This window comes from Polyodon spathula, chromosome 1 (assembly GCF_017654505.1).
Source record: "Polyodon spathula isolate WHYD16114869_AA chromosome 1, ASM1765450v1, whole genome shotgun sequence".
NCBI lineage: Eukaryota > Metazoa > Chordata > Actinopteri > Acipenseriformes > Polyodontidae > Polyodon > Polyodon spathula.
In genome coordinates, this window is record NC_054534.1 from 56,630,909 (window position 1) to 56,702,997 (window position 72,089).

A 72,089-nucleotide genomic window follows, 5' to 3' on the forward strand; every position below is an offset into this window, starting at 1 on the left:
ATGTAAATTAATTACATTAATTTCAATTAGTTTACACTGACTTAAATGGTTTTTGTACAATGTCATTCTGCTGGATTTTACTCACTAGTACTAAAAAGAGCAAAGAAGCTATACGATCAGACAAACATTTGGACAAAAATCTTGATTATCTTCAGATTGAGTGTTATGGATAAATGAAATAATTAAATTGACACCTTGCAATATTTTTTAAACATGCCCTGCAGGTATCCAATTTTTTTGAAACTCAAGCAGAAATAATAAGAAAATTCCACCTGAAAATTATTTATCCTCATTTTAAATTCCATTCAGAATGACCAGGGCATTGTAATTGTTATGGATATGGCACGGTGCCTGTGCATGCTTGTGAAAACACGTGTCATGGTGAACCATCCAAGGCAGACTGCATTACTTAAGTCCTCATTTTACGATTAATTCATTAGAATTTAAAAAATAATACCTGAGTTAACAGTATTTCAATACAAAGATATTGAGAATTATAAAAAAAGAAGACAATGTGCTTAATTTATACCATTTTAGAAGTCATCCAAGACTATATCCTTAACTGATCCCATCGACATTACATAAACCATGGATCCTCCCCAACAATGCTTCTTTTAACTCTAGTTTAATTATAATAACTGTAAATTAATCTTTCATTTTTAAATAGTTCAGGTGAATGTGTGTCTTTACTTCTCAAATGAACTACACAATTAGGCTTAGAAGCTGGCTTGGGAAGCCTATTGTTATTGTAAAGATGTTTTTACATTTTTTTATTTAATTTTTTTATTATTGTCGTTTTCCCTCCCAAAACTTTAAACTGCTCCTGTTCGCACACGGCGTAGCTAATCAACATAATAATCTTGTTGCTGATTTACGTTCATTTCTTTCCCTGCACTTTTCAGACGCAAAGATTGTGCTCCTGCGTCAATCTGCAAGGCCAGGTAAACTGCCTGCAGCTCGAAAACATTTATGTGGAGACCCTGCTAAGGGGGGGTTCCACAACCCCTGCGTCCCCCTGCCATTCCATACTGCGCCCCAGCCCAGGCTGGATGCATCCGTGGTAATGACCTCGCTTTTAGTGACACTGCCCAGTGCTACCTAGAAGTCTGAGAAGGCGTGAGCTGGCTCATCGCATGATTCACCATAAGGCCCAACCGTTGAAGACGGCCGGTGACAATTTCTGTGTTGGCGTCTGCCTGTGCTGGAGAATGGGCACAAATGAGCCAGTCGTCCAGATAATTGAGTACTCTGATGCCTTTGAGTCTCCATAGCGCCAGAATAGCTTCAATGCACTTCATAAAAGGCACGGAGAGCTAGAGAGAGGCCAAACCCGGAACTCCTACACTGTTCCCTGAAAGGCGAACCTCAGGTACTTCCCATAAAACCAGAGCACAGGATGTGGAAATAGGTGTCTTTGAGGTCCACCGAAGTGAACTAGTCGCTTGGCCTGATTGTTGCATCGTCAATATTTTGAATTTCTTTTGGCTCAGGTACAGGTTGACCTTCTTGAGGTCAAGGATTGGACAGAGGTCACATCCCGATTGGGCCCTAGGAAGTGCCTGGAGTAGAACCCTTTCTCCCACTGGAGGGGATTTATCATGTGAATAGCCCATTTTTGCAGCACAGCTGCTACCTCCTGAGACACCTCCAATGCATACTGTGGGCCTGTGACTGATGTTACATTAATGCCCTGAAAGGGAGAGGGACCGGGTTTGAACTGCAGCGAGTAGCCCATCTTAACGGTAGTACCCAGTACCCAAGTACCCAGATGTCCTTTAACATCAGTGCACCATGATGGACTGCCTTGTCTCATCTTCTGTAAGCCAGGGGACTTGCAAGTCTACAGTGGCCCTCTTGATCAGTGGTAGAAGCTCTTCCGATAGAGAGAGCTTAACCGCAGGGGATATGCTGTCTAACTCGACGGCCTTAGATGGGAACGCCAGCTCCTGCTTGCTCACGGCCTCAGAGATGGAGAGCATGTCATCCTTTTGCCAATCTGTGGTCGTAGCCCCCGGGACCCCAACGGGACAGGCGGGGCAGGTGGCTCCAAACACAATAATTCTGCTGGAACATTTCCTTTATGCGAAACAGCTGCCCAGAGCTTTTCCATCCGCTCTGAATCCACCAATCATTCGGAATGGTGACTCTTCTTTTTGTTCCTCGGGGGAAAAGAAGGAGAGGCAGAGGAAGATGAGGAAGACTGTGAAGACGGCTGCCTGCGTGGGCTACTTTCCCGGGTGTGTACCAGTCTCCCTTGGCACAGAGCCATGGGCCGAGGACACAGACACCTCTCTAGCAGAAGCTGTTGGAGAAGAACGTGTGGAGGAGTGTGTTCAGGTGTGTGGAATGCAGAGCTCTCTGTAGAGCTGCAGGAGAGATGTTTCTCCAGCATGCACAAAACTAGCAGAAACTGCAGTTTGCCAGTGCCTCCTTGGTGTGCTCTGGCCCCAGGCAGGAAGAGCATCTGCTATGCTTGTCAACAGGCAGACTGGCTTTGCATGTGTCGCAGGAATAAAATCAAAACATGATGCAAGACGTAAGCAGTGCAGTGTACAGTATACAGATGTGCAGGTGCTGCCTCAATCTGCTTATAGATAGCAACCAGGTGGGTAAAGACCCGAACAAGACCAGTTTTGCACCAGACCGGGGGCGTAAGCACCGGACAGCAGTGGGCCGGTTCGATGACTTTTGCACCAGGTCGGTTTGGTGGCACATAATAACGCATAAATTATGTAAAACGCAATAATTAGCAAAAATTATAGTCATAATTCACAGATATAGACTCCCCTGTCCGCTGATTTCTTAAAAGGAAAAGTGGTGTTGAGATCTGTGCGCGCAGTCCTTTAAACAGACTTGGCTGAGCAGCTTCAATATATCTAATTCAGGTTTCGGGCCTTTACGAGGTAACCACCCATTCATTAATGGCTACATTTCGTACTTGAAAGGGAACAACGGATTATGTGTGGTCCTGGATTACTCCTAAACTGTGCCAAAACTGAAACACTGCAAAACGAAAAATCAGCCCACATAAATCTAGAACAATTAAAAGGCATTGGCCAATTCCATTTATGGCATTTAGAATTATTTTTTGTCTTTGTTTCTGCTGTTTATATTTAATAGCTGAAATGGTTTAGCCAGCAAGTAGCAATGCCATCTGCAACCAGATGTTACACCAAGGTCACAGATTACTCATACATTTTCATCAAGATGAGTTTAAAAAATGAATTGCTGCTAGTCTGCAAAACTAATTGGGGCCCAACGGTTTGATAACATCCTGCTGCCAACAGAAATAAACAGGACTGATTTCAAATGCACATTCAATCCATTTGCAGATGGAATCAAGAAATGGGTCTGTTAAGACAGCCAAACCTGCTGCTATTTTAGTTTACAGCTGGGTGCAACATAGATGCAAAGAGGATGAGCTGCTTTGCCAGTGTGCGCAGGCAACACTTGACCACTTCACAACTGAATCCAAATGTGTATATGTATATACACATATACATACACAGTGCCTATAGAAAGTCTACACCCCCTTGAACTTTTTTGTGTTGTGTCAGTGACTCAGAGTTTCATGCATTTAAATGATTTTTTTCCACTTATCTACACGCCATACTCCACACTGTTAAGGAGAAAAAAGTTTTCAAAACTGAAAGATCATAATTGGATATGTCTCCACCCCCCTTGAGTTAATACTATCTCTATAGCTATCTGTTGGGATAGGTCTCTACCAACTTTGCACACTTAGATCTGGCAATATTGGACCATTCTTCTTTACAACACTGTTCAAGCTCTGTCAAATTCCTTGGGGAGCACTGATTGACAGCAATCTTCAAGTCACGCTACGCATTTAAGATTGGATTTAGGTTGGGGGCGCTGACTGGGCCACTCAAGGACATTTACCTTTTTGTTCCTTAGCCACTCCAGTGTAGCTTTGGCTGTGTGCTTTTGGTTGTTGTCATGCTGAAAGGTAAACTTCCGTCCCAGTTTCAGCTTTCTTGCAGAGGGCAGCAGCTTTTCCTCAAGGACTTCTCTGTACTTTGCTCCATTCATTTTCCCTTCTATCCTGACAAGTGCCCCAGTCCCTGCCGATGAGAAACACCCACATAACATGATGCTGCCGCCACCATGCTTCACAGTAGGGATGGTGTTCTTTGGGTCATGCGCTGTGTTGGGTTTGCGCCAAACATAACGATTTGCATTTAGGCCAAAAAGTTCAATTTTAGTTTTGTCAGACTACAAAACTTTTTGCCACATAGCTACAGAATCTCCTGAGTGTTTTTTTGCATACTTCAAACAGGATTCAAGGTGGGCTTTCTTGAGTAATGGCTTCCTTCTTGCCACCCTATCATAGAAGCCAGATTTGTGGAGTGCTTGGGATATTGTTGTACATGCACACAAGCCTATAGCTCTTGCAAAGTTGCCATTGGCCTCTTGGTAGCCTCTCTGATCAGTCTCCTTCTTCTCGGTCATCCAGTTTTGAGGGATGGCCTGATCTAGGCAGGGTCTTGGTGGTGCCATACACCTTCCACTTCTTAATAATCGTCTTGACCTTGCTCCAAGGGATATTCAAGGCCTTTGATATTTTTTTATACCCATCCCCTGATCTCTGCCTTTCAACAATTTTGTCCCGCAGTTCTTTTGAAAGTGCCTTGGTGCTTATGCTTGAGTATTTGCTTTACAATGTACTACCCAGCAGAGGGAAGCTACAGAAACTGCTGAATTTATCCTGAAATCATGTGAATCACTACAATTTAACACAGATGGAGGCCACTTAACTTGTTGTGTGATTTTGAAGGCGGTTGGTTACACCTGAGCTAATTTAGGATTGCTATTACAAGGGGGGTGGACACTTATCCAACCAAGCTATTTCTGTTTTTATTTTTACTTAATTTTCTACAAATTTCTAGAATATTTTTTTCACTTGGAAGTTATGGGGTAGGATGTGTAGATAAATGAAAAAAAAAAAAAAAATTGTAATGCATTTTAATTCCAGTCTATAAGGCAACAAAAGGTGAAAATTTTGAAAGGGAGTGTAGACTTTCTATAGACACTGTGTATATATATATATATATATATATATATATATATATATATATATATATATATATATATATATATATATATGTACACACACACACACACACACACACATACACACACAATATGGTGCAACATACTTCTGTACTGAGGATGATTCTAATAGCTCCATCGGGATTAAAACAAAAACAACGTTTGGTGACAAAAACTTGTATATGGAAGCAATGTATAATCTACTTTGGGGTTAAATATTTTCTTAACACACAACCTCTTTTACAAAGAAAAACATTATTTGACAAAGAGACCTCAGATGTGTATTATTACAAGTCTGTTTATACTTTGAAACAGAAAAAGAAAAAAAAAGTCTCAAACTTCAAAGCTTCAAAGAAAACAGGCACATCTTCCAAAGAACAGAAGACTTGCTGAATAAGATATTTATCTTGTGGCTGATGTTGTGTTTACGATGCCCAGCTGTGTCAGACCAGGAACATTAATTTGACAATAAATGTCATACTGACAATATGAAAATACAAGCCACAATTACATTTTCATTGTTTTAATTCAGGAGAAGGGCATAGGACTAATAAAATACGCCCTGTAATTTAAAACAACCAATCATAAAAGCACATAACCAGGGGCAGCTGCTATTCATTGGAAGTTGAATTTTGCTTATATGATTGGCCATGTGCTCTTACCCTTTCTGCCGATAATACATTTCTGAATCTTCCGGAAAGCAAGTGTGCATCTTGATACTCCAGATGGGACGCTGAAAGTTCACCATTTTCTTTTCATTTTTATGTTGCCCAGGCAACTGATGAAGCTAACTTGAAGTACTAGGAACTTTTCTTGAGAACCTGTTTAAAACGTTTTTTGTCAAAAAGAAAAGTGCCTTGGTCGACTCATCTTGCCGACAGCGCTAACTAACCTTCTAACTTACACCGGCTTTCAACTTTGCATCCTGATAATGCTGCTTATGTTACCACTAAAAACTGTACTGAAGGAGACATCTTGCTGAGGAAGGACAATCCAGAGCTTCTACAATAATTTTATCAGCGATTCTTTACAAACAGTTCAATGCTTCCAGCTTCTTCGAAAGGCCCGTTCAAGGGTTCCTTGTTACATTCCAGCCCACGACCCATTTAGAAAAAAATAGAAAGAGGAGAGAGGAAGATGGGGGTAGAATTCTGGATGAACGATAAGTGTTCTCTGATGACGTGTAGGAAGTTCAGTGTTTCATCTTAAGACCATCACAATACCATTATTCACAAAGGTAGGATATGTTTAATACATACTTAATATATTTCATGGTTTCATATTTTTGAAGTAACTTCCTTCTATATATCATATATATATATATATATATATATATATATATATATATATATATATATATATATATATATATATATATATATAATATATATACAGTGCCTTGCAAAAGTATTCAGACCCCTGACCAATTCTCTCATATTACTGAATTACAAATGTACATTGAAATTTCGTTCTGTTCGATATTTTTTTTTAAAACACTTAAACTCAAAATCAGTTATTGTAAGGTGACATTGGTTTTAAGTTGGAAAATATTTTTAAGAAAAATAAAAAACTGAAATATCTTGCTTGCATAAATATTCAACCCCCACACATTAATATTTGGTAGAGCCACCTTTCGCTGCAATAACAGTCTTTTGGGGTAAGTATGTACCAGCTTTGCACACAAAGTCGGAATGATTTTGGTCCATTCTTCTTGGTAGATTTGCTCCAGGTTGTTCAGGTTGGTTGGACGACGCTTGTGGACCGCAATTTTCAAATAGTGCCACAGATTCTCAATGGGATTGAGATCAGGACTTTGACTGGGCCACTGTAGGACATTCACCTTTTTGTTCTTCAGCCATTCCGATGTTGCTTTGGCCTTGTGCTTGGGATCATTGTCCTGCTGAAAGGTGAATTTCCTCTCAAGTTTCAGTTTTTTAGCAGACTGAAGCAGATTCTCTTGCAGTATTTTCCTGTATTTTGCTCCATCCATTCTTCCTTCAATTGTAACAAGATTCCCAGTCCCTGCTGATGAGAAGCATCCCCACAGCATGATGCTGCTACCACCATACTTCACTGTAGCGATGGTGTATCTTGAGGCATGGGCAGAGTTAGGTTTACGCCACACATAGGGCTTTGAGTTTTGGCCAAATAGCTCTATCTTGGTCTCACCTGACCACAAAACATTTTTCAAAATCGCAGCTGGGTCACTCTCATGCTTTCTGGCATACTCCAGACATGCTTTCAGATGGTACTTTTTGATTAACGACTTCTTTCTTGCCACCCTTCCATACAGGCCAGTGTTATGCAGAGCTCTTGATATGGTTGACTGGTGCACCATTAAGTGCAAACTGGGAGCATCCACAGCACAGGGGCTGAATACTTATGCAAGCAAGATATTTCAGTTTTTCATTTTTCTTAAAAATATTTCCCAACATAAAACCAATGTCACCTTACAATAATTAATTCTGAGTTTCAGTGTTTAAAAATAAAATATCAAACAGAACGAAATTTCAATGTACCATTTGTAATTCAGTAATATGAGAGAATTGGTCAGGGGTCTGAATACTTTTGCAAGGCACTGTATATATATATATATATATATATATATATATATATATATATATATATATATATATTATATATATATATAATATACATAATAATTTAATACTAACTTAGGAGTAAACACATTTTTTTAATGTTCAACTAGTCTGTTCTTTCTTTGTCTGTTAAATAAGCACTATCAAGTAATTAGAGGAACCCAAGGCATAAAATTGAGCCATATGTTCACAACTACTTAATAACCCTTTATCATAATAATAATGCCTCCCAATATTTCTCACATTAAAAAAACAATGACTTGTTAAAATGGACAATTCTGTTGTGCCCGACACTCACCATTCTCTTTCCGTAACCTGGAAATTAATTTCTTGGGAGGAATCACCCCGACCTTCTTCTTCTGCGTGGTGATGCTGTGAAACAGGTCAGCCAGGCACGTGAGCAGGTTCTCTTTCTTCTTCTGCTGGGCCTTGTATGCCAGCACATTCTCCCAGAATGGCCGACAGAAGTACAGCGCCTGCAACACCGAGTTACAGTAGCAACTCAAACTGTCACAAAAAAAATAATAAATACTGAAAAAACTAACAAGTCTTTCCAAACTCCAGTCTCAAAACAACCCTAATAATTGACACTTCAAAAGGGAAGTAAATTTATATTCCTTTTATTAATTTTGCAGCTGTCTTAAAGCTGAGCACTAACAGAAAATGATTTACATTCAATTAAACTACTAATCGCACAAAACAGAAACACCACACATGGCACACCAGATAAAACTTACTGCCACAGACATAATTACAACACCTCAGCAGTGCTACTGATCAATACTTCAGCAAAACTATTGCGATCTATGCCACTGTAGCGTCCTACCTGTATTCCCCCCCTCTAAGGTCACAGTAAAAACGAGAGCGACTGTATAACAGCCTGCTTATAGACTTCTACGGAGGTGTAAGGGAGAACAAGGGTCATTGTTTAGGGTCACTGTGGTGATGATGATGGCTTCTATATGCAAAGCCACAGAATTTAACACGCTTAAAAGGATATTCAAAACATTTTAAATGTGTTCGTTCACAACAGGTTTACATGTTACTGTTTAAATTAACAGTTAACCCACTGATTTTGTACAGCTAGAAAACTATTACTCTACAAACACTACCTAATTAAACCGTGTAAGTATACGTTTTATCTTTGAAACAATGAGGCTGAGCAAAAGTGCCTGTTACTTACACTGACCAATCCGAAGTAGTGTTCATTGATTGGGAACTGCTCTGGACCAATGTCTTTTTCCAGAGCAGAGGCATTGGTGCCCTGCAAGAAAACACAATAAGGTCTTTCAGACTACAAGGTACTTGTAATTACAATGTTAAAACCAATTCAAAGTAAAGTGTACAGGTTGTATAATCTAATTTCACTTCTGTACAGTACCCTACAAACAATAATTTAATATTACTTCCAAAATTGAAATTCATTAGCAGAGAAAGATGTATTCAACCAAACATAATCCAATGTTTACACTGAATTAGGCATTCAAGATCTCTCTGTCTAACAAGAATTCAACAAGAATATACATTCAAGAGCACATCATTATTATTCTTTGAAATCAAACGTACAATTTCAAATAAAAAAATATATATTTTAAAAATCGCCTTTCAACAGACATTCAATAAGTAGAATTTTATATGTATGTAAAACAAAAAGGAAGAAACAGAGCAAAACAAGAATGCAGCTTGGAAAATGCCTGGGGGTATTAAGTCAATGGATGCTTTCTTTCTTTATTTGCAAACTCTTTCAATATCACTTACAGCAAGAACTGTGGAAAAGCAAAGGCACTGGCAGGACTTGTATCGGGAATATTTTCGGCAGATACTAATGGATACACACTGAAAACAATAACTTGCTGCAAAGAAAACAAGATATAGTCAACCAATGTCATTCATTACATGTGACAGGCCAACTGCAATTTTACTGTTCAGCATGTCCTTTCATTTTGATTAGTGGTTGCACTCTCTCATTCATTCTCTCTCTCTCTCTCTCTCTCTCTCTCTCTCTCTCTCTCTCTCTCTCTCTCTCTCTCTCTCTCTATATATATATATATATATATATATATATATATATATATATATATGTAATAGAACAAGGGGTAGGGTCATTAATGGGAGGTACGTGAGGGCAAGTTTGTTGGCAAGATGGCCGAACCAGGGAGACTGCATTTCCCAGACAGCCCCATGAAAGGAAATTATGTCACAATGATGGGACGTTTGTATGATACAAAAAGGGACAGCCCCATTCAGATAGTGAAGGCATAGGAGACAGCATTTGCTGCAAGAAGTAGAGAGAGAGAAAAAAAAGTTTGCGAGACTGAGTTACTGATACCTGTGAGTTTTGACCTGGACTGTTCTGATTACCTGATTTGTGGACTGACTCTGTTTTGTGTGGATAACCTGCTACGTGTACCTGACCCTTGCATGTTTACTGATCTGCTTTTGGAACTGTGGAATAATAAACCAGGTGCTGCCCTGTTTTACATTGAACTTTGTTGTGTGTGGACAGATTTGTACTTGTCTCTCCTGCCTTAATGCGCACAAGTTTAGACAAACCTCTTATTTGTCACTATATATATATATATATATATATATATATATGAAACAGTGTTGGATTTGTTCAACAGTTTTTCAACATATTGCTTGAAAAAATAAAGATAAAATACTTCGGAACCGAGTAACAATTCGATACAATGGGACTACTGTAGTTGACAATGGGTGTGCGCCAGGGATAATATAATTTTGTTGTTGTTTGTAATTCCCACCACTGACGACAGGTGTGTCCCTTATCAATTTTCACTCTGTATTCACTCTTTTGAGAACAAAGAACTTATTTAAAAATCTGTTGCTGAAAGTTTTAAAGTGGCGCAGAGGATGGTTTCAGAAAGGACAATTGACCCTTCAAGCATGAAGCAGAAAATTCAATGAGCCTTACAGGTCATTTCAGGACAGCTTCTGAACCTTCTGGCTTTAAACTAAAAGCAGCCTATGTAACGGAGTATTAAATTTGGCCATCTGGTCTCCCCACCATTAGTTTTTCATAGTAACTTCCATAACTTGCCTACCTTGGTAATTCTCTTTCCCTTTCTGAATCCTGAACCTTTCTTTGGCACACAAACGCAACAGCATGCAGATGAAATATAATGCTCTTTTGTACATCTATTAGGAGGTTAAGTGGTTTTGAGCTCTGTTGTACTGCAGTCCAAAATTATGTGACCAATCTCACACTGCAAGTCAGAGTTGTGTTACTGTGGCCATATTGCTGACAGAAAAAAAAGACTAGCTGACTGAAAATGGCAAATTATGTAATCAAGAGTCTGGTCATATTTCTTACCATTGTCATTTCACAATTTATGAATATGATCAGACAAGAATGCTAGTACTGTAATGGCCATACTGTGATCGACCATTAAGAACAATAATGGTCTGCAACGATAGCAATTGATAGCATGGGTAAGTGGCAAAATAATGGGTCTATAGAACAGCTGTTCTCACAGGGACTCACAGATGCTAAATGTGTCAGGCTGAACTAAGAGCGGTGTTTAGGAAGAGCCAATTTATACATGTTCAAATGAAATATATTTATCCTGAAAAAAAAACTAAAAAAAACTCTCATTGTTGGTTTACATACATTCAATGCAAATAATAAAAACATACTATTGAAATAAATGCACAAATAAATGCTAACCTGTTTGCATACTAAAGCAGTCAATTGGTAAACTGACATTTTACATGATCACGCAGTGGGTGAACCATCTGTCTTTTATTAAGCACGCTACCAGGAGGTACAATTCTTGAAAACAGTTTACAATAAAAAAAGCAATAAAATAACTAAACTAGCAATGCACAAGCACAGCTACTTCTAAGAACCACAACTACTCCTGTAAATGACTAGACATGACTGTACCGGTCTATGCAAAGGCCAGTTACATATCTATGTTTGGTATGTTCATGCTAGTACTGTACTACATACTAGTAACCTCTAGGAGTAGCCCCCACTTACCCAGTGACCTCATAAAGCCCCTTGAACACATTTCCACTATCCCTGTAACTCTCCTGCCAGGATACCTAGCTAACATGCAACATTATTTAACTGTATTATAAAATGGAAGATCTTGATTAATTCAAAGAGCTCCCATTTAACTATAAATTGATTTCAAGCTGTGGTCACTGGACTGTAAATTGTTCTTAGAACCTCAATTTCTGTAATACTCAGTGCATGTGCACCAAACAGAAGATCAAGTGCAATGAACCATTTCATAAAACTATTTTACAAGAGGTGACCGGGTCAGCTGCAGCTATATTCAGTTACATTGCAGAACAAGGCTACAGCTAAGCAAACCATCTTGCTACCACTGTGGTTTTAAATCTTCATTAACCTCTTTTATAATTCAAGCAAGCCCCCTTTGTAGACACCCAATTAAGTCTACTTGTGGTATCGCATGTCAGCAGCACTGATTATTTTTTATTTGTTTTACTCAATAGCATTGTGAGGAGGAAAAGTTATAACACTTACATATGACTTTGTTTTTCACCCAGACACTGGACCATATATATATATATATATATATATATATATATATATATATATATATATATATATATATATATATATATATTTCAAAGTCAAACGAAGCCTAAAATAATAATACTTGGGTAGTCTACTTACTTGGTGATACTCAACAGCCGAAATCAAAATTCAAAGATTCCCCAAGCAAAAACTTCTTTGCATAACCAATAAGCCAGAACTCATATGCAAGTCAGTCAAATCTGCTGTCTGAGAACATTATCTATACATTATAGTAGTTATACCTTCTGAAATAATTCCAAGACTCTTACTGTACATTTGATATGCAGGGATCATATGTGCATACTGAAAGAAACGCTTTATTTTCATTGCAAAAAATATATCTGGTACCACTACTAGATGAGAAAAAGCACTATCTGCACACCTGACTTCCATGTAGTCTTACACTGCCTTGATCGTTTCACCCTTTAATGTCTTCTTTACTGTCATTAACCTACCAACTGCTCCCCCTATGACTAGCAGTCTTTAATCCAGAATATGCTGCAGAAGTCAAATGACCTTGGAAGCGCATGCTAACAGAGAGCTTTAACCTAGTATGGCACCTGGTTTATTTAAAGAAATACTAAACTACATGTTTGCTATGGCATGCACTTCTTTCAAAAACTAACATGAAACCAACGGCAAAGGCAAGTACCTGACAGGCAAGATGTGACATACTTTACATACAAGCATCTCCACTCTACCCCCTCTTGAGGATAACACTATGTAACACAATTTTTGTTCCTGGGTAGTAAGTGTTATTTCCTAATTGCTTATGCCTCAAAAGTATAGAAAATGGCTATTATTCCCCACAAACTTTGCTTTTGTGACCCGGACAGTGATATTTTGAAATTTACCTATTTCCAATGAGAAAATGGGCAAATTTGTGTCTTTTCGTTCACATAAAGTCAGAAAAAAACAACATATGAATCCAAATTAACATGTATTTATACTAAAGTAATACAAAAATGACTACAAAAGATTTATAAGTGAGTAGTTTTTCAAGATTTACAATTATACTGTAAATCACTTACACGAATCAGCCCCCAAATGTAGTCTCCCATCATGTTCTCGTTATACTGTCCTTGGTAGCGGCGTTCAAAGTCCAGTATATCCTGGTGGAAGCGCTCACCTTGCTCCTCCGAGTACGCTCCCATGTTCTCCTTGAATTTATCAAGATGAGCATCAAGGATATGGACTTTGAGGGACATCCTACAGCCCATTGTGCCGTAGTTTTTCACCAGAGTCTCAACCAGCTCCACATAGTTTTCGGCCTTGTGATTGCCCAGGAAGCCCCAAACCACTGCGACAAAGCTGTTCCAAGCTGCTTTCTCCTTACTATGAGCTTCTTGGGGAATTCATTGCACTCCAGGATCTTCTTTATCTGTGGTCTGACGAAGACACCGGCTTTAACCTTTGCCTCGGACAGCTTAGGGAAGAAGTCTTGAAGGTACTTGAAGGCTGCCGACTCCTTATCTAGAGCTCTGACAAATTGTTTCATAAGGCCCAATTTGATGTGCAGTGGTGGCATCAGCACCTTCCGGGGGTCCACCAGTGGCTCCCACTTGACGTTGTTCCTCCCCACAGAGAACTCGGTCCGCTGTGGCCAGTCCCGCCTGTGGTAGTGCGCCTTGGTGTCCCTGCTGTCCCAAAGGCAAAGATAGCAGGGAAACTTGGTAAAACCGCCTTGGAGACCCATCAGGAATGCCACCATTTTGAAGTCTCCTATGACCTCCCAGCCGTACTCATCATACTTCAAGGCATCCAGCAAGGTCTTGATACTGTTGTAATCCTCTTTGAGGTGCACCGAGTGAGCCAGGGGAAGAGACGGGTATTTGTTACCATTATGGAGCAGCATGGCTTTGAGGCTCCTGGATGAGCTGTCAATGAAGAGGCGCCACTCATTCTGGTTACAGGCGATTCCGATTGCCTCGAACAGACTGGTCACATTGTGGCAGAAGCAGAGCCCATCTTGACGGGTGAAGAAGCTGGAAAAAGGTTGGTGACGCTTCCTCTGATCTGCGACTTGCACACTTTCATCCAACAAGTTCCACTGCTTGAGCCTAGACGTCAAAAGCTCGGCATTGGACTTGGTGAGACCAAGATCTCTAATCAAGTCGTTGAGGTCTTTTTGGTTGGGGTAGTATGGGTTTCTCTCCTCAGCTCCACCTCTGAAACTGTCATCTGGATCTATAACGTCTTCCTCGCTCTCTGACTTGCTGCTCTCTTCTAAAGACGGCTGCTCTCTCTCCAGAGGAGTGGGTACGGGGAGCTCATGGCAGTGTGGCACCGGGGCGATGGATGAAGGAAGGTCCGGATATGTGACAGCAGGTGCATTCTTGCCAGTCCGACGTTTGGAAGGGTCCACCATGCAGAAGTAGCAGTTGCTTGAGTGGTCAGTGGGTTCCCGCTAAATTCTTGGGATAGCGAACTTCATGGCTCTCTTTTCCCCTCTGTACCATCCTACAAAAATACATTTATTTCACCCATGACTAATGTGTAAGAGATTCTCACAACATTTTTCATATATGATATATTTTTTCAATAACATTGAAAATTGTAAAACATTTCAAAATTAAAAACTTTTACAATTTTAAAAATTTTAACAAATTTTATAACATAAAATTCCGAGCAACAATTGTCCATCTTCCAGAGTTTTTTTGCAGTGCTCGCAGGTGAAATGAGGCGCCCAGGGTTTATCTTGATCCCCGACAGGCATGCCGAAATATGTCTTGTAGGCCTCACACATCTTAGCAGATGCTTCCACGGAGTACTTTTTCGCTCTTGTCTTGATAAATTGGCCGCAGACATAGCAAAACGCGTCTGCCGGATGCTTGCAGCCTCTTGATGCCATCTCAGAAACATGCAGATATTTATCCACTTAGGCAGCTGGAACTAAACTGAACTGGTGGGCTTAAGGCCCCTGTATTTATACTACTATTTATATTACTGGAAAGTTCTAGAAAGTTCTAGAAGTTACTCCAAGTTTACTCAGCACTGAATCTATCTTCAATGTTCTGGAAAATAGGTAAATTTCAAAATATCACTGTCCTGGTCACAAAAGCAAAGTTTGTGGGGAATAATAGCCATTTTCTATACTTTTGAGGCATAAGCAATTAGGAAATAACACTTACTACCCACTGCCAAAAAAACCAGCAAGTAACCCCACGAAGTTTGCCAATATTTTTATACTGAAAATAACAGAGTGCTGAAGTGTGGCTTTGTTTACACTATACTGTCAAATAAATGGCATTTTGCAAAAGCATTATATTATCCAGACTACAGTTGCAATTACATTGCATCCCCAAGACCTAAAAAGCTCTTTTGGCACAACTGTCTTGAAGTGAATTTAGTGTTTCTTATATTAGTGTTTTCCCCCTTTTAAAGTATCATAGTGTCATACAAAAATGGATCAGCCAACACAAGATAGTGTTTTATTGCTGAATAATTTACAGAAAAAAATACAGTGGTGTTCGCATGGGCAAATATTTTTTAACAATGCAACAAACACTAAAGTTTATCCTTTTAGGGTCCTCAGTGTGAACAAGATAACTGTCTTGGATTTTCCACAAACTTCTCACAAAACTCCTAACTTCCTATCAGCCTTTCATGCGTTATTTGGATTTACTGTAATGAAATAGACTTAGTTTTATATGTAGTTTTAAATATTCTCTCCATATGTATGCGAATTGACCATTGTTTGTGCAGTGTGGATGGCAGCTTGTAAAGGCTTTTTTTATTTTTCATGTTAATATTATAAAATATATTCACTCTAACAGACACACTTTTTTCTTCTAATTAAAACTTATTTCAGATCGTTTTTTCCCTCTAAATGTACTGCAGTGACTGATGCAGATACAGATGGAGGATACAAACTTTACAATTCTCATTATTATATATGTTTCCATATCAAACACTGCAAAATAATTTACATTACACTGTACATTTGACCAAATCAGATAACTACAAACATTAGTCATTTGTATCAGCTTGTTACACATCTCCACAAGAATAGGAAATCGACCTTATTTGAAACAGAATTATTTTGTGATTATCTGTAGGAACATATTAAGTGAAATATCATGTATATTTTTCTCCAAGAGTCTCTGAAAATTAACAGTGTTCTATCACACTGCTACGGAAATGTAGAATACAAACAGGCATTATGTTTCCTTTCCACTTCGTAGACAGGCAAGACAGTAAAACAGTGCCTCTTAACTCAAAAGAGGACTACTGGGGACTGAAAACACTAGTATCCTAATATACTGTCACCTGTTCAGAAATATGCTGTTTTTCCCCTATGAAAGATGATAATGCCTGAATCATATGGTTTTGATTGTTAAGCCCATGTAACACCAGAAAGCTTTTTTTTTTTTATGAAACTTATGAAGCAACTTTTTGTAGGAGAAATTTGTAAGCAATGTTTGCCATTTAGTTAAGATGACTTAATTTTCTGAACCATCTCCCTTACTTCCACCTTCACATTTCTTGCTTGTAATGGTTTTAAACATTACTTAAAACACAGTCAATACAACGACAGGGCTCAGTTTATTGTTTCATGTATGTTTGAGATCAGAGGTCTATGAGTTCACTTAAACATACTGTTTCCTTTCAACAGAATAAATAACAGAAAGTGCAACTTAATGCGTTTTAAATTTGTTTAAAAAAAAAAAACATCTGAAGATATCATTTTTTTACAATAAAGTTAGTATGTCACACTAATGTTGCATTTTGACCTGGCCATCTCCTTGCAGCTTGACACACTGCCCCAGCTGTCTGTTGTTATGCCTTACCTCAGAGGACTTCACAAATCATTTAGAACCAATGGCCATTTCATCTCTCTGGTACACTACCACTTTGAAAACAGATGATGCAGGGCAATCACTTTGGCCAAGGCCTGAATTGTGGGTTGCATGAATTCAGGTAGCCATATCGATTACCTGGATTGCTCCCCCAGACAATGTGACCCAGGTCCCATTTTCTCAGTAATGCCATTTCACTTGCAAACATTATAATGATTTTACAATACAATAAGTGATGCATACAGTGAGTAACATGGCCTGTCAGCCAAATGGCCCTACAAGTGCTTGTAGACTTGACTTCTTATTATATTCTCCTAGTGATACATATGCCTGCAACAAGGACACAGTGGAAGCACCCTTGCATATGTTTGTGCATACGTATGCCACAACTTTACACATATCTGGAAACCTGTTTATCCAAGTGTGTAGAAACATGGTTAAAACATTCCTCCGAACAATACTGGGGCTATAAGGAGGTGCCTGTTCTCCAGTCTTTATATCACCCTTATATGTGTACTTTTATCTGGAGATTCATATATTCAGATCGATTGGAGTTGGATCATTTTTTGCCTCACAGATCCATATCCATATCTTATTCCTGAATAGATAACCACCCCCTCTTCAAGAATAGGCAAAAGCCAACGCACAAGTGGAGTAGAACCACAAGTACATCCATTTTCACAATAAAAGAGTTTCTGCAATGATGGAGCTTTTGGTCAGAACAGGGTCTTAATGAAGACTGAGCAGGGACATTCAGAATTTGAAAATAACGGGTGCCATAAATTTGAGATATGAGATGCCTGCTAAATCTGCACTTACCAGCTCATGAATATGGCTACTCTGAGTCTGTAGGTGTTATTGGTGTTTTTCATGCAGATATTTGTGTTTACACTCCTGATTATTTAAGTAACAGATTGAAGGTGGTTCTGAAAGACGCCTGTGAGTTTTCCCTACAGGGCGTCAACTCAAGTACAACAAAACTGGTACTAAAATCACTTCAACAGAAAATAGAAGATAAAACATTACTTTAAATCTAAAACTCGAATGCAATATTATTATGCAATGTGGCAGGCTGGCGAGTGGATAGAGGCCCAGAGACAGACTGCAGTTCAAAAAAATAACTATTTTATTATAAATAAACAAAAATAAAGTGCACAAGGGCAAAATAACAGATACTCAAACACAAATAAAGCAAAAACAAAACTCACAAAAATAAAGTTTCCAGGCTGGGCAATGCCTTCACTGGATTTAGAAAATTCAAAAACCACAAAACAAACACCAACCTGCTTCCTCAGCTCCCTCTCCCCAAATGAGAAGCAGAGGCCTCCTTTTATATCAGGTGGCTGGGCGCTGATTGATCGTTAATCAACCTAATCAACTAATCAACCCCAGCCACCTGAACATAATAAACCCAGGCAGGTAGGGGAAGTTAACCCCATCCCTGCCAATTTCTAAAGAGCAGAGCTTTGCTCTGCCACATGCAATAATAAATAATTCTTATTTATTGAGTGCCCATGAATAAATTGTCGGTTGCCGTGCAACTCATTATCCACATTCACATGTTTCTTACGGCCTGTGTGTGGTTCTTTTCATTGGCATCACCGACATGATGACGGTAATGTACCAAACATTAAGTGAAGCCACATCCATCGATCCGGTCCCCTCTAATCAACCTTCCACATTGTGACCCTACATTGCATAAGTTTTGTGCCGTCTGTGTATCGTTCACTTACCATGTTACAAATGGAGGCGATATTTCTGACAGTCATTTAGTTTAAAGTGTCTCCCACACCGCCATCTTTATAAAATAAACATGATAATATATAAAACAAAAAGATTGGAGGATCCTTGTGTGGAGAAATTTTGTTCGCGGCCAGGGACCACACTGCAATCCCCTGCCCTCAGAACAGCAACAGTCCTGGTAACTGAGAGCAAAACAACCTAGTATAGGATATGTGTGCAAGTGGCAGACAGAGCAATACCAATTAATAGACTAGGGCCCAACTCAATCTATTTTTAACTGTAAAATGTCACTTGGTTTCTTTAAAATAGTGGGCGCATGATAGGTAAACATCAATAGTTACAGGTAATTATAACCTCTACAATGAAAAATACACACACATCCGCCTCCGGCTAGGCAGCGTCTTTCTGCAGTCTCTTCTGTATCTGTGCAAAGATAGGGCTGGTAACGAGAAGCTTGAGAAACAGCTCAACCCTGCAATCATAGGCCAGGGCGGGGGCCACCGTCGTGCTCCTGACCAATCAACGTGACACCAGAGCATCAGTTTCACCTTTTAAGCTCTTAAATGACATCAATGTTGCAGGTCGGGGAATTGGTTTGTTGTGCTATTTTCGTTCATTCAATGTTGTAGAATCAAATGCCCAGTTACCATTAGTTTAAAAGCCCCCCCCCCCCCGTTATAATATATTATATATTTGAGATGTTTATTTAAGTGACCAATATGTATCATACATGCCAACAGAATCCTTATCAGTCCTCTCAGTTCTAAAGATTTCCAGGCACCTGAGATCTCTAAATCCTTCTTTCAGGGAAAATCCCGATTTTATATATATATATATATATATATATATATATATATATATATATATATATATATATATATATATATATATTGCACAGTATAGTTAGTGAAAACCACACGCTATGCTCTTTGTGTGGCTGACAAATTGATACATCTGTTGATGACTAACTTATCAAAGGTAAGAACGCTTCTGTGTCTAATTTTACTGTCATGATAGTCATGATAATAATAAGTGTTTTTTGCGTATGACTCCTCCTATGTGTATGATCCAACCGCCTCCCTCCAAATGTTGTACAGTGTGAAATCCAGCTACCCACCCACTTTGTGAAAATAACCATGGGATTCTAAATTCTATACAAATGTATGTTTTTTGATAAGTTTATTGTGAATAATGGAAAGGTTAAACCTGGGTCAGCTCTGGAGTTGCAAGTTTACAGTAAGGTAAAGTAACATTTGTGTGTAGAAAGAATATGTTGAAAGATATAGCTTTCGCTTCTTGGTTGTGCACCATAGAGTTCTAGATTGCAAAGTGCCCTTTGATCAGACAAATTCAAGCAGCCTCTGATGGTGGATTAGATTGTATTTTATGGTGAATATTATATATTGTGTGTGTGTCTGTGTGTGTGTGTGTGTGTGTGTGTGTGTGTGTGTGTGTGTGTGTGTCTATATCTATCTCTCTATCTATCTATCTATCTATCTATCTATCTATCTATCTATCTATATATATATATATATAGTTAAGCTTGCAGTATACTGTATATAGCATATACTGTATGTGCATAATTTTATATTTTACATTAAAAATATTGAAAACATTACAAGTTTTTTTTTCAAAGATTTCCTAAAAAAAAATCTAATTAAGTCAACATAATTTTTTGATTTGTAGAGACCGTAGAGGTGACTTAAGTTTCCTTGAAATTTAAATATCGGCTTAACAGATAAAACATTTTAATACAAATGAGTTTGGCAGAAAAGTACAATAAGTCCTTAGAAGTGGATCAGGAAAACCATTATGTCAGTGTCTATTAACATTGCAAACATACAACTCTGAAGGTCGAGCAATTGTTTTGGAAACGGTATAAATATACCTAGTGCTAAACAATGATTTGAATTGTTTTGAAAGCTTTAGTGGAGGAAAGACAGTTGTGCTGTGTGTGTGATTGATAATAATGTGCTTCAGAGTGGAGTTTGTTGACAATAAGAGAATATAAATGCAAGGGTGTCTCTATGGCAACGCTTTTTTGTTAATGTGCTGGCTTTACAATTATTATTAGCAGTAGTATTATTATTTCTTAGCATTTAGTATTTCTTACTTATGATTTCGATTACATGAGAGTAGATTTTAAAACTTCATGTTGATTTGAACAAGAAAAGCACCAATTAAGACGCAGCTTTACAGCAAACTAATGTGATCTGTCTACATCTCCATCCATTTGTGTTTCTTTCCATCTGTTGATGTAAATATCCTTCTGCCTGGTGTTGATGGCTGAAGTGTACTGCTGGCTCCAGGGATCAGCTTATTTTGCCTCCCCAGCGCATCAGCACACACAATGGCTGTGATGCTGGCTCTGGGGATCAACCGCAGTGCGGTCTCCCCAGCGTATCAGCATGACAACCGTCTGGATTGAGCTAAATAGGGTACATCTCTGGGGTCTTCAAGTGGGCAACTTCTGTCCTCTGTCTTTCCTCAACTAGCCCAAGACACCTCAAGAGTGCTCAACAGTGACTCTGGTGTGCCAGCCTCACCCCCTTCCATCCCCCACTTAACTAGAGTTATTACAAAATATCACAGTACAAGTATCACAAAATACAAAATATCACATTATAGAATTGAGAGGAACAGTTTCCTGCCGAGATCAAGCTGCGATGGAGGTGTTCATAGGGGCCGTGGGAACACCTGTTACTCAAGGAGCCCAAGTCACTTAAAGGCCATCGCTGAGGGCTGCTGCCTGGAGTAGATCCTGGAGATCAACTGTTTTGCTCACCAGGACCATGTAGCAGCAGTGAGCACTGACCTGGGAGCAGCCCCCAGCTACCCCGACAGCTGTTTGTGCTGGCATTGCAACCAGCCCGTTCACCTGCAGACGCAGTGCCCACAGCTAGCGAGCCCCGCTGAAGGCACTGGCCCAAAAGAGTCTGAGTCGGCTTAGAGAGTGGAAAGCTTGCCCACCAACCCAGCTCTCCACACTCACCTGAACCTGCCATTGTATCCTTGGGGCGGAGAGGAGTTCGCCGCTCCATGTACACGCCTTGCACATTTGGCGGGATGGAGTGTCTGGCCCCGGTAGACACCGAAGCCACTGTTACTCTTTTGCGGCCGGGTGTGCTGCCACCGCAGTGGGAAGCCAGCGAGGAAACCTGGGAACCCACCCATGTCAGCCTGAGGACCTTATCTGGACAGGTCGTCCCCATGAAAGGACGACAGACCCTCTCCGTACACCTGGAGCCTATGAGGATGCAACACACTGTGCCACTCCGCCACTTCTGACCGTACCTACTGTATATGGACAGCAGTTCATCATCTGGATGGATGATGCGTCGCAGCAGTGACTACTGCAGTTCAAGGAAACGGAAGGACAGACCTTCTGGTGGATCGAGGCCCTGCAGGGGTATCAGTTTCAGTTCACACACCAGGCTGCGAGGTAACATGAAAATAGTGGCTATTGACGTATTGAGCCCCTTTCCCTAGTCCACAGCGGGAAACAAGTTTGTCCTGGTCGCCATGGACTACTTTTCCAAGTGGCCCAAGGCCTATTCCTTGCTGGACCAGTGTGCAACCACCGTCGCTACTGTCTTGCTGGAGGGCATGTTCTGCTGATTCGGGATGCCTGAAGAGCTGCTTAGTGACCAAGGCCACAACTTCGAGTCTCAGGTGTTCGGTGACTATGCAAAAGGCTGGGGATCTACAAGAACCGCTCTACCCTTCTTCATTCACAGTGATGGCTTGGTTGAGCGGTTCAACCAGTTGCTAGCCATCCAGCTCACGATGTGGACCAGTTGGGATCAGCGGGACTGGGACCAGTACTGGGCTATCGGTCGGCCATACAGGAGTCCACGGCTGCATCCCGGCTCTGGTCATGCTGGGAAGGGAGTTGCGAACCCCGGTGGAGCTCGTATTTGGACGACCACCAGGAGAGGAACTGTGCTCACTAGCAGGACCGGCTCGGCACGGTTCACAGGTTCATGAGGGACAATCTCGAGGGGGCTGGCATGCGGCAGAAGCAGTGGTACACTGCACTAGAGGTTTGGCTACATCTTGGGCCCTCTTCAGATGGGTCTTGATGTCCGATAGTTGTACTGCGGCTAACTGGGCTACTCCGCATACTTTCTCCAGGTTCTACTGCCTTAATGTGGTAGATCCTGCTCTGCCTTCATTAGGCACAAGGGTCCTTGAGGGTGTAAGATCACACCGCTAACCATTGGGTTATGCGGTTTTGATGCATCCCTTGTATGCTGCCGTTCTTTCTCCCTCGCAACGGCTTTGGTATATGTTATCCCATACATGTCATTTGTGGTCGTCTTCGAATTGAAAGAGGATGTTATATTACTTTCCATATCCCTGGTTCCCTGAAAGAAAAGACAACCACCAACCACAAGGTTGCAGCGGTGGCCCTCACAGGTTCAATGCAAAAAGAGAAATGGCTTCCTCAGGATGACAGTTTTTATCCCTCAGTGGGCAGGACTATGTGCATCATCCCAGGAAAGGGCCTATTGGAAGCTCTGGTTTAGAGAGCTCAGAGATACTTACCAAATGGTCAGGCACAAGGACTTCAACAGTGATGGACTTCAAAAGTGGCACGGGGTTGCTGTACCTGGAAACTAGATAAAGGCTGCTGTAGATGTGTCTGACAGTCGGGGACTTTGTTTCTGAATTTGATTTATCCAGGCAAGAGAAAAGGGCCTCACCACCCCCCACCCCCCCCCTCCTATTGCACATTAATAACTCCACTCAATTTCAATTGAGTACTGCTGGTACAGGGCTTTTTTTTTTAGACTTGCTATCAACTGTTTTATATATCTTGACATCAATTAAGATTTTAACTACATTTGACAGAGATTAATGATACTGTGTTGCTATTTTTTCTAAGTGTCTATCTGTAATTGCTGTTAACTGACTAATTGTTATATGTTTTAATGTGTGTGTCAGAGTGAATGACTGGATAGGAAAAGGGGTTAGTTAATAAAGTGGGAGGGTTTATTTATTTGGTCGGTGTGTGGGCGGCTCCTGATTTCTGCTGGAGTGCTTGGCACAGACTGTGGCCCTTGCCTATTTTATGTTTGGGTGTTTTATTTTATATAGAGGGATTTTGTATTGATTTTGAATTTCACTGTTTGACACTTTTAATAAGTATTTTCTTATTTATTTATTTATTTATTTATTTATTTATTTATTTATTCATTCATTCATGTTCTTTTGATTTTGAGTTACTTCACTTTATTGCGCACTGTGACAGGATAGTCGGGAGGACAGAGACTCAGAGACAATAAAACTGTAGTGAAAGCGCTGCCGCGCTGTTTTAATCAACAAAAAGTAAATCAAACAGTCAAATAAAACACAGCTCACAGAGCCAAAATAAAAGGTCAAACAAAAAACTGTTCAGGCTGGGCAGAGCCAGCACTGAACTTTGTAACACACAGAAACATTCACCCCAAAAACACCAAACAAAGTAATTTCCCCCTTTTTATAGCATGTGGCTGGAGCCTAATTATCAATTATTCAATTAGCTTCAGCCACATTCTCACATGTATTTTGGCAGGGATAGGAAATTAACCCCATCCCTGCCAACCACCACCAAATCACCACCCCACAATATTTACAAACAGGGCCCTGCCCTGCCACACGCACATTCGGGTGGGGGACGCTGTTGGTCTGGGCCGAGTGCTTCTGGGGAATCCGGTTCTGTCCCTCCTACGCCCCCCATGGGCTGTGCATGAATGTGTGTGTATGTTTTTCATGTACAAATATTGTAAATAATAAAACAAATGAAAATGGCATGGACAAAAATGATGGGACCGCTAACCTAATATTTTGTTGCACAACCTTTAGAGGCAATCACTCAATCAAACATTTTCTGTAGCTCTCAATGAGACTTCTGCACCTGTTAACAGGTAGTTTGGCCCACTCTTCCTGAGCAAACTGCTCCAGATGTCTCAGGTTTGATGGGTGCCTTCTCCAGACAGCACGTTTCAACTCTTTCCATAGATGTTCGATAGGATTCAGATCAGGTCTCATAGAAGGCCACTTCAGAATAGTCCAATGTTTTGTTCTTATCCATTCTTGGGTGCTTTTAGCTGTGTGTTTTGGGTCATAATCCTGTTGGAGGACCCATGACCTGCGACTGAGACAGAGCTTTCTGACACTGGGCAGTACGTTTCGCTCCAGAATGCCTTGATAGTTTTGAGATTTCATTGTGCCCTGTACAGATTCAAGGCACCTTGTGCCAGGCGCAGCAAAGCAGCCCCAAAACATAACCGAACCTCCTTCACGTTTCACTGTAGGTAGGTGTTCTTTTCTTTGAAAGCTTCATTTTTTCCTCTGTGAACAGAGCTGATGTGACTTGCCAAAAAGCTCCAGTTTTGACTCATCTGTCCAAAGAACATTCTCCCAGAAAGATTGTGGCTTGTCAATATGCATTTTAGCAAATTCCAGTCTGCTTTTTTATGTTTTTCTTTCAAAAGTGGTGTCCTCCTGGGTCTTCTTCCATGGAGCTCACTTTCGCTCAAAAAGCGATGGATCGTGCGATCAGAAACTGACGTACCTTCACCTTGGAGTTCAGCTTGTATCTCTTTGGCAGTTATCCTTGGTACTTTTCTACCATTCGCACTATCCTTCTGTTCAATTTGTGGTCAATTTTCCTCTTGCAGCCGCGCCCAGGGAGGTTGCCCTCAGTTCCATGGACCTTAAACTTCTTAATAATATTTGCAACTGTTGTCACAGGAACATCAAGCTGCTTGGAGATGGTCTTGTAGCCTTTACCTTTACCATGCTTGTCTCTCCTTTGCTTTCTCTGGTCCATGTTCAGTGTGGTGCACACAATGATACCAAACAGCACAGTGACCACTTTTCTCCATTTAAATAGGCTGAATGACTGATTACAAGATTGGAGACATGTGTGGTACTAATTAAAGACACTAATTAGTTTGAAATATCACTATAATCCAATTATTTATTATCTTTTCTAAGGGGTACCAACAAATGTGTCCAGGCCATTTTTGAATATCTTTGTAGAATAAACAATTATTCATCCCTTTTCACAGCTTCTTTGCTTTATTCTATGACATACCAAAGGCATGCAAGCATACATGATAAAATAGCCTTTAATTTCATCACTTTTTAGGAGGAATGAAGCATTATTTCAATGAGCTGTAAGGGTACCAACAAATTTGAGCACATCTGTATACATGAGACAGAATCTCCTGGAATCCACTAATTTATTTGTTCAAAAACTTGTCACAAACAAAGTGGGCTGTAGCACAGTGGCAATGAAATGTAAAGTAGCTACTATATCCTAAATAATAAAACTAATTTTGGAATGGTACAGAAATAGGCTACACATTTAAAAAATGGTTCTATTCTGTAATGGAAAAAGTACCCTAATGTTAAAAGGGGTGTTAGTGTTGTATTGTTATTTCATTAATAATACACTCAGTGCATAGCACTGTAGATTTTTTGACTGGAATGTAAGAGCAGGAAGGAGGAACATAGTAGATGACCACCACTGACATTGGTATGGGATAAGGTATACCAAAACTGTCGTGAGGGAGAAGGAACGGCAGCACATGAGGGATGCACAACACTGTCTAACCCAAAGGTTAGTGGTGAGAACTTAAACCTGCAAGGATCCTTTTGCCTACAGAAGGCAAGGCAGGGTTTACCACATTAATACGGTAGAACCTGGAGAAACTGGGCGTAGCCCAGCTAGCCACAGTACAAATGTGGGACATCGAGGCACTTTTGAAAAGGGCCCAAGATGTAGCCAAACCTCTAGCGAAGTGTGCGGCTACCCTACCAGGTGGGGGTAAGCCAGCACCATCATATGCAGTCGACACTGTGTCCACAATCCAGTGTGACAAACGTTGCTTAGAGAGGGGCTGTCCTAGAGTCAAAGAGCTGATCAGATTGATGCAGAGCTCTTATCCTGTGCATGTAGCATCTCAACGCCCGAACTGGGCAGAGGAAGTTTAATCTCTCATCCTCCGTAGAAGTAAACGGAGGGGGTTGAAAAGACTCCAGTTCCACAGATTGGTGAATGTGGAAGGCTGTAATCATCTTGGGGAGGAAAGCGGGGTTGGTGCGCAACAACACCCTACTGCCATCTTCCCAAATATGCATGCAGGAGCCGTGTACAGACAGCTCCTGCAGCTCACTGATCTACTTAGTAGAGTTGATAGCCAAGTGGAAGGCTGTCTTCATAGACAGAAATGGAGTGTAAGGGCTCAAACAGATTGTAAGGGCTCAAATGGTGCCTTTGTGAGAGCCTCTAGTACAATATTGAGGCTCCATTCATTGAGAACAGTCCTCCTAGGACAGTGGTCCTCAAAGTCGTCAAAGCCAGGCCATTGTGCCCGCGGCAGCTGTTTTTAAATTATGGGTCATGAACACATTTCTGGAGGGTCGTAACGTAGGAAAATAAAAAAAGCTTTAAACACGTTTTCCAACAAAAGCGCCACAGCAGTCTGTTGACAGCGCTGCTCGCTTATGCTGTGCTTCTACGTAAGCGACATTTTTTTTTTTTTTTTCTGAATGGCTTTTGCAATACAATCAACCAATTGAACACTTGCATTGTCTCTGCGGTAGCCCAATCATAGGTTAGCTGGGTGGGACATAAACTGTGTCTGTTTCAGGTGCAGGTACCAACTGTAAGTTTAACAAATAGGAGAGTCAAATATCTGCCAAGTTTTATGCAGCTGTCCAATCATAAGCATCAGAGGCTGTTCATGGTATTCTGCATGAAAATTGAAGGAGAGTGAGTAGCCAAATGGAAAGTGAAAGATCTGACAGCTGTCCAATCGTTCGTGAGCAGTGGCAGGGTAAGCACTGAATTTCGCCAACTGTTACTGAGAAAAATAATACATTTCAGTATGTAGAATTGAATTTTCTATCTCTGTATTTTTTTATTTTAATTCACCAGACAAGAGAAATACTGTACTATATTTAGTTATGAATCCACTTTCTCTGAATAATTGTACTGGAAATGAGCAATCTTTAAAACAGTAGTGTTGACAAATTTCTCAAATTGAAACAAAGCGATACGGTATCTACACTTTTTATTTTAGTTTATTCATGGTTATCTGTGTAAACATGCTATTTAAAAACAATTAGCATTGCATATTTTATGTAAATTATTTAAAGAATAAGCGCAGCACGCACAATTACTACCTGAGACCTGGCCTTATTAGAGTGAGCCAAGAATAACCCCACTAAAACTCTTAAAGTATATATATATATATATATATATACACACACACACACACACACACACACTGTGTGTGTGTATATATATATATATATATATATATATATATATATATATATATATATATATATATATATATATAATATCAATTTATGCCCGTGCCCAAATTACTTTGAAGACCACTGTCCTAGGAGGACGTAATGACCCTGTGCCTTTAAGGAAATGGTTAGCCAAAAAATACGTGCCTGGAGACATAGAATATATGGGGGCATGGTAAGCAGAGATAGCCGCTAAATACACCTTCAAGGTGGAAGGCGATCTTCCAGAATCAAGCAGTTCTTTCAGAAACTGCAAAATGACTGGCATAGGGCAAGTAATGGGGTCATGGTTCCCAGCCAGACACTAAGTTTGAAAATACTTCCACTTGCAGGTATACAAAGACCTAGTGGAGACTGCCCTAGCACTCTGCATCGTTTCAACAACAGAGTCTGATAGCCCTAGGGCTAACCAGCCGTCCCTTTCAGGGGCCAGACCCATAACTAGAACCTGCCTGGTTCCAGGTGCCAAAGAGAGCCTTTCACCTGACGGAGTAGATACAAACAAAGTCTAATCTCCCAGGGCTGGCTGTGCAACAGCTGGCACAGGGTCGAAAACCATATTCTCCTTGAACACTTGGGGGCCACTAGGAGAAATGACAATTTCTCTAACCGGACTTTCTCAACTAAAGCCGGGAGCAGAGGTACCGGAAGGAAAGTGTACAAAAACACTTTGGGCCATTCGCGCGCTAGGGCATATACACTGAGTGGACAGGCTAAGCGGTGGAGGGAGTACCACAGGGGGCAATGCGTCGTCTCTGCAGAAGCAAAGAGATTGACCTGCGACTTCCAGAACTGTTTCCAAATGCGCTCCACCGTCTAAGTGTGGAGTCGCCACTTTGACGGATCTGGGCCACTCCTGGAGGTCCTAGTTCACCGCTCCAGGAATATGCATCACCAATAGGGACAGTAGATTCCTCTGAGCCCATATCAGCAGCTTGAAAGCTATGCGATGCAACCCCAGGTACCGCAGGCCTCCCTGATGGTTGACATACGCCACCACTGTTGTGCTGTCCGTCCGGATCAGCATGTGTGCCACTCAGCGCTGAGAGGAAGTGGTGGAAAGCAAGGGACACCGCTTGCAGCTCCAGCATGTTTACGTGCAGGTAGTAACCTGCATGTATTAACCTTGCGCACCATGTACCGAGTACCATGTTACACTGGGTACTGCGCAGCACTGTGTGTAGGTTGACTAGTGTCACGCATCTAGTGCACTGTTTGCACTGTGCGTCCCAAGTGCCGTGCGTATCAGGTACCATGCACTATGTGAACTGACGTACAGTGTGTAATCGCACTAGAGTGTTAGAGGTATCAGCAAGTGTGCACATGTGCACTGTGTGAACCGAGCACTGCACACACGAGTACTAAGTGCACCACGTACCGTGCAGCATTGTTGTGCACTACCACTGAGGCTTTGGGCACCGTGTGTCGCTTATACTAAGCACCTGTGCTCCTAAATAAAAATATCACGGGTTATGCGTGCACCGTGGTACCACAGCACCGGGGAGTGCCACTAAGCAGTGTGCCTACCCTAACAGCATGGTCAACACACACACACACAATAGCGGACAATAATACAGTGAAATACAGTTTGTTTACAAGGCCCGACTTACCAAGGTGGCGGGCCTGTGCAGCCAGCAGGGTTTACTCAACAGCGGGGATACAGCAAGGCCTATCCCCGAGGAGGACATGTGTGCTCTGGAAGAAAGTAAAGAAAGAGAGATTGCACTGTTCACATGGCACAACTCACTGAGGTGGCGGGCCTGTGTAGCCGGCACGGTCTACTCGATAGCTGGGATACGGCAAGGCCTAGCCCTGTAGAAGAAAGCGCAGCTGGGAGGTCAACTCAACAGCGAGGATATGGCAAGGCCTAGCCGACTTTCAGCACGAATGCAAGGGAAATAAAACAAGACTCAATTCAACTCGAGACGATTTCCTTATCCACACTCAGCTAAACACAAAGGTCTTACCTTACCGTCTTGAGAGGGAAAAAGAGGAGGATCTTGCTGCGAATCACAGCTTTAGTCCCTTGGTAGGTGGGACTGAGTGCGTCATCACAGGAAGGGGCCTTTCGACAGCTCTGGTATAGACAGCTCAGCAATACCTACCCGAAGGGCAGGAATATCCCAAACCAATGTCAGTGGTGGTCGTCTTCGAATTGAAAGGGAACTGAGAGAAGCATGCTAGCAAGCCTGTAAGTGAAGCCAACTACTTAATAAACGTGTGTTGTTTTGTTAAAGTAGTATCAAGTTGCCTAAATCATTATTAAAAGTAAGCGACAATGAAACACATAGAAGGAAGTTGATGTTCTTTATTTGGTTGCTGGTTTGCTATAGGCTAAAGAATGTGAAAAGTACTTTGCTTTGTCTCTGTTTCCCGATACATCAATACAAAAATACGTGATTATTATTTTTATTAGTAATATATAGGGGGGAAGTGATATTGACTGTTGATTAAATCACCTGAAGTTAAACAAATTAAATGGCACATTTCGGGAAAGTAGAGATATATGACCCTAATCAAGAGCCATTGATCAGATATGTGGAGAGACTGAATTTTTATTTTGAAGCAAACGGAGTGACTTAGTATGACAGCATGGTGTGTGTGGGGTGACTTCAGGTCAGAAAGGAGTACACAGAGAGGCAGTACTGGGGTTGAAACCTCAGTGTGTTTAATAAACAAACAGAAAAAATAATGACAAAACCAGCACAATTGACGCCAAAATATTTTAACATATTTATATTACTCTTTTTTTATTAACTTGAACCTTAAAATTTATTTATTCTATTTTTATTTGGTTGCTTGCCTTTAATTAATAAATTAATAATATAATAATAATAATTAAGTGTAAATAATAATTAATTAATCCGTCAAATTCAAATGTTTTAGTTTAGTTAAAACTCCGTTTTAAAGGCAAAAAACTAACTTTGTCTGAAAATTGTCTACTAATAACGATGATACTTACACTATGTCCTGTATACAGTAGATTGATAAGTGTACCTATTCACACATGTGTAACATTGCAATGTAAATTTATATATATCAATATAATATATATCTATATATATATATATATATAGATATATATATATATATACGAAATATATAACAAAGTTGAAACAAATGTTTTTTTACTTTGTATGGGCCAAGATATTTGGTGTGGGTTCAAACCAAAGGTGAGCTATACCTTTCGAGAAGCAGGATTGAAAGTGTCCTCATATAGCTCCCAGTATATCGAGGCTCGTTCTCATTCTCAGCAAGTAAAAGTCCCTTTTCAGTCATCGAGTATGTATACTATTGCTCTTGCTCAAAGAAAGAAAGAAAGAAAGAAAGAAAGAAAGAAGAAAGAAAGAAAGAAAGAAAAAAATAAATAAATAAATAAATAAATAACGAAATAAGGAATTAGATTGTAATATTACTATCATGTTATTATTCATGATTTATATTGAACACTCCGGTGAGCTCAGAAGTGCTGTAATGTAAAGGTTATCTTTAAACTCGGTTTAGTACCAGATGTAAACTAATTGATGATGTGAATTATGGAAGTTGAGGACATAATCTGTACTTTTGGTAGTCGGGATTCAGAGTTGAACACGACTAGTATAATAAAGTTTTTAGATTTTAATTAAATCGGGTAGTTGAGCGGGGTACATTTAGAGATGACGTTTGCGGGCTTTCACCACGTGGGCTGTGTTTGCCTGAAATATATATATATATCCAATTTATGTTCTTAAATATATTACAATAGACTCGTTCTAAGCTGGATCATTAGGTTTGCGTGTACTTTATATGCGTACTAAATGTAGGCTATGCAAATGAGTTGTCCATCTGGGCCTAAGGTTTACCCTTATTCAGTCCAGAAAAGTGATTTATAGTTGTTATATTGATATTCATATGAGTTAAGTAAAACACTATGTAGGCCTACATGAAGTGCATAACATTCACAAATTCAGTAAAAAGAAGAATGTAGAGGCCACAGGCCCTGCTATACCAGGCAGAATAATATTGCTAGATCTAAGCACATGATAGCTTGAAGCAATTGCGCTTGCATTCCTATTGTGTAATATGTAGTTGGTATAATGTTAGGACCACAATCCTAAATATGACCCCATCGGCTTGGGGTTAATTGACATTATTAGAAACCCGAAATATTGCGGGTTGTCTTGGGGAATGACCCAGTCGAGACGCACACCATACACATAACACGAACTAAAGCCGATAAGACCATCCATTCATCGAAGTGAGACAGGTTAGCCTCAAATGTATCCGACTAGGCAACTTTGGAAATACAATTTAATTTAATGCAGTGATAAATACATTACGGACCTATGCTTTTAAAACGATTAAACTTTATTTTACTTTACCGGAAGCCGGTCTGCGTTGGGCGGGAATGTGATTCATCCGTTTTTTAAATGTGAATGTATTTTAATAAGTAGTTTGACAATTGGCTACTCTGAAATAAGTTAAAACAACTCTGGTTAAAATTGTACATTTTTTATTAGTTACGTAAGATTTATAATATTTTAAAGCTGTGGTTGAACACACGCTTATACAGACGCTCCTTAGCTTCGATTTTATTCATAAATGATGGTCTTCAGACTCGTACAATGGCTGTACTTGCATCAGATGGTTTGATAGTTATTTAGAAGCATAGTAGCCAAGTTTGACACATTTTGGGGATGTCCAAAGTAGTGGGCCTCGCGCATATCTACCTCATGGTGTGGTCCAAACCTCAGTCATCTATTGGGAAGCTCTAGCAAAGTGTAGTTTTTTGAGATTTACAATTATACTGTAAATACAGTATAATTGCAAATCTCAAAAAACTACTCACTTCTAAATCTTTTGTAGTCATGTTTGTATTACTTTAGTATAAATGTTAATTTGGATTCATATGTTGTTTTTTTCTGACTTTGTGAACGAAGAGACGCACATTTGCCCGTTTTCCCATTGGAAATAGTGATATTTTGAAATATCACTGTTCTGGTCACAAAAGCAAAGTTTGTGGGGAATAATAGCCATTTTCTATACTTCTGAGGCATAAGCAATTAGGAAATAACACTTACTATCCAGGAACAAAAATTGTGTTACACAGTGTAATACATATTAAAAAAAAAATAAAATCACTACACAACATCCTGGAAGTTGGGTACTGTTAAACTAAGCATTTCAGAATGAGGTGCTTGCCTTTTGTTCTGTCCTATAAGTTTCTGGCTCTCGACGCATTTGTCACAGATGGCTTTCCATAGAGATCACTGCGTGCAAACCCAAAATCTGGTTTGTTTACTTTTTGCTGACAAACTTTTAAATAGAGGCTCAAGGGCTGCAGTGTTGATCCTGTGGTTATAAATAAATAAATCGCAACATGCCACACAGAGCTCTTTTTTCATTTGCTATGTTTTCTTTTTTACTGTCGTGCAAATTCTGATGAGGCGGTAAATGAGTGCAAGGTATTTTTGTCATTTGTAGTGAATGCAAACATCTGATTTTTGTATCCGAATGCATGTAAAAGTGTGTCATTATTTGTACATATGTGTTAATGTTATGTGTGCACGTCCTAAATACTGTAATAATCCACTCCCTTGTAAGGGGAACATTTAACTACATTGTACAACTGCAATAAACTGCCATCAAAACCAATATTGAGACCACTCGGGTTTTATGTCAATGTTATGACCTGCCTTACTGGCACAACTCTTCAATAAGGACAGACACCCTCTTAGTCAGGCAGTGTTATACATTATCTGAAATGAATTGTGTAATTTAACAGGTTTCAATGAAGAACCTGGGGGGAATGAGTTCTAAAATGTCTTTTGAAATGTTTTCGCTCAAATTTGATGCATCTTTTTTGCAGAGTAATGAGAAGGTTGGCATTATGAAGATCTGGAAAGCCTGACTTAAAGGTACACTACTTCTGTACATTTTGTAATATTCATGTCCCCTTAAAATTGCCCATTTAAGACTGATTGTGTTTTAAGTGGCAAACACAGGGGGGTAGACTAGTTCTCTCATAAACCTGAAGCAGAGGCAAAACCCCTGCTTTGGATCCTGTCGGGAGGCACAAATGTTATCATACCACAAATGTCTAAGTCCAACTTTACAGGCAGACACTTCAGAGTTTTCATATATTAAGAACCGCTTATTCAGTTATGATTACCTTGCCAAGGACTGTTTAGCACAAGATGTGAAGTCTATTGTTTGCATCAGATTCTGGGAATATGCGTGGCAGCTGCCTAGCTGTCTGTCACACTTGGGTGTAGCTAGAGAAGCCTTAAAGCAATTGTGATGAAACTTGGTTAGGATGTTCATAAGAACAGTCGATTATCAGTCCGGGTGTCTGTAGAGACATTCCTCTGACCCTTTTATTTTCTTCTAAGGAAACCTGTTCAGTGAATTTTATAGGAAGTTTTGCATCTGCTCTTGAATAATTCATTATTTCTTTCCTGTTCGTAGTGATTTTGGCATCTTGTGAGCACAATAGTGTGAAGTTCGATATTCTGAGAATGACCCGGAAAGCCTGACTTGAAGGTATGAGCTACGTATTGTGTGAGTTTATGGCATGCATGTCCCCTTATAACTGCCCATTTAAGACTGATTGTGTTTTAAGTGGCCAACACAGGGGGGTAGACTAGTTCTCTCATAAACCTGAAGCAGAGGCAAAACCCCTGCTTTGGATCCTGTCGGGAGGCACAAATGTTATCATACCACAAATATTTAAGTCCATCTTTACAGGCAGGCACTTCAGAGTTTTCATGTATTGAGAACCACTTATTCAGTTATGATTACCTTGCTAAGTACATTGTTTAGCACAAGATGTGAAGTCTGTTGTTTGCATCAGATTCTGGGGATATGCGTGGCAGCTGCCTAGTTGTCTGTGTCATTTGGGTGTAGCTAGAGAAGCCCTAAGCAGTTGTAATGAAACTTGGTTAGGATGTTCATAAGTGCAGTAGAGTATCGATCTGGGTGTCTATAGACACTCCTCTGTCCCTTTTATATTCTTCTAAGGAAACTAATACAATGTAATTTTTATAGGAAGTTTTGCATCTGCTCTTGAATAATTCATTATTTCTTTCCTGTTCGTAGTGACTTTGGCATCTTGTGAACACAGTGATGTGAAGTTCGATATTCTGAGAATGACCCGGAAAGCCTGACTTGAAGGTATGAGCTACGTATTGTGTGAGTTTATGGCATGCATGTCCCCTTATAACTGCCCATTTTAAGACTGATTGTGTTTTAAGTGGCCAACACAGGGGGGTAGACTAGTTCTCTCATAAACCTGAAGCAGAGGCAAAACCCCTGCTTTGGATCCTGTCGGGAGATACACATTTTATGATTGTGGATTAACTTATATAAAAAATAGGTGTGTGTGTAATTAGGGCTGTCAGTTAATTGCAGTTAACATCTGTAATTAACGGGTACATTTTTTTGGAGGTAAATATTTAACATGCGTTAATCACACTGCTGTATGTTGAGCCTTTCGGCACAGCGTACTTCAATCCCGGCCACGGCAACATTTGAGTATCTGACTGCAGTCATTGTTTAAATGGAAGTTGGTCACTGAACCGCATTATGGAGCAAAGCCCTAAAAATGAATAGGAGTTTTTTTTTTTCTAATACGTTCTGATGGCTTGGACAGAAAGTGAGTTCCAGTATCGCACACAAGTAATCTAGTCTGCTGTGTGCTGAACACGCCTTAATTTCTCAAAATACACTAGCAGCTCTTCTGCTACAGCCAACAATACAACCAGAAATGAAACCCATCAGTTTTGACAAATTCAGGAACGCTGCAAGCCCATGAATCAAACTAAATGATTGACTCTTTTTTTGCACATAGTATGTAAAGCCTGCCAATTTCCTTGTTAGTTTGCAGTTTTTGGATGACAGTTTGTTCATTTCCTAGAAGTGCTTACATTAGCTACATAGTTGTCTGCAATCGCATTTAAAAAGATAATCCTGTTTATTGTTTTCTGATCTCTGTATGCTGATCAAGCTTGAGCCACACAATTTTATTATGTTGGTTGTATTTGTAATTTCTAAATTGCTGACCCTAGTCAATTTTGGTGACTGTCTCAATCGGTACATTTCCTGGTTAAACGAGACACCCCAGGGTACCATTGTACTCTGGTCTCTCTTTCATATTACGTCATGAGAATATTTCTGGTTCCCACTAAACCAAAATGGCTACGCGTGCAGTTGGACACTCGCAGTTGAAACCTAAATGAAGTACTACTTGTCAGACATGTCAACAAAAACTAGAAAAAGCACTGCAGAGACTCAGCAGCTCAGCATCTTCTCACAGAAAACAGGGTGTAGAGAGACCTGTTGGGTGACCTAAAAAAAAAACTGCTGCAAGTTCAAGTGATTCCAAACAAGCCAGTGTTCTGCAGTTCGTCCTGGTAAAGCAAAGACACACGATAACTGAGGTAGTTTGTAAATTGCTTCCAAAATTGAGAAGGCAAATCCTAGTGTTTTGATTTGTATTTATTTGTCTAGTTAGGATTGCCTGCTTGTTCAAGTTTATTTCAACAGGTTATTTACAGTTTTCAAAACGTTTACATGAATACATCTTTTTTTGTATAATTGTGTACTAATTATTTACTTGCACCTCACAACATTGCAGACAATGTGACAATCAAAACTTGCACCCTGTTAATACATTTTTTTTTTTTAATGGTTTTGTTTTACGTTTTTGGGCCAATGCCAAAAATAAATAATTCGACCAAGATGGCCAATTTGCACAGGGTACTGCATTCAGACTCAAATACCTAAATACATTTTAAACAATTTTATTTATAGTTAAGGATAATTGCATCTGTAAAAACCAATGTTGGATGAATATAGTAATTTTATCAATTTAATATGTGATTAAAACCGAGATTAATATTAAATGCTTGACAGCCCTGATATACTTATTTTATACAATAAGTGCCCTAAATACTGTAATAATCCACACCCTATTAAGGGGAACATTTAACTGCATTGTATAACTGCATTAAACTGCCAGCAAAACCAATATTGAGACCACTCGGGTTGTATGTCAATGTTATGACCTGCCTTACTGGCACAACTCTTCAATAAGGACAGACACCCTCTTAGTCAGACAGTGTTATACATTATCTGAAATGAATTGCGTAATTTAACAGGTTTCAATGAAGAACCTGGGGGGAATGAGTTCTAAAATGTCTTTTGAAATGTTTTCGCTCAAATTGATGCATCTTTTTTGCAGAGTAATGAGAAGGTTGGCATTATGAAGATCTGGAAAGCCTGACTTAAAGGTACACTACTTCTGTACATTTTGTAATATTCATGTCCCCTTAAAATTGCCCATTTAAGACTGATTGTGTTTTAAGTGGCAAACACAGGGGGGTAGACTAGTTCTCTCATAAACCTGAAGCAGAGGCAAAACCCCTGCTTTGGATCCTGTCGGGAGGCACAAATGTTATCATACCACAAATATCCAAGTCCAACTTTACAGGCAGGCACTTCAGAGTTTTCATATATTGAGAACCACTTATTCAGTTATGATTACCTTGCCAAGGACTGTTTAGCACAAGATGTGAAGTCTATTGTTTGCATCAGATTCTGGGAATATGCGTGGCAGCTGCCTAGCTGTCTGTCACACTTGGGTGTAGCTAGAGAAGCCTTAAAGCAATTGTGATGAAACTTGGTTAGGATATACTTAGAACAGTATCGGTCTGGGTGTCTGTAGAGACATTCCTCTGTCCCCTTTTATATTCTTCTAAGGAAACCTATAAAATGTATTTTTATAGGAAGTTTTGCATCTGCTCTTGAATAATTCATTATTTCTTTCCCAGTCTTGGTGACTTTGGCATCTTGTGAGCACAGTGATGTGAAGTTCGGTATTCTGAGAATGACCCGGAAAGCCTGACTTGAAGGTATGAGCTACTTATTGTGTGAGTTTATGGCATGTATGTCCCCTTTAAAACTGCTCATTTAAGACCGATTGTGTTTTACGTGGCTAACACATTAGGGTAGACTAGTTCTCTCATAAACCTGAAGCGGAGGCAAAACCCCTGCTTTGGATCCTGTCGGGAGGTACATACTAATCAGCATTTTTACATGGCTCTGGTCTTATTACATGGGCTGTCATGGTTTGCTATGCAAGACATAAAGTACTTACATTTCTGATCCTCCTTATTTTTCAGATGGTGCTAAACACCAGAGTGTTACAGGTAAGCAGTTCTGTGTTGCTGTAATTCACAAAAAACCTAACCTGTGGTGAACAGATTCTGCCAAATGCATTCAGCTGATTATACTTTACCATTCCATTTATTCAGAGGTGAACTTAACATGCTGGAAATGGGTTGTTTTTACTTTTTTTGTTTTGTATTTTATTTATATATAGAGCACTGCATGACTGAGAACCTTTGGCATTGTGAAGGTGACGGACGTATTTTAAATGTAAGTTGAGAGTACCTATTTAACACTGAATTTTTTTTTTTAAATAAATGGCATATACATCACTTTGGATGAATGATGAATATATTCTTGAACTCTCTCACTGACAGTTGATGACAGTAAGAATTCTGATCTCATCCTACCCTGACTACTTGATGGTTGTTACAATAGTTGTGGGCCACTATATCCCTGTTGCTTAGATATACATCCCAACAGGGATGGCCAATGGGACACAAAGATGCTTTGTTTTTAAATGGCTTTTGGCTAAGGACCCTAAATGTGTCATTATGTGTTGTGCACTCCGAGATGCTATTCATTGTACTGATTGTAAAATAAACCATTCTATTATCTACCCTAATTTTATAAAGTTTTTCAGGAACCATCTGGGATTTACTTATACACCACAGGTTGGGGGAAAGTTGGCATGAAGGTATGAGATTGTATTCGTGGTTTCATAGGGCTAAACGAAAGCTTGACTTGAAGGTATGATACTTGAGTGAATTTATGGCATGCATGTCCCCTTCAAGCCCATTTAAGACTGATTTGTGTTTTAGTGGCCAACACGGGGGTAGACTAGTTCTCTCATAAACCTGAAGCAAAGGCAAAACCCCTGCTTTGGATCCTGTCGGGAGATACAAATGTTATCATACCACAGATGCTCTACTTGTGTGACTTTCTTCTTGGAATAAGTTCATTTGAAGGGAATGGAGAATATAATCAGGCATGGAGTGTTTGATAGGTTGAACCTGCAAACAGGCAATATAGAAGAAATGAACCCCACCCTGTTTAACACAAAAAAACATGTAGAATTCAGAAAGAAGCAAATTAAAAGCAATGTTAATACCACTCTGAACATGTGACTGTCTCCAATGAACAATAACATGTGGTATACAAGCAAGAACTGGTTGGACTGCTGTCCAAAGCATTTTCCAACTTGCTGACAATGTAATTGATTTATAAAAATGTCTTTCAATTAAGACGAACATGCCGGTGTACAAACAACCTATTTTATTTTAGTGAAATGACACATCCCAGCATCTTCCTTCTGCAGTTATGAAGATTTGTATTGCAGGGTCTGTCTTTCAGGTATGATGTGTAATGTATTGTGTCCTCTTAAAGATTTGCCCATTTAAGGCTGACTCTGCCTTTTTAGTGGCCAACATGGGGGGGATACAATAGTTCTCATAAACCGTTGCTTTGGATCCTGTTGGGAGGTACAACTGATCGTACCCCATCTTGAACAGAATACAAACCTTGGGGCAAACGTTTGTGTTGCACTACTGGATTCTATTGGAATTTGCTAAATTGACAAGATTCAGAATTTTAACCTACACTCCATTTACTACCTAATCAAATACAGTAATACCACTGAGAGGAGCACTTTTGTGTTCGTTATATTGTATATATACAAATCAAAAACACTGTTCAGTATTCCTTTATTTGCCTGAATGATGGTAATTGGTCTCCCCTTTTTTTTCTTTACAGACTAGAATCCCAGGTAGAGATGGCTTTTTCAGTGTTTGCATGATTTCTGAAATGTGTTGTCAGAACACTAAAAATAAACTTTTTTTTAAAGTGTCCAGTGCTTCAGTTTATTATTTGGTTGACTGTGGCATGAATGTTTGCAGTGCTTCTCATATCCCAGGTACACCGATAATTTGGAGGTTTTTTATATGTTACTCTTTAGAGAACCACTTGCCCAATTGTGAATAAATACCAAGGACATGTATCATGAGTCAGAATACAGTATTAGAATCTCTAGGTATATGGCTGGGTCCTGCCCATCTGTATGTCCTGTTTATTAAACCTTCCTGGCAGGAGGGCTTGTATGAAATTAAGTATACTGCTGCTATAACAACTGGTGGCATGTCAAACTTCATTTCACTGTTATTGAAACTTCTAACTGCACCTGACCTCTGACCTAAGCTGACTGCCTTCTCCATTGGTGTTGCCACCTGGCCTGGTGGATGGACTGAGTTTAAGCTGTACATTTGTTTGCTTACTCTTGTATCTGCTTGCCCTGTCATCTGGATGCTATGCTGTGAACTGCTCATTGTATGGCATCCTTTATTGTGTATCATGGATTCAATAAGACATAGAAATGTTGTCAAGATGGCAATAAATGGGGTGATGTGCACCAGATAAACAACTCATATTTGGTCTTTGGTACATTACATAGTATATCTCCCTGTGAGACACTGAATATTACATTTTTTCAATGAAAAAATAAGTTATAAAGACTCTGGTCCCAAGTTGATTCTAAGATCAGCTTTTTATTGACCAGGCTTGGATTCCTAGAGCTCCTACAATAACTGGCTTTTGTTAAAGTAGCTATATACACTTCACTGAAAAAAATAAGAATTGCAGCAAGGTATCCAAGTCACTGATTTCTTAAAGTAATGAAGCTGTGTTTTAAACTACTTGCTTGGCTTTTTAATGAACTAATGTATTCCTATAAAGCCTGTAGGTGACTTACTTTTCATGGTTCTTATTGCAACCTATATTTAGATCCCTCTCAGGACATAAGAATGTTACATTTAATTTAAAAAAAACAAAACATATTGGGCACGGCATTAAACATGCAATCATACAGTGCACCAGTAAAGGTATTGCAAGCACACCTTTGCAGAAGAGATACTGTGTGAGATTTACTCACCCACTCTGAAGTTTTTACTTGCCATTTTAGGATTTACTGTAATTTGCATTATTTCATAAGCAGTCTTTCAATCTGAAGTTTTGTAATTAAGTTTGGCAAGGGACAGTTGGAACTTGTGCTACTGCTTAAAGCTGAAGTGCAGCTGTGGTTTACAATTCAGTCCATTAGCATTGAAGATAAGAGTTATAAATCATGACTAAGAATAACAGACCTGTAAATCTACACATCCCTGCCACTTATGGAGACTAGTTTCAGCCTGTTCATTGGGTAACTTGATAAACCTGTTTTTTTGTTTTTTTTTGTTTTTTACAATGCAGTTAACACAAACTGACTGTCATATTATGGTACATATTTAATTGCCAGAAATAACCAGTTTATTTTCTTTTTTCCCTGCATAAAAAACTTGCAAGGATTTAGTTCAAAATCTGTTGCCAAAAGATAATCTTTTAACAGATGTAGCATATTGCCTCCCACTATAGTTTGGAAAAATTCAAGTGGTATGTACAATATGTACAGTTTAAGTCAGTGTGCTCTTACTATCACAAAAAAATGAACATGGCTTAAATCTCAGATGTTTTGCCACATGACTTGGGCCAGGAAGTACTGCTTTACTTGTCTGCCCTTGTTAATAAAAATAGTGACCAAAAACCTGTACATACAACAGCTCAATCACTGAAAATGTGGTGCCAAAAGAAAATCTGAAATTAAAGTGGTAGAGAACAATTTCAAAAACCACCAAAACCGCCTTCATTTACTGTAAATGTGACAATGCCAAGGACACAATAAATCATAGTTTTTAAATGTTACTGATTGTGGGCAGAAGCTCATATTTTGCCCTCCAAGACTCAGTCCTGGGACCCCTCCTGTTTTTTTTTCTCTGCACCCGCTCCCTGGATCCCGTCATCTCTCGTGGCTTCTCGTATCACTTCTATGCTGATGATGCGCAGATCTTCCTCTCCTTTGCCACGTCTGACTGACATTTCCTCCCGTACCTCTACCTGTCTCTTAGCCACCTCCTGGATACACTCTCATCATCTCAAACTCAACCTCCAAATCAGACCTTCCCGCTCTTCCTCCCCCACTACTGATCTCTATTCTGCTTGAATCCACCACTCTGTCCCTCCTCATCCACCAAGAATATCGATGTCACCCTCAACCCCTCCCTCTCCTACTTGCAGCACATCTACTCTGGCATGCTCCTGTTGCTTCTTCCTCAGCAAAATATGCAGAATTTGCCCCTTCCTCACTGACTACTCCATGCAGCTCCTAGTTCAGACCCTGGTATTGTCCCACCTTGACTAGTGCAACTCCCTCCTGACCGGCCTCCCTGCCTCTGCTTCAGTGCCTTGCAAAAGTATTCAGACCCTTCCTATGGGGTCCCATTTTGTGACAGTACAAAATGATGCATACACATTTTTTTTTTAAATTTTATATTTTATTCAAAATTTGAATGCTCAAACTGAAGACTTCTAAGTGTAAGATAAGTTACAGTAAAGGTCAGCAAAAACTAAAGAGAAACAATGGAAATATGTTGATTACATAAGTATTCAGACCCGTCAACACAATATTTGGTGGAAACACAATTACAGCTGCAAGTCTTTTTAGGTAAGTCTCTAGAACTCTTGGCAGATTTGCTCAAGTTGCTTGGGGATCGCTTATGGACAGCAGTTTTCAAGTCTCCACGTTCTCAATAGGATTCAGGTCAGGACTTTGACTGGGCCACTCAAGGACATTCACTTATTCTTAAGCCACTCCAGTGTAGCTTTGGCCTTGTGCTTTGGATCATTGTCCTGCTGAAAGGTGAATTTTCACGACAGTTTTAAGTCTTTAGCAGCCTGAAACAGGTTTTCCTCTAGTATTTGTACTTTGCTCCATTTTTCCTTCAATCCTAACAAGCTTTCCAGTCCCTGCTGAGGAGAAGCATCCTCACAGAATGATGCTGCCACCACCATGCTTGACTGTGGAGATGGTGTTGACTGGGAGATGTACTGTGTTGGGTCTGCGCCAAACGTAACGCTTGGCATTTAGACCAAAAAGTTCCAATTTGGTCTCGTCTGACCACAACACCTTTTGCCACATTTTTGCAGGATCACTCAGGTGCTTTGTTGCAAACTCCATGCGGACTTTGAGATGGATTACTTTTAGTAATGGCTTCCTTCTTGCCACCCTGCCATAGAGGCTACTTTTGTGAAGTGTTCTGGAGATTGTTGACTGATGAACGTTTTCTCCCATCTCAGCCATTGAACTATAGCTCGTTCAAAGTTGTCGTTGGCCTCACAGTGGCATCCCTCACCAGTTTCCTCCTTGCCTGGCTGCTCAGTTTGGACGGATGCCTGATCTAGGCAGTGTCTGGATGGTACAATGCATCTTCCATTTCTTGATGATTGAGTAGACTGTGCTCACAGGGATATTCAGAGACTTCGATATTTTTTTGTACCCTTCTCCTGGTCTGTGCTTTTCAATGACTTTATCCCTGACTTGCTTTGAAAGCTCCTTGGTCTTCATAGTTGAGTTTGCTTGAAAATCACTGCCTGACCAAGGAACCTCACACAGACAGGTTTTTTTTTTAATTCTGAAATCATGAGAACCACTAATATTGCACACAGAAAGAGGCCATTCAACTAATTGTGTGGCTCGTTAAGGTCATTTGGTGCACCTGAATTAATTTAGGTTTGCCACAGCAAAGGGTTTGAATACTTATGCAATCATGACTTTTCCATTTTTATTTCATATTAATTATCTATTTACTTCTTTTTGTTTTTGCTGTGAATGTGTGGTGTAGGTTGTGTATGTAACACATATTAATTCCTACTTCAAAGTGTCATGACTGCAAGCTTTAAGTAACGAAATGTGAAAACTGAGAGGGTCTGAATACTTTTGCAAGGAACTGTATCTGCCCACCCCAGCTCATCCAAAACTCTACTGCTTGCCTTGTCTTTTCTCTTCCTCGTTTCTCCCACGCTACACCGCTGCTCTGCTTTCTGCACTGGCTCCAAATTGCTGCTAACGTCCAATTCAACACTCTTGTAATAGCCTATCGCAGTCTTGATCTTTCTGCTCCCTCCTATCTCCAGACTGTTTTCTCCCTACATCCCCTCTGCTCCTCCACCTCTGGCAGACTAGTTGTACCTCCTGCCTCCAGAGTCTACTCCTTCTCCACCCTTGCCCCTCAGTGGTGGAACGACCTACCCACGGATATCAGGACTGCTCAGTCCCTGACCACCTTCCCGTACCTTCTCAAGACACCTGTTCAGACAGCATCTGTAAACATCACAACTCTCAACCATACTGGAATATATGGCACCCAATTGTACCAGAACTTGCATCAGCTTGCACTGAACTGCTCCATACCTTGCCACATTCAATTACTGCTCCTACCTATAACTACTTACTGTATCTTGTATTTGATTTTACCCTTATAGGTAACCATACTCACGTTTTGTTGTAATTGCTCTTATCTGAAATCATTCTCATCCAATTGTCATACTTACTATGTGTTCTTACTGGACTTTACTCATAAGCAAATATTTACTATAAGTTTTAACTGCTCTTAGTCAAACTCGCTCTTATAATTTACTGAATTCTTTATTTTGCACTTACTTGAATGTGACCTTGAATGTGAAATTAATAAGAGCATTTTAAGACTTGTTTTAACCAAACACTACCAGAGAATTGGACAGCAGCTTCTTATAAATGTAGGTCAGATGTCTGTTTCGGTTATGTTTCTTCTATGATAGAACTGTAATTTTCCACATTGTAACAGGTCACAATGAGGGTGCTCAGCTGTATTAGGCAGTATTGTGTGGTTTCTTTCACAGCACAGGTTTGTGACAGTTAATTATGATTTTAAATTCTGAGTGAGTAATGGTATAATTTCCAACTTCTGATGATATACAATTAATTCACAAAGGTTTTGCTTGTTTGCTTTTGAGATATAGAGCCTGCAACTGGGTTGGTAGTGTCCTACTGACAATCTGCTGCAGCGACAGAGTTGAATATACTTTGGAATCAGTCCAGTTAGCTTCCATTGGTAGCAGACAGAGCTCAAACCAGTTTGAGTTGAGTCACTGTCATACTCAAGTAATATTGTAGAAATCATTGCAAGCAGCTTTAAAAAAAGTTACCTGATGACATCCAAAGTAAACAGCACTGCTCAAGTAAAAAAAAAGAAACCAATACAAGTAGATTACTGATAGAATTAGTGGCAGTGCCAGTTTGATATTGAAATAGGATAAGATTACGTTTTACAGTGTTTCAAAATGATAAACCAATAATTGATTTCTACATTTATTTTCTACATTCTTTATTGTGCCCACACAACAAAAAGGTCTCTTTTTTTAACATGTAGAATGGTAACTTGATTAATTATAATCTGCAGCTTGATTGTAAAGATATGGTGCTACATTCGGTTACAGACTGTGGTATGCTTTCAATTCTTGTTTTGTTAGATCTCTCCGCAGCATTTGATACCGTTGATCATGAGATTGTGTTAAATCGTCTGCAGTTTCATGTTGGTCTTTCTGGAAAATTTCTAGACTGGTTTGTTTCCTATGTATCTCACCTCCACCAGTTTATCTCACTGGGCAACTGAAATAGGTACGGTACAGTTTGACGTTCCTCAGGGCTCTGTATTGGGCCCTTTGTTGTTCATTGTCTGTGTGTTACCTCTTGAGGACATTATTAGCAAATCATCGTTATTTGGATTTTTATGATGATGATACACAAATCTATGCATCATTTCCTGCGCAGGCAGATATGGCAGTACATACTCTTACAAGGTGTTTAACTCAGATCTGATCATGGTTGGCTACAGACTGGTTGAAAATAAACCCAGATAAAACTGATGTTTTGTTAAATTGGCTCTAAACTGGGTTTAGCGAAATGTAATCCAATCAATATTATTTTCAATGGTAATTCCATTTTACCTTCCACTTGAGTGAAGAACCTGGGTGTTATCTTGAACCCGAGCCTTGTTTTGATTTCCATATTAATTATGTTATCAGAATAGCTTTTTATCATTTGAGAAATGTTGCCAAATTAAAGTTTAGGTCCTTAGGCTGATTACCAGTGAGATACCAAATTGATTTTAAAGTTGCTGTAGTAAGGTCCTTCATGGATTAGGGCTATCCTATCTACAATAACTACTAACTCTGTATATTCCTACTAGTTCTTTGAGTTTAGAACTTTTAGTTGCTCCAAAGAGTCTTCTTAAATCAACTGGAGCCAGAGCTTTTTGCTGTTGTGTGCCTCTCGGTTGTGGAACTATATTCTGGATTCCATTAGGCAGGTTGAAACATTGGATTAATTCAAGTATAAACTGAAAACATATTTTTTTTTAATGTGATTTTATATAATTGGTTTTAACTGGAGTGTATTGTATACATGAACTATTTTGCTTTGTTTTAAACTTTGTTCAGCACTCTGGGATGTCATGGCTTGAAGAGCGCTATATACCCATAAATTTGTATTGTATTGTGTTGTATTTTAAATACTAAATTAAGATGACATGCTTGAGTTGTTTTGGACCAAAGCAGAAAAATGTATCAAGTTTTATGAACATATCTTTTAAAGTTTTTTGACAACCACACAAGCGTATCACACTATTTTTGGGAAAGTGAAGCTATATTTAGGCACAGTGCTATATTAAAGATGAAGTCTTTAGCAGTGAAGGCTTAGCATGCATTTCTCTAGACTGTGATCATGACTGACCAGATAAGTGTAGCAAGAAGAAAACCATTCATTTGTTATTCATTTTTAATACAACTCAGATGTGATTTGTTTATGTTCATCTGACTGCACAGAATTTACATTTTAGTTTCACTCCACAGGCAGACTGAGCCGGTTTGAGCTTGGCACGAAGGATACATACCACTAAGAAGTGAGTTCTAGATCTGACAGGCACATTTCAGGGGCCATAGCCCCCAGTTAGTTAACACTGTGTTCAGAAATATGTGTTACAAATGAACATTGGGCTATAGGGGATGCTTTCCAGATGGAGTGACACAGGAAATAGCATGCCTTGTTTTGAATTTGTTTGCCTGTGAAAACAGACATGGAATCAAAACCATGTGCAGTTTACTTGTCTATGTTAAGAATTTCCTGAATTGCAGAAAGTTGCTGTTTTTGTCAAATTTAGTTGATGATGATAATAAGATTATAATTTTGATTATGATTATCAGCAGCCGCAAAGCGGGGTGCAGAATTATTAATACAGAGCTGTACAGTTCACTTAATTTCAATGAGAAAAAATATAGATAATAATTCTAAAATAACAGTATAATTAATGTTATGTTAAGTATTCGTATAATTTACATTACACCTTTCATTTAACTATTTAATTGTGTGCTACACACTATATCATGAACATGATAACTGCCTTGATGTTTTACCAATCTTCACCAAACTTATTGTCAGGGATTTGTCACGCACTACAACTACGACAACCCTTCTCTTCTGGATAAATCCAGATTCTCTTTCCCCGCAGTTTAACCTCAGTGACTAACTCAGCTTACGAGAGTTTCTTCCTTTCGTATGCCTTATCCGTGGAATCCTCCCATGGCACCGTTAGCTCTATCAGGAGAACAAGGCGTGCTGAGACTGATCACAGGACAATGTCAGATTGAAGGCTAGGCGCAGCAATCTCGGGCTAATAAGGTATTGGCCAACATCTGCCTGCATTTTTTAATCTCTAGCAGCCTCCAATTGACCCAGGTGAATCTTAGATCTAATAACCTTTCCTGTTGGTTGCTCTCCTGGATGGAGGAATGTTTTTCTCCATGTGCTGCTTTTGCTGATATTGAAGGTGAGCTGTTGATCCTCTTACCCCGTTCTTCTAGTGCTACTGCCAAGCATCGCAGCACCTGGTCATGATGACAAGTGAAGCGACCCTGGCTCAGAGCCACCTTACATCCTGTAAAAATGTGCTTCAGAGTAGCCAGTGATGAACACAAAGGAAATGCAGGTTTCTCTACCCACACATTCAGGTTCTGTGGTGATGGAAGAACATCATATGCAGACTTGATTAGGAAATTGATCCTCCTTTTTTCCAGCCAATCTTACGCTGTTCCACATTTCGAGGCCCTAATAATGACTTCCATTGCTATGGTGAAGGCCAGTAGAGAAGGTGCAACCTGCCATGATTCCAACTTTGAGAAACTGCCAAGCCGTGGTTAACTCTGGAGTTGAAAAACAGAACTGCAAATCCCCGAAGCAGGCTTTCAACCCTGTTTTGAACTCAAATGCAGCCCAAAGGAGCTCCAAGCATTCAGGAAATCCTGGGATAGCAGCTTTTATATGGAGGTGTCGATCATGGAGGTCTTCAATAGATAAGCTGACAACCTTTGTGCCACAATTGTAAAGAATATCTTACCTTCCACACTTAACAGGGGAACTGGCCAATGCTGGTAGATTATTTTTCTTTGCTCTGTGCCATACTTTTAGGACTACCTATTTCACCCTTCGCTACCTTCATCAACCTCCACATGATTGTTATAAACTCCTTTCTCTAATCATTGAGCCCAGGCGATGATGAAGCCATTGCTTTTTTCATAGGTTGCTCCGCCTCTTTCCACTTAGGAGGAGCCCACCATTTAGTATTCTGGTGGACTACTAGGTGGAATATCAGAGGGCATGGACATAGGCTCACTTCTTTCTTCAAAATATCTCTCCAACTCAGACTTAGTTGATTTAAGTATACCATTCTTTTTGCTGTTGAATAAGTCCTTCACAAATTTGAACAGATCTTTATAAAAGCTGGTTCTTGCAATCTCCTTTTTAGAGCGCTTTCATAAGTGCTCCATTTTGCGCAACTTTGCAAGCTTATGCTTTAGATAATTCAGCAGAAGACTGGGGGCCTCCTCCTGACTTTCTTCAGTCCTCCTCCACTGCTTCACCTCCTTTCTCTAACCAGGCATTCAATCTCCAGCTGCCGTTTAGACTTTCCTGGAATCGTAGTTATTTGTTGCTCTCTATATTCTACTCCAAAGCTCTCACATCCATACGCATAGATAGTATCCACAAACGTATCCAGCTTCCTTTCTACTCTTCTACTTAACTTCTCTAGCAACAAACAACGTCATCTGTGTCAAGCCATTTCCTTGGTTTGTGCCCATTAACGTTCCTTTTTCTCTTAGGTTGGTTCATTTGACTAGGCTCATCAGGATCATTGGTTTCATCAGTAGAGGTGCTCCAATTGGAACTACTCTTGTCTGTAACAGGTGTATTGATATCCTGCCAACTGTGGTGTGAATTCCATTTGTGGATTTCACTTGTCTGACTTTTTTGAGACCCAAACCATTGTCACCTTGGTCCAGTCACAAGTACTAAACCTGGAGTGACACATCTTGTTCCACAACTCTCATTGCAGATCTTGAGCTGCACAATTAGGTTATCTGTTGGATTTATACCAGATTTCTCAGATTTTTATTATGCGAGAGTCGCTGTTATTTAGTAAATAGCACGTTTTTTCTGCTCTTCTATGACGATATTCAATAAAACTTTGAGACACAAGAAGACATGCCCTAAACACCTTGATGTATGAATACAATATCTATATATCTATCTATATATATATATATATATATGTGTGTGTGTGTGTGTGTGTGTGTGTGTGTGTTTTCACCTTTTATATTATGTAATGCCAGATTAAACACTGATTTCAGTAACATAAAATAACACATTTAATGTAACCCATGCTAACTCTTTTAAAAACAAACTTCTTTTGGTCTGTAATATTTCTAAAATGCATTGCAGTTTAATGGTCTGTGAACATGCATCATTTTGCTTCACTGACTGGGGCATTAAGCATAAAGGTGGTAGTTTCGCTCTGCAATAGTTTCACATTCTTGAGGCTGTTGCTGATGACAGATACATTAGCTGTGTATTTAACTGCTGGCTGGAGATCACTACTGGAACATTCTTTACTCCACCTGGACACAATTTTAAGGTGCGGGCTAGAAGCAGTAACACAAGGGTGATGCTCGCTTATCCTTTTTTTTTATGAAATTTTAATTGCAGCTTGCTGTCTGCTTTTACGGGAAAGTTTAGTGACTATTATGGGAAAGAACCATCATATTTTGGCTGAATGAATTTGCCCCTTCATCACTGTGAGATGGAACAGTTCTGCAGAGCACCTGTGAGATTATATTTGCACCCATCGGCTCTGCCCGCTTGCTCAGTGCACCTTTGGGAATGTGCATGTTGGCATAGCAACCACAAAACAATGATTCTACTGTGTAGTACAGAAACTCAAGGGCAATGCTGGACTTTTCTTCCATTATAAAAAAAAAAAAAAACTTCACTGTTTTCCTGTAACAACTGAAGTAAAAAATCTCAGCAACTAGATGCCTCGAATATGTCATTTAAGACTGCATAGCAACATATTCTATTTGAGGCAGTGGCCTTCTACTATTATTAGTATATTTTATTTAACCAGGACAATGACATGTTAAAGTGTTTTTTTTTTTTGATTGATATATTTATTACATTAGGAATAAACCCCCACTCCAGCTTTGACCAAAGTTGACTTGCTATTTTAGGTGAAATGCGAAGAAAATGGCTTGGTACTACATGCTCATGGAACATCCACACAATGAGTATCAGCTGCTGGTGGACAATAGTAGTTTTACAATCAAACCGTGGCTTTAAAGTTGGGATTAAGTTACATGTTAGGGTAGATTTGTGATTTAGGTTAGAATTAAGTTTATGAGTGGATGTTCCTGGAGCATTGCCACTGGACGTAGTAACTAGGAGTGTTTATATTATACGTGGGAACTACTGCAACCCGTGCTGAGAGAATTTGTTTTTGGTATCCAGCTTATTCAAATCCAATTATTTTATGTGTTTTTTTTTTTTTATTTATTTATTTTTTTTTTAATATAAAGTGTCCCATCCAGACAAAAATTGCTGACTGTCTGGTTCCAGTGACGTTTACAGCATATTTTTACCGACTTGCTGTTTTACTTTGGTTAAATGTATCATTAAAAGGGGCCCTGGCCAGAGCACGGTCCTCTGTGTATTTGTGGAATGCGGATGTGACCCTTGCACTGTGAATGTGAAACTACTTTGACAGCCACCATCTGTGTACAATAATGCACAGTCAGCCAGGACACAATAACACAGACAAGAATGCACCTATCTGACTCTGAAAGGACACGACAAAGGGGGGTGATGTTTATCTTGAAACCAATTATCCTGAAATGCCTATGCTTGTTAGTAATGCTAAGTTACAGTAAACTTTGGCATCAGGTCAGAGGTTCAGAAATGGTTGCAACTGCCAAAGTGGCCAAGTGGTCCCATCAGCTGCAAGACAGATGTTATTGAAAATAAAATGGCTTTTTCTGAGAGTTTTAGTCTATAATTTGTTTAATTAGTAAGCATGGATTGTAGCAATAGATCTGTATTATTTATATGAAAATGTTTAGACATGTACATGCTCATTTCTAAAGAAGTGCTGTCCCCATGCTGGGGATTTGGTGGTTTTTGAGTGACTGGGGTCAACATCCCTGTCGTCTTTTGAACAGTGCCATTTGATCTTTGACATACACAAAGTCGACAGGGTCCCAGTGGACTCTTAAAATTTGAACATTCAGTGAAAGATTACCCCTACTTAACATATGGGCCTTTTCCAAACAAACACAATAGCTTGGAACCACTTATCACATAGAGTTACATACACTTTCAGCTCATTTTTTTTAATAAAGGGTTTCTATCGATTTCAAACTGAACTGTAAATTATTCTGAACTGTTGAGTTTTTTTAGCCTTATTGCTATAAAAACCTGTACTGATAAAGTCATATGCCAGCAAAACTTAGACAAAATACTGCAATCAGCAAAATTACCTTTTTTGTATATTAATAAATAAGCTTTATGGATTAAAAAAGTGTTGTGTGAGTGAGTACACACATTTTATAAAGCTGATTTATTTTTTATTTTTATTTTTTTATTCAAAATCTAAAAAGGAATGGAGTCATGTAACCCTCCATATACATCATAGGAACATTCAGTTGATGGTATACTAGGACAATTTCAGTTTATGTAAATGATTGTGACATATAGACCTACTTTTGTGTTACATTCAGTAAGGAACTAGGTTAAAAACAGCATTGTAACTATTCTAAATACAAATCATGCTAATAATGGTAACATTAGATTTTTTTTAGCTATATTCATATGGTAAGGAAAGCATCATTTGTTTAATATATATATTACAATTGCTTCCATAAATTGGAAAAATAGATGTGTCCATTCAGTTGCTCTGGTAATTCGGCACCAATTCAATTGAAGTATAAAAATCTAGTCTCCCAGCGGCTGCTGCAGATGACCAGTATTTACTTTTGCTAATAACGTTCTCTAGCCCACTACCCATCCACTGCAGAGCCTTTCACAACAGTACAATAAGGCTCTTTGTGCACAGATCAGATATAATGACATGTGTCTGCAGAGTGTCTGCTGCATAAAGAACCATGCCCTAATTTTGGTTGCTATGTACATCATAATGGTTAGGATAACAACTAAATTCCCTAGCGGTTAGCATATTTGAATGTGGATTTTAAGGACATGGGTTTGGTTGCTGGCTGGAGTTGACTCAGTCTTGACGTATGTCTCAAACGAGCACTTTGGGACAGTAAGTACAGGAAATCCAACTTGGTTCAATTAACTCAAGTTTTTGCTTAGTAAAGCAAATGAACCCTTTTTCTTTACTTGGTGAATACAGTTGTAATTAGCATTCAGAAACCAGAAAATGCATTTACTCTAACACCGATCTCTAAATGTAAACCTTGCAATCAAAAAGCCAGCCACTAAGCACATGCAGGGAAGTACTGGGATACAATGGATCAATATTGTACTGCTTATCTGGCAACTTAGAAGCACCACAATAAACCAGAATTTTAATAAACAAAATATACACTAGGATCATTAGACAAATATTTAAAAGTTTTAAAAAATTATTGTTCCCTTTTAAATTTCTCTTTTGCTTCCTAAACTATAACTACTGCCAGAAGTAACAACAAGAGCAGCCCTATTTGACCCCCAGAAAAGTAGATTAGATTGTAGGTATCATTGCATTATAGAACCCCCAATTCTACACATTAAATAGAATCCTCTGTTTTTCAGAATATAGGAATGGTTTCTGATGGAACATAAATAAATTACGGTGTGGTAGAGCAGAGGCTCTCCACATGGGTGCACATGTGTGTGTGTTTGATGGCTAGTGGCCACCTTGGTGAAGGGGCAGCCTGGAACCAAGATGGCCACCGTTTGCACCACCCCATGGTTTTGATTGGATTCAATGTTTGATTGTTTAATTCGTTAAATGTTTGGTTGTGAGATAAGAAAAATGTGGAATGTGGCCAGGTGGTAATTGATTGATTGACTGTCAATCAACCCCTGGCCACACAGTATAAAAGGAAGAAATGTATTTTGTTTGTTTGTTTGTTTGTAGAGGAGAGGATTATTTTGAGGTTTGCAGTGTTTTGTTAAAACCTTTGTCTGTTTTGTGTTATTATTAAAAGTGTGTGAAAGCACTTAACTCTGATATATGGTATAGGTGAAGCAGGTGTCTAGCGATGTGCCTGGAGAGCACTCTGTGCTGCTCACGATGTTTGCTGTTTTCAACTTGTCGTGTCAGTAAAGCACAGTGTTTCTGCGTTTTTTTAGAAGTAGAAATGCTCTGACAAACATACATAGTCGTCACAATACTCATATTTGATGGGTTTTGTTTATTACCGCGGCTGCATTTTATTAACAGCAATAGCGGCTGGTTTAATATGCGTTTGGCGTTTGATACATTTCTTAATTGCAATAGAAAAATTAAGGAAAACACAAAAGGCAAAGTGAAAAGCAACATAAAGTTATAGAGAGTCCCTTTGGATTATTTTTAGTTAGTAATTATATTTTTATCTTGAGGGTAATGTTTTTGATACTGTAAACATTTTAAATGACACACATAATTATGTTGACGTGGGAAGTAAATAGTAATGTGATAAACACTTACAGTGCAGACTATTTTGTATTATTTATAATGACTTTTCCCAATAGAAAGCAAGTGAGTCTTTCCAAAGATTCCTAAATACTACCTTTTAATTCTTTGCATCCAAAGATATGTAATTAAGTTTTAAGAATAAAGCCTACTTTGGTGGTTTGTCTCAGCAGTTTGTCCGTCCCAGACTGTTGTGTAAAATTTTATATTAAATAAATGGGAGAAAAAAGAAATGTGTTAATCAGATTATTTTGCCTTTTATTACAACTGTGATACCATTCAGTAGAGTGAGAATTGTAAAGGGTACTTTAGCTGAAACCTCCTGACAGAAAGGGTACAGTTTCAAAAAAAGGTTGAAAACGTCTGACATAAAAGTTCATAATGTCAGTAATAGCAGCACATCCTTTACAGATTCTTCTGGGAGACCACAGGAACAGTTTATTAATGTCTGAACTGTGAGTGAATTTACAGAGTTCATGTATGGGAAGCAGGAGAAAGGGGCCTCATGGCCATTTTGCAATCAATGAGGCTCAATTTACACTGCTTCTGCCATCTATTCCTGTCACTGTCATCACATTTCTGACTAAAGCCACTGGCATACACTGATAAATTGGGCCCTGAAAAGAGGCGTGAATAGAGACTGGGTGAACTGAACTAAACTTCACTTCTGAGCTACATAAAAGTGGTACTCTGGTAAATGAATGAATAAATACTAAATACTAGAGACAGTAAATTCAGTTGTAAATGTTTAACTAAAAGTTTTCATCAGTGTGTCCAACTTGACATCAAAGGTAAGGTAGAAAACATGGTAATGACATTCATCCCTTGCCACAGCTGTACATACAAAATTAGAGCCATCAGTAGCATGAAAAGATAGATCATGATGGGTATGTCCACTGCATGCACATGACATATGCCTGAATATAACACAAGATTCTTCAACTCTCAATAACATTCTAAAAAAGTCCTTTACTATCCTCCAACAGGGAATAATAAAGAACAGGGACTAGTGTGACCTATACCAAAAAGAATGAATCACTATGGTAAATGTGTAGTTCCATAGTATAATGTGGGGAAGCTTAGAGTGCATTTTCTTTTCAGAACTGGTCGCCACAATGGCTGCTTCTTTTGAATATGGGGATCGCTTCAAGCCTACATTGAAAAAGCTGAATACAATAATCCTGAAAATGCTTTTGATGTGGTGAAAGACTAGATTGAATGTCTGTATAAATTTTGACACCGATGCTTAATTCTTTTGTCCATTTATCATGTCCTTGACTTGCTTTCTCCTGGAATTAATATTTTGCTTAGAGTGGCGTTTCCTTAGTAGTAAATCCTTTAACTTAAATAAAACCATTCTCTTCTCTGTTTTTACACACTTGGGTAAAAGCTTCGAAATTGCCACTTATGTGTTAATTCCAAGGACATATCTTAATTGCCAGCTCTTTTAAACAACTGTGATAATACACATTAGTGCTGGACATGGTATGAAGGTGTCACTTCCACTGTTTCAGCCTTCTTTACTGCTTTCAAATAGCTTTTTATCTATTTAACGTGTTTTATAAGATGCCACAAAAAACTGAGGACATCAAAGCTATAATGAGAAGTAAGTACAGTGAGGTTTGAAAATGTCATTTAGTTCCATTTTACAATGTGAGTGTTAACTGTAAAATCATTTAGATGTACATAGTAAACACAATGAAGCAAACCTCACTGTATCTTCTCACAATATCTACTGAAGAGCTAACTCTGTTACAGGTGCTGTTCTCAGGGCGGGGGTCTCAAGCTTACAATTTGCATGCTTAGTTTTAAGTTGCTCCTTTTAAAACCCTGCTGATTTTCGATAGGATGTGCTGCATTACCTTGATATGTCAAAGCACAAAACTAGCAATGTCTCGGGAAGCAATCCATTCATATTCACAATGGGATGTCTGGGTCACAGCATGTTGTAATGAAAAAAAAAAAAACACTTTCCACACCACCTAGAGTGACGCAGCTCTGATAAGAGGACACAAGCTAAATGGTAATAATGACAGAATTAAGAGTTCTGTGTAAGCTTCCCCTGTGCTTGCCTTGCTGCTCTCACATGGTCTAAACAACTTGTATGTCTTCATGCTCTCTCACTGCAGTACAAATCCTTACACCTCAAGTATTTTCTCAGTCTTCAATATGTATTTAAAGCTTCAACGAACCCTTGCACTCCAGTGTATTATATGGTGTATGCAATGCCTCAATGGCTCTTATGTCTTAATTTTTGTAGCAGAAATAAGTTACGAAAAGTGGCTCATTTTTTATTTAGCACAAGCCACCCCACACCCAGTAATGGGATACAAAGTAAATCCAGACTAATTTATCTGATTAACACTTATCCATGTCAAAGACCCCTGCATTGAACGGAGTCCTTCTTGTACTCGGTTGCTATATCAAATCCAGTAACTGGATAAAAAAGAACCATGGATAAATAATGAAGAGCAGGGTGTTTTTGATGATTAAACTTTGCCTTCTGTGGAGATCGAGAGCAGAATACTTGACTAGTGTAATGGAGGGGGTAAAGGGTTTGAGACTTTATACTTAAAGTTGAATGTACTTTATCTCTGGTTTGCCCTAAACTGTTTTTACACATATGTCTTGGAGTCCTTGAGGGAAGTCATCCAGATTTACAATGATCTCAGCCTTGGCTTTGGCCCTGGGTGTCCTTCGTCCAAGGACTTCAATAACAGGGCATTTGAAACGTCAAATTCCTCACGCAGCAGTATAGCAAAATGTGTTTGTTTTCTCTTTACTGCAAACAATGTTTGGAATGAAGTGTTTTTCTGATGTATTTTTCCACGAGGACTATATGAACTTATCATAGACCTGAATGATTGACTATCTCGTGTAAATGTTCTTGACACTGTTCTTGATATAAAAGGCCCCCAGCCTTGGCCTCAGTTTGCCCTGAAGATCCTGGCCTCAGCATTAACCTCGGGTCTTTTGGCTTTGGCCTCGTGGATTTTGGCCTTGAGCCCAGGAGCGATTTCTGGTCCTTCAGTTTAGTCAGCAGTTTTAATAATCCAAACTGCCAGATAGTAACTTTATTGAATGAAACCCCCAAATAAGAATAGAATACGTGATAACTGCAAAAATATTTAAAGGGTGCCCTAGCTCTTCCCCTTGCCTGCGGACTTGCTATGCTGTATTATGTCTACATCCTTGCAACTCTTATGTCTGGCTTCCCTTCCTGGAAGACGTGATGGAAGGCCAGGTATGCAGTTTTGGCAAGGAAACAAACGCAGCAAAGTCATAGTAGAAATGTACCATACCGTAACCAGCCAAAATATTCCTTTTAATGATTGCTTTAATTGAAGTGTCTCCCACATAATAACTACTGAATACACAATATTAAGTGAAGACTGAGATTCTAAGTTTTGGATTATTAATAAATATTGCAGCTTGAAATACCTGATGCTCATTGAGCCATCTAGTTCGAAACTGCCATCCTATTCTTTTTAGTTTTTTACAGAAGCAGGATTTTTATGATACGCAGTCACATGTGTATAAAAGAAGACCCTGCAAAATAAGTGCTTCATAACTTTTAATGCTTTAAAAGGTGCTGCTATTTACATCTTCTGAAGTTTACACCAATTTGACAAACCAGTTTTAAAAGTCTTCTTGATGTATTAAAAAGTAAAATGTTGGTCTTTAATTTTAACTGGCTGCCACAAGTAAACATATCTTCACATTAATAGAAAAACATGACAAAACTATTGCATTTAATATGTAGTATAACCACATTTAAAATGTTAAAAGTAAACTCAATTAAATCAACCCATGAAATAAATATTGACACAAGAATGCAACCCCACCCACCAAAAATCCAAGAAACACAAAGAAACATTTTTAATCCCATTCTGTTTTGGGTCACACGTTATTTTTTCAGATATAAAGTTACTTAATGAAGAATCTTGGTTTGGTTGTTCTTTCTGTAATCCATTTGTCTGCAGGTGCTTAATCCTGTGTCAGACAGGTCTATTCTTTTACTGACAGAGCTGCTGTCAAATGTGATGAGTCTGCTGTTTAGTGTGTAAGTGCTGGTGTTAACCCTCAATGCCTGTGTCACTGGTTTCCTATTGTAGTGGTATGTATGTCTTTCTTTACTCACAGCAAATGTTCAGCAACACCATTATGTTAAACTACATCGTTTAAACAAACATGATTTTGCAGTACAGTCCGTTGTATTTAACTAAAATGAAAGAAAACACAGTCCTGAATAAAGCTAAACCGCAAGTCATACAGTACAATGTTGTGAAATAATCCGGGCAGTTCATTGAACAAAGCCCACTTAAAAAGTTTATATTTCTATCATGTGACTTTGTTTGATCGTTTTTATTATTTGCTAGATAAAATCCAAGTCTTACACTTTCCAGACCTTTGTGTGTGGTGAAATGCCTTCAAATCTTTCCAGACAATGACTTCCTGTTAAATCTGATGCTTTTAAATCGCAATGCCAGTTTACACACAGAAACCCAGTGCCATATTATTTTGTACAGAACCACAGCACAACCCTCTCTTTCTAGGTAGAATTACTGGTTGTCATGAAGGTCACCTTTTGTCCTTCTCCAGTGCCTTTAGACAGTAATGTAGTTTTTTTTACAAAGCCATTGTTGTTAAATTAAGTGTAAGGATTATTATTGAAAGTAACTTCCATTAGTCTCACAAGCCGAGGGTGGCAGGTAAGCTAAGCCCTTGATGATCCCCTAACCGCCACCCATGATCCCCTGGGACCAACCTGTGAGGTGGTAGATGGGGAGGGAGGAAAACTAATTAAAATTAGTGATAATCTCTAGAAAACAGAATTACAATTAACTGCACACTAAAGCATGTAATTAGTGAATATGCAGCGTTTTAAGTAAATACTGTAGATAAGATTTGTTTCACAGTAACGGCTCTGATTTTCAACTGGGTGCAATGCAGCAAATTACTTAAAAGATGTAAATCTATTTAATATTCTCATGGCTTTGGAACCCAAAAGGGAACAATAGTTCAGTACTCCAAGAGTTTCTCATAGACATCACCTTTAAATGGGGTGCGGATAAACACACAGTACTGATATTCATATAGTACTGATAATTACCGAGGGGACCACACTGTTTCTTCTTGTGGATGACAGGGAGGGAGCTTGATTTCAAGAATTTCATGGTATCCTTCTTTAGGATATGACATGTTTTATTCCCAATACATATAACATATTCTATATTTTCAACTGCAGCAGACCTTTTGGTGAACTTTGTGGTTGCCACTTTAATTATGTTAAATGTATTTATTAAAATATTTCACCAGGACAGACAACTAAGATTCCACATAAATACAGGGCCCATCGAGTACACAAGGAACTAACAGTGTTCTGAGTAGCTAAAATCTGTGACAAAGTCTAGGATTTTATACTGGTGGAGGGAGGCAGATATGAGTTCACAGTAAGAGTAACTGAAGCTGTTTATGTCAGGTTTGTCCTTTTGCTGGAATATTTAATAATTTACTTGAAGCAATACTCTAATAGATCTAAAAAAAAAATAATGGTATACATGTGAACAGACAGTTGAGTCTAGGGGACAATGAGGTTCAAGTTAAAAGTGAGTTATTTGAAATAAAGATATAACGCATTAGACGCCTTGGTGTGTCTCAAAAGTTGGAGGGGTGATTGACGTTTCGATGCAATAATAATGGCTTTGCCACTGTTTCCTTTCTCTTGATTTTCCTGCATTTCAGCCTTTGAGCTTCTGGGATTTAGGCAGCGTCAAAGGGGGTTAAGTTATTTTTGGAATGGCATAGCTATAAGTAGACAGCATTGTTTTAAGAACACTGTGTACTGCAACAGGAACGAGTTATATTTCTATTTATAACTTTTAATACACATAGCTTTCTCACGTAAAATATACAACAGCTTGGATATTTAAAAATAAATAAACCACTTTACTCTATGTGGATTTCTGTTATACAAAATGAATTTAATTAAAAAAGGATGTGCCTGCATTCCCCAGTTCTTAGTTCTGTACTGTAAAATACACTTGGTTGTTACCTAATAAACCCATATTGTAAATGTGACTTAAAATGACTGAACAAATAGAGTGTACATAAGGCCAAATTATATGGTATAATGCAGTAAGTAAACACTGATAAATTACAGTAGAACTCTATTATTAATCCGAAACAAAAACACATTGAATATGTGAAAAAAAAAAACGGCAAATTATATAAAAGTGTCCACCCATTTAAAGTGGAGATATAAAAATCACAAGTTTCAAGAAACCACTGGGGCAACCTTGCCCAGCACAAAGCAGATAGGCACAACTGTAAAACTGATGGGGGTCAAGGTTGCCCCAATTGTTTCTACTAACTTGGCTTGTCTTTTTCAAGCACAATAAAAGCAGATTCAACTTGCACAAACTTGCGTTTTTTCACATTTCCAATGTGTCTTTGTTTCACATAAATAAATATCAAGATAGATAAAGAAATAAATGTCTAGGTATATTAATATGCCTGTTAATTTTTCAATATTTATCCATCCATCTATTATCTGTAACCGCTTAATCCTATAGAGGGTTGCGGTGAGCCAGAGCCTAACCCAGCAGACTCAGAGCGCAAGGTGGGACCACACCCTGGATGGGATGCCAGTCCATCGCAGTCAATATTTATTAATGAATTTATTTACTTGTGTTTTACTTTCACCAAATATATAGGCTATCCTTCAGCATAGCTAATTCTCAGAAATGAACGTTCCTTTTTTGTCCAGTGGGGACCACAAATAGCGGTACTCTCATCAACCAGTATCGAGAGGAAACCGTACTTCCAATAGGGACCACAACGAGCGTTACACTGACAGGAAACCAACATCAGATCAAGATCAGAATTTCAGAATAATGAGATGACCTGGGGAAAAAAAAATCCCCAAAATGTAAAAAAAAGTCCTGAGAATTCTCAGCTGGCTGTTTCATCTTTCAAAATACTGTTTGTCTTCTCAACTAATCGTATAGCACTGATGACAGTAACACAACATCCTTGCAAACTGACGGTTATAGTTTCAAATCCAAGGCATGCTAGACCTTTTTTAGATTTATAGTATATATATATATATATATATATATATATATATATATATATATATATATATATATATATATATATATATAAGTGTTTTTTGCAGGCAAGTGTTCAATTGTAAAACAGAAATAGATCAATTCATACAAATGATGATATAGAGGTCACAATAAGTGTGGTCCCTAGTATATTTCCATGTTGACAAAACAAGTTAATTGTTGTTAAACTCAGATGTCCTGTAATATACATATGTGTGGACAAAAGTGCAGAAAAAGGAGAAGGACATTTTTTTACCTTACTTTGGCGGCTTATTTCGCTTACTGTACAGCTATTGAATTTTTTTCTACATACTAAGTGTTGGGAAAATACAAATTAAAAGTGAAATGGTGCTTTTGTCTGATTTACTTTTGCTGCGCCAATACCCTGAACACATGTAAACTATCCTTGCTGTAGCGAGTCTGGCAGTTCTAGCTGATAACTTGGCACAAGGAATTACCGTTCCTCTCAATACAGCAGGACATGGCAGCTTTTAGCTATGTATTTCTTCTAAAAAATATTCTTATGTGTTATAAATTAGAACAACATCTCAAAGAAGGTAAGTGGGTTATTTTCTGCAAAATGTACTGTTATACTGGAAGACATGAAAAAAGTTGTATTATTAAATGTTATTTATCAGTTCCAATTGTCTTTAATGTAGCACACTAACTGTCCTGTTTTCTTTGCTAAAATGCAGAAATACTAGGTATTGTATCACCTCCCACACCCACTAATCTGCCAAAACTGCTCCCTGTCTTTCGTGACAGGAGAAACATTCTATTTTCATCTGGCAATGTGTTTTTTTTTTCTTTTACCTCATTGACACTGCTTACTCCCCTCGCCCAAAAGTCTTTCTTTATATTCCCCTTTTTTGACCAAACATAGTAATGACAGACAACCTACAAAAAATCCACCTGTGAAAGACCTCTAATACACATTTTAGGGAATGTGAAGAAAATGAAACATTTGTCTACTTTGCTTAGTTTCTTACAATTTTACCTTAATAGCAATTACACCTTATATGTAAAAGTTTTGATGAAGTTTTAAAAGCATACATTTTAGCATACAGTACTTTTAAACAAGAACTAGGCATGCATACTGAATAACTTAAGCACAAAATTAGGCATTGCAAATCATTACCTGACCTTTTCTACATATTCATGTGTACAAATGAGCAGGAATATATGTTTGTACTAATGTTTCTTGAATTTTAATTCATTCCACTCTTGGAAATTATTGCATGGAATGCCTGAGTGATGGCAGTAACGAGCAAAGGCCTGTCTGTGGCAAATTAAACACATTAATTTAATACTTCAGCGGGAGCCTGTCATCACATCTCTTATCAAATATACATTCCAGACTACAATAACAAGAGGTCTGGCTGCCAAGTACTCCAAAGACAATTGATAGGAAAGAAAGAATGAAAGAATGAAAGAGTAAAAGCAAGAAAGCAAGAAAGCAAGAAAGAAAGAAAGAAAGAAAGAAAGAAAGAAAGGTTCACTTTAGAACCAGATTTTGGACTTCATGCATTTGGCACTTGAAACAAAAGATATCTCGTATGTGTCAACAAAATATTTTAATATATTAAATGTGCCAAGAATAAAATTGTGCTGATATAAAATATGAAGGCTGGTAAAGTTAAACCTGGGCATGGATGTATATACATTAGATTATACACTATGGTTTGATCTGCAGTTACCATTTAAAATTAGAAAATTTGTAAGATATAATACTAAGATATTATCCTGTAATGCACTGTAATCTTATTTACCAGCTAAAATCTGGCTGATAAGTGGAATTCACATAGGCAAGCAATGTTTAAAATCCTCAACAGTTCAAATGAATTATGAACAGGAAGAAAGTACAGTACAGTACAATACTTTCTGGATGGAGATACTGAAGCCAATACTATACAGTATTGATTTTTTTATGGTTGACCTTTAAATCATAGTTCTTCCAACTAAACAGTTGCCTGTGGGTACTCTCATATTCTTTGAAACACTAAAGTTGAATGGAAGGAACTAGTTACTAGTGCTGACACGACGGCCACATACTCGAATAAGCACTCTGTATGTGATCATTTACAGACATTTAATAGACATTTCCAGAACCCGTGCTTGGAAATAATGATGGGCACAGCCTTATTAATGTGCATTCAAAATTCAAAAGTGGCTCAAAAATGGAAATATACTACACCTGGGAAATTAACAGTTGTTTATATTTAAACTCTTCTAGCAGAAGGGTAATCAGTGTGACGGATTGCAGCCCAACTAGTTTCAGTTGCTGATGTTTGTAAGACTAATCGAGTGGACATTTTGTGGCCCTTTAATCTCTCGATTCCATAAGAACTGTGTCTAAAAATTATACCTACCTAAAAAAATAAGTAAAAGATTGAGCTTTTTGACAATTCTGGCAATATTGGTTAGGATATGACGAGAGAGAGGTTTAAAACAAATGTAATAGAAATGTAAGAAATTACTGTGAGTCCAAAAATAGTTACTGTTGTACATTTCCCTGTACAACGTATTTATAGATGTCGTTGGATACGTTATTTATGTTTTCATTGAACAGGAACAGTATGTTATTAGGACTAGAAATGTTTTTCTTTTTTTCTATTCTTTAAAAGACAGTCATATATGCCTGTTAATCTTTCTAATAAAACAACGTGTTCTGATAGTGATTACAAATATATAAAACAATGCTATAGAATTATACAATTTTGGAATAATGGTGTATACCTATCAAATACAGATGGAAAATAATTTCACAACAGATGTACTTTACCAAAATACGTGTTTTAAACATACAAAGTACTTTGTATTTTACTAGCACTGGCGTGCCAACCGCCCTGTATCGATTTTAAAATGCGTGTAAAATAACTGAACCATCATTCGAGACCAATCGAACTAAAACGAAGTGCAAATAACAGATTAGAACAAGGTGTTTTGTATATTAAACAGTTTGTAAACGGCCCCTCGTTTTTACTTTAAGTACCGTAAACGCTCTATCCTCAGTGAATGGGTGTTTTAAACCAAATTGCCTATATTCACCTGTTGCTATTTCTTCTTGTCCTTGTGTTTGGTATTCAATTCCACGTGAAGTGGGAAGGCGGAGGGATAGTGTTGCACGCTGCTGCCAATGAGCTACAAGCAGCTCCCGAACTCTATAAAACCTGTCAGAGCCGCTGCTGTCGCAGACAGTACAGAGAGTTTGTGCAGTGTATTAGCTGGGCTAGCTAGATCACCGATTGTACCGAATCAGGAGCATTTATATACATGTACGTGGCATTATCTGTCCATACTCGGTTTTAAGAAACATCTATTGGAAACAGCGTGTGATACAGCTTTGATATATCTGGGATTTTGTATGATTGCTAAAGTATAATCTTTTTCTTACAAGTCCTTATGAAGATGCGCCTTATCCAAAACATGTCTACCATTGCGGAGTACCCTGCCACCGAAAGCCCCTCTGGAAGGGTGATTAAAATAGCCGTTATCGGTGGGAGCGGAGTTGGGAAAACAGGTGAGCAATTTAAATGCCATTTCGTTTATTGTAACAGAAAAAAAAAGGTTACCACGAGAATGCACGATTAAAACAAAACTGTTAAATACAGATCATTAGAGTGGTAGTTTTTTTTAAAAAAATACTTTGTATAAATGTGTATTTTTGTATTTATTTTATGTCGCTGTCTCTATACACAGTTGTGTTTGTTCAGACTTTTGAATTAATGTTATATCCTGTTTTTACACTTTCTCACTTTAAACATTAACTGGATTCCGGTTTGCAACAGTAAACACCTTTTGCATGGGGTAGTATCATTTGTATGGGTTTCTGGAGCTAATTGAAAAGCGTATCTTGTGTAAACTGTTGTTATCAGTGTTAGTGTCCAACATCTGCGGGGATTTGTAACTAGACCAGAGAGTCGAACTGCCAGACAATACGCATCTAACCTGTTCATGTTTGTTTATTGCAGCTCTGGTGGTGAGATTTTTAACCAGGCGCTTCATCGGCGATTACGAGAGGAACGCAGGTAAGCATCACAGATATTGGCGAAAGAATCATTTAATAACCAATACAAAAAAAAAAAAAAAAAAAAAAAAAAGTTGCAATATATTTATTTTTAACTGTTTTTAATTAACAGGTACTTTATACTCTAGACAAATTCAGATTGATGGAGAACAAGTCGCAATTCAGGTCCAAGATACACCAGGTGACCAGGTGAGATTCTATACCAGATTTATATGTAACGGATTATTTGACTGAGCTATGTGTTGAAGGATACAAGCAGGCAGACTAGCTGCACAGTCATAAAGCTGAAAGTAGCGCAAACATATTGCTGAGCCACAGTCTGGTTCTTAAACCAGATGCTTGACATGGGCACATTTCCAGCCCCCATTCTTTTTGTTTTAAAGGTTAGCTGTTGTGGCTGCCTCGTTGCATTTGAACACTTGGGGCTATTATCTTAAGAGTCTGTTTGTCACATGCTGAGTGTGAATGTTCTTTCACCTTTACCAGACCAGCAAGGAGCAAACCCCATACACTAGTCATTATAATGAAGTCTATTTGGAAGCAGCCCATTTCTCAAAATGTCTACAGTACAGCACATATTATATTTTAGATGTATTGAATTGCAGCAAATTGTGAAAATACTGCATTTAGGGATGAAACAGAAATTAACTGTTGTATTCAAGAGAGAGGAAGGTAGGAAAACGTAGTTTGTCAGCTTCAATCTTTCTGAGGACGGTTGCAGGTTCTGTAGCCAGCCAAGCTTAGACCTCCATTTCCTGAAATGGGCAGTAATCCAAACCACATATTTTTTGTTTAACTTTGGTTAAAAGACAAAGTCTCCCTGTCTAGCCAGCCAATTTCCCATTCTGTGTAATAGGTGTCTGAGTCTACAGCACATGGTACTTCACTTGTGTTGGTTCAGATTAGCTTTTTGCTGAATTGCTGCATTTTTTCTGGCTGTATTTTCCAACACTGCTCAAATATATTAGCAAGCAAGGTGGTTATAAACTGTGCACAGAGTTAAAGTATTTATTTTGTCTGTCAACAGTAAATGTTATGACATTTCTATAATTTGTGCTATCTTAAATACATAATCTGATCAACAATAGTCTTAGTGGTGTAGTAGGAGACATGTCATCAATCAGCAGTGTAATATTGAATACAAGAGTTGTTTAACATTATATCCCTCTTTTCCTCAGGTCAATGGACACAATCTGAACAGTAACGAACAGGTGAAGAGATCCATTCAGTGGGCTGATGCCGTGGTGCTGGTCTACTCCATCACAGACTGTAAAAGCTTTGAAATAATAAGCCACCTCCATCAGCAAGTCCGCCACACACATGCAGACAACAGAGTTCCCATCATCATTGTGGCAAACAAGGTAGACCTCCTGCATGTCAAGGAGGTGGAGCCACACCATGGACAGAAGCTCGCCAACATGCTGGGCTGCACTTTCTACGAGGTGTCTGCCAGCGAGAACTATAATGATGTTTACAACGCCTTCCACGTGCTGTGCAAAGAAATCAGCAAGCAGCAGGCTCCCGTTAACACAGAAAAGAGGAGGTCTTCCCTCATTCCCAGGCCAAAATCCCCCAACATGCAAGACCTCAAGAGGCGGTTCAAGCAGGCTTTGTCTGCCAAAGTGAGGACTGTGACTTCAGTTTGAAGAGACACACAAAAGGCATTCCGTGTGGCCAAAAAAGAAAAATGCAGCGAAACTTGAGTTCCATCTTTGATATGTAAAGTACAGGCGCTGCATCAAAGACAAAGGAGAATAAGTTGCATACTCCAAAGAGGAGGGGCTGTAAAGTCTTAGGTGATGAATTGGAGGAGCTGTTCAGAGCTTTCGATTCCACATTATGACAAGGTGATGGAGCAAGTGACTCTTGACCTCGGTGGGAATAATGTCCTGTGGAAATCAGGCACAAATGCTTGCTTCTTTGAGTTATACTTGTCACAGTAATATCTGTTGTGACGTCTGTGTAATGGAGAGAATAGGAATCCAATGAGGGAGGGGAAAATACCAGCCCTTACAGGTTTTAAATGATGGGCTTTAAACTGATAAAACGTCTGGGGTTAAGTATAAACTGTTACCATTCAGCTAGAGTATAAACCACTTCTGTTTGTTTCTATCGCAACAGTGGTTCAAAGTTTGAGGACAAATCTAATATTCCTAGATATCTGTTTGTTAAACTGCATTGTAATAAAGTGAACACAATTGAAACTGATGTTCGAGTAGTTTTGTAGAGATGGAGGCGAATGAGTCACAGTTTTGTGTTTCTTTTCACTCTCTCCCTGGCATGATTAAAGCTCTTTTGTGTGTGGAGCCTGTGCTGATTTCATGTACTGTAACCAGTAGAATGTCTGTGTTAAATCAAACAATTAAATCTCTGTTAAATGTCAAGGGATGACTGCATTCGTCTGGGTTTTCACATCAGTGCTCAAATGTTTGATATTAAAATCAGTTATATGGAGTAAAGAATACATACAGATGCCAGGCTCAAAAGCCATTTAAATGCAGTTTATGAAGCCTCTGGTGCTTTGCTTTATGGCTGTAATTCATGTTTACAGAGAATTCCTCCAGAGGAAAAGATGCTTTTCAGTTCTGTTTCAAAATAAAATTTTGAACCAATTATGCCCTTCTGGTCGTCTTCTGCTGCTCAAATCTGAAGTCGGAAATAGTGCTTGATAATCAACATGGTCAAATACACTGACACAATTTGAGGGAAGTGTAATTATTGTTTAATGTTCACAGCTATTTTCTACCTACATTTTCCCTATATTGTAGAGGTGGATGTTTCAAGGACACTCTTGAAAACAAAGTAACTTCTAAAAGCAGATACCCAAGCATGTGGATATAAGTCTATTTGGAACTTTTAAAACACACTGAAAATAAAAGGCATATTTTATTGTTACAGCTGTATTTAACCATGGCAACTGTGAAACATGTTCTGCAAGTGAAGAGCACACTGAATTGTTTGAAGTCCTCTTACTTTTCACCAAGCAGGAGGACAACTACAGTACTACTGCTTTAAAACACTGTTTATTAATTGTTTGATTATTAAAACAGGGGCTCATTCACAATTCAATTACAAATCACTCGCCAGAGTGTTGCACTTGCTGTGCAACATGAATTATATTTTATGGAGCAGATTCTAAACTCAAAATGCCATAATGGAATTATCAAAACAAAAAATGATAATTCCATCCCTCCTGCCCCCAAACAGCTTTAAATTCCAAATTAGAGCTATCAGTGAGATGAAAATATAGAACACCATGACCTATATCTAAACTAAGTTTTACATATAGAAAGAAGGACAAATGCCTTCATATAGATTCTGCTAATGGTAGCCAAGGCCAAGTTTCATCCTAGTTGATTATCATTGCTTCTGTTGTTTTGATATAAAATCCAACCACTGTAAGAAAATCTTGGAAAACTGTCAAAATAGGCAAATTAGGGATTGTCTAATTTATTTTATGACTTTAATGTAAGATAAACACATAGCCAGAAATGGTAAAATGCATGAAATGTTTTACTTGTTTAAGATGCCTAATTAAAGCACATAGTGGTCTAACATTTTCACACAAGTGTCTACTGTTTCTACATCACTGATTACTGAACGCAAATTTTAATTTTCACACCCAGAGGTTTTTATGCAGGTAGGTATATAAAGGATATAAATGATTCATCTCCACAATGATATCTACTATATATATATATATATATATATATATATATATATATATATATATATATCAGCCCACAGATGATGATACACTCAAACATTTATGCTAAAGAAGGTCCTCAGCAAGTTAGATCACAATTGGACAAAGAATTCTCTAGATTTACTGTAAATTTAAAGTGTTGGCAGAAAAATCTACCATAGCTGCTTATATCCTTATCTCAGTACAAAATTCAATTAAGGAGATGTCAAAGTTTGTATTCAATTGTACACTAAGAAGGTGGGTCTACAGTAAATTGCGTTTTGTATTACTTTGCCATGAAAGAACCCACTGAGATCGATATCTGTTAAAATGGTTCCTGCAAGATATCAAACTTATAGCAACTGCAGTCTGTTGCCGTAAATGTATGAGGGGAGTTGAAAGGCTCTGTTGTTACTTTAGCCAAAGGGCTCATTATGCAAATGTATTGGGCGCACCTTGATTAGGCTGAATGAGCTGAAATTAGCTACTGTAAGCTGTGCAGGAGACTGTGCCCAGGTGACAAGTATCACCTTCTGTAGGTTTAACCATAAATTATGGTATTCAAAACACCTGCATACTAAAAATCAGGTGTTAAACCAGGATTTTAATTTGAGCTATATCCTGTTTTAAGTTTTAGCTTAAGATCACCATTAACCCTTTCATTGATGGTGACATCATATGTGGATGTATAAAAACACTTTTCTATTCTTTAGATACATACTTTATAGGATGCCATTTTCCCCCATATAAAGCAATGGATTTTTAAATTTTTATTTAAATGAAAAATATATTTATTTCGTGTGCAAAACTACTTTTTTCAGCGAGCTCCAAAATTTCTTGCATGAACAGGTTAATCCCATGTAAAATAGGCCAATTAAGCATATTTTTCTAAAGATCACTAACATTGCACATTCGGTTTGTGTCACAATCTCTGCAAATTGGATAGCAGCAGAAAGGACAAGGACTGATCACAAACAGGATACAAGACAGGCACTCTTTAAAACATAGGAGGTTGTCTTACCACACATTAAAACATATAACAAAATGTTTATATGTGCAATCTAAGCCCCCTATGGAGGTACTCTGAATCTCTATTATTTTGGACAAGCTGTGATTTAAAATTTCTTTATTAATACTGCATAGTACCACATGTGTTATTTTTAAGGCAGTTCAAAGGGGAAGTTAATGATGTAGTTACACATTTTTACACAGAGCAGGGTCTTATCTTTAGGTAAACAATGTATCGAGGGGAATGGCTTGCAAGTCACCCAAATCAAGTTGAATTGTATTCAGTCTTCTTGGCTCTAGGTGGCCATCCATAACAGACATCAGCAGGAAGCTATTAAATGTTTGACTTTGTATTCTAAATACAATATGAATAGTTTTTTCAGGTTGTGTTATAAATCATTCAAATAATAACAATTAAAAAGAACAGTCTATGACACTCAGCGATATTTTTACCAACTACATACTGAATTCTAAAACCATAAACATTCAAGGAAATAGATGCAAATTCTCAAGACTTACGTATTTTACCACTGGCTAAAAGGAGGTGAAAAAACACCTCACAGCTCAGTAAAACTGGATTTGTTTGAGAGAGGCTAAAAGGCTGTGTGTGGGGGAAAAACTGAATTTCCCAATTGCTTCAGAAAACATGTGGCATAAGGGGCAGCCAAATACAAAGCTTCAGAAAAACAAAAACAACAAAATAGACTAGGTTTGATCCAAAAATTGCAAAAGCAGCAAAACAACAGTACTGGTAATTTACTCACAATTATTATTTTTTTTTTTTTTTGGCAGGAGAAAACAGCCATCAACACCCTGATTGACAGATTGATTCCTCTGCTGTCATATAAACATTTCTTTTTTTTAAGCTCCTGCTCTACCGAGGTGATTTTTCAAGCTTTTACATTGTTTCTTTGCTCACATTTCAAATGGGCTGTGATGGGGGAAATGCTGGCCATGTCACCCATCCATTCTCTCTGTTCACACACCAGTATCTGGATGTCAGTGGCAAGCAGCATCTCAGGAATGTCAAGTGGTTTCAAAAGTCTAGAGGACAACATTATTGCTTAAGGGTGAAAGAAAGAGAAGGGTTATTTATAATGAAGAGGCGATTTTCAGGAAAAACACAAACAACTGATTGCATCCATTGATTGCTACTGGCACAGCTGGGGGCTTAACAGTGGTCAAGAACTCTGTTATGCAGGGCATCAATTCTTGCTGAAAGACAAGCTAAGGTTGTGATGATGTTATTCTAACTACTGCACTTAAAGTCAACAGACAACAACATTTACAATCAAGCACCACACTGCAATCAAGTTAACTTATTATGCTCTTTGAAAGTAAATATTGGAGTAAATGGAAAGTTGTGAGTATTATGTTTCAGAACACTTGTTCACTTTTTGCTTTTTTGGGAACATTTTGGCTATCAAGGTTGAATATCTAATATAGGTGACTGCTTTTTCTTGTCAAACCTCACATGGATGAACCCATTTGCCTTAAACAACTGCCAACGTCGAGTAGCTTTAAAAATCAGTTGCTTGTTTACTTGAAAAAAAACTTGAGTTCCAACACATTTAAATGAAACAGCTAAAGTCTGTCATTTTCAAGAATGACCACTTATTTATTGTGCTTTGTATATGCTGTGATATTGTAATGATTGATGTAACTGCTGAATGTCCCCTGGAGACTTCACAAAAACAAAATGGTGTGCCTCACTGGGCTCACCCGGTGAGTGAAATTTCAGAAAAATAAATAAGTAAAAGTTAAAGGTTTAAGTCTATAGCCCTTGCCTCCTCATGGATAAGAATGGTTCAGGCCAGCATACAGTTTGCAATGCTACACATAGCAGAATGGTATAAAATCCAACCCTCAATGTTGTCCATATCTAGCAGCAGAAGCTTAATTTACCAAAGCTGTCTGAGTTTGTGAAGGTGAATACCAGATAAGCAGATGTGTTAAATATTTCAAGATAGTTACAAAGGCTACTTTATATTACAACAATGAATGCTGGCTAGTCAGGTATTTCTGATTTGGCTTAAAAACTCATACAAGTCATTAACTGCTTGGTAATGGACCTCTCCTTTTATTGGTGTTGTTTAAACAGTTGGCATTTACACC

At 38.6% G+C, this 72,089-nt stretch overlaps 1 protein-coding gene, 1 long non-coding RNA gene, 8 other non-coding genes and 1 pseudogene across 14 annotated transcripts; 10 read left to right on the forward strand and 1 right to left on the reverse strand.

The window, feature by feature from the left end:
• The window catches only part of LOC121321762, a 25,537-nt pseudogene extending 6,732 nt beyond the window's left edge, over positions 1 to 18,805 (reverse strand).
• A 14,378-nt stretch (positions 18,806 to 33,183) lies between these two features.
• LOC121319960 lies at positions 33,184 to 40,085 on the forward strand. Of its 5 annotated transcripts, XR_005950777.1 has the most exons (9): positions 33,187 to 33,991; positions 34,542 to 34,616; positions 35,172 to 35,246; positions 37,315 to 37,363; positions 37,904 to 37,984; positions 38,255 to 38,281; positions 38,455 to 38,510; positions 38,884 to 38,937; positions 39,993 to 40,085. It is a non-coding gene; the product is annotated as an uncharacterized LOC121319960 (long non-coding RNA). The 5 variants fall into 5 exon arrangements; XR_005950776.1 differs by having other exon boundaries at positions 33,184 to 33,991; positions 38,455 to 38,937; XR_005950775.1 differs by having other exon boundaries at positions 33,190 to 33,991; positions 38,884 to 40,085.
• LOC121325965 lies at positions 34,037 to 34,154 on the forward strand. The gene has a single exon (XR_005951396.1). It is a non-coding gene; the product is annotated as a small nucleolar RNA SNORA26 (small nucleolar RNA).
• LOC121325959 lies at positions 34,666 to 34,783 on the forward strand. Its single transcript, XR_005951395.1, has one exon. It is a non-coding gene; the product is annotated as a small nucleolar RNA SNORA26 (small nucleolar RNA).
• On the forward strand, positions 35,296 to 35,414 carry LOC121325973. The gene has a single exon (XR_005951398.1). It is a non-coding gene; the product is annotated as a small nucleolar RNA SNORA26 (small nucleolar RNA).
• Positions 37,409 to 37,526, forward strand: LOC121325970. The gene has a single exon (XR_005951397.1). It is a non-coding gene; the product is annotated as a small nucleolar RNA SNORA26 (small nucleolar RNA).
• Positions 38,035 to 38,152, forward strand: LOC121325979. The gene has a single exon (XR_005951399.1). It is a non-coding gene; the product is annotated as a small nucleolar RNA SNORA26 (small nucleolar RNA).
• On the forward strand, positions 38,320 to 38,391 carry LOC121325899. The gene has a single exon (XR_005951383.1). It is a non-coding gene; the product is annotated as a small nucleolar RNA SNORD47 (small nucleolar RNA).
• LOC121325983 lies at positions 39,032 to 39,147 on the forward strand. The gene has a single exon (XR_005951400.1). It is a non-coding gene; the product is annotated as a small nucleolar RNA SNORA26 (small nucleolar RNA).
• Positions 39,629 to 39,729, forward strand: LOC121325985. The gene has a single exon (XR_005951401.1). It is a non-coding gene; the product is annotated as a small nucleolar RNA SNORA26 (small nucleolar RNA).
• Positions 40,086 to 64,427: 24,342 nt separating the features above from the next.
• On the forward strand, positions 64,428 to 67,893 carry LOC121319968 (ras-like protein family member 11B). Its single transcript, XM_041257997.1, has 4 exons — positions 64,428 to 64,774; positions 65,226 to 65,282; positions 65,394 to 65,470; positions 66,460 to 67,893. Exons 1-4 carry the CDS (start codon positions 64,657 to 64,659, stop codon positions 66,925 to 66,927), a joined length of 720 nt encoding a protein of 239 aa, XP_041113931.1. The 5' UTR covers positions 64,428 to 64,656; the 3' UTR covers positions 66,928 to 67,893.
• The last annotated feature ends 4,196 nt before the right edge of the window (positions 67,894 to 72,089 follow it).

Bases quoted from the DNA above. Each gene is read 5' to 3' on its own strand.
- LOC121319968 (XM_041257997.1), top strand. From the start codon at position 64,657: ATGAAGATGCGCCTTATCCAAAACATGTCTACCATTGCGGAGTACCCT. The intron at 64,775-65,225 runs GTGAGCAATTTA...TGTTTATTGCAG, and splicing joins GAGCGGAGTTGGGAAAACAG to CTCTGGTGGTGAGATTTTTA. The intron at 65,471-66,459 runs GTGAGATTCTAT...TCTTTTCCTCAG, and splicing joins AAGATACACCAGGTGACCAG to GTCAATGGACACAATCTGAA.